Source organism: Thamnophis elegans, chromosome 1 (genome assembly GCF_009769535.1).
Source record: "Thamnophis elegans isolate rThaEle1 chromosome 1, rThaEle1.pri, whole genome shotgun sequence".
In the NCBI taxonomy this organism is placed as follows: Eukaryota; Metazoa; Chordata; class Lepidosauria; order Squamata; family Colubridae; genus Thamnophis; species Thamnophis elegans.
Genome location: NC_045541.1, coordinates 129,976,461 through 130,048,549, shown reverse-complemented (window position 1 = coordinate 130,048,549; position 72,089 = coordinate 129,976,461). Strand labels below are relative to the sequence as shown.

The 72,089-nt window shown below is 38.1% G+C and overlaps 2 protein-coding genes across 2 annotated transcripts; one reads left to right on the top strand and one right to left on the bottom strand.

The window, feature by feature from the left end:
- Window positions 1-42,918: 42,918 nt before the first annotated feature.
- Window positions 42,919-45,573, top strand: CLEC14A (C-type lectin domain containing 14A). The gene has a single exon (XM_032238876.1). The coding sequence runs from the start codon at window positions 43,009-43,011 to the stop codon at window positions 44,296-44,298; it is 1,290 nt and encodes a 429-aa protein (XP_032094767.1). The 5' UTR covers window positions 42,919-43,008; the 3' UTR covers window positions 44,299-45,573.
- A 12,093-nt stretch (window positions 45,574-57,666) lies between these two features.
- SSTR1 (somatostatin receptor 1) lies at window positions 57,667-61,585 on the bottom strand. Its single transcript, XM_032223053.1, has one exon. It carries the CDS (start codon window positions 61,369-61,371, stop codon window positions 60,244-60,246), a length of 1,128 nt encoding a protein of 375 aa, XP_032078944.1. The 5' UTR covers window positions 61,372-61,585; the 3' UTR covers window positions 57,667-60,243.
- Between the last annotated feature and the right edge of the window lie 10,504 nt (window positions 61,586-72,089).

Genomic DNA, 72,089 nt, shown 5'->3' with positions numbered 1-72,089 from the left:
ACAGGCATATGCAACCGTGGTAATATTCTTTGAGGAATTTACTTGCCTCAGAGTTCTGTTTACTATGGGTGCATTACTTGGAACCCTGACAATCCTTATGATTTATTGGTTGACTCCAGGACATTTTTTTTTTTTTTTGTGGCTGGGAGCTACACTTTTAGCAGTTGAAGGGCTATGACATTGATATGGTAACATCATTGAAGATGTGGGCCAGATAGTTTGGTCCAGGAGTGTGATAGGCATAACTTTAATTTCACCCTCACTGCTACCATTCTGGCTTTTTAAACTCCTCCCTGGTGGACACTCTTGGTTTTCTCCAGTTTATTTTCCTGGTTAGGTATTGTTGAAAAAGAAAATAAAAGCATTATAAGATGAAAGCATGGCTGATTAGAAAAGACAACAGTTCCTTCTAGTAGCCATATCAAAATTGTAAAACATCTTGTTTCACAAAACAGTGATGAATGATCTACATTTTGGCTACAATTTATCAGGTGATTTTTTAAAAATTATGTATTGTATTTGGCTCAATATAAGGGATTTGTTTTGCCTGTAGATTTTGCTGCTGTTGAATAAATGTATTTATTGCATTTTTAAATGTTGTTAGCTAGAGTGGAAGACGCGAGAAAGAAGGCCATTCTTAGTGGCTCTAATCCAAATAACAGAATAATAAAACTGGATGGGAACTTGGAGGTCTTCTAGCCCAACCCCCTGCTCAGGCAGGAGATCCTATGCCCATGATGGCGAACCTATGGCATGCGTGCTCGAAGTGGCATGGAGAGCCATGTCGCTTGGCATGTGTGGTGTCGCCGGTTCATCTTCCGGGTTTCTGGCACGTATGCATGTGCGATGATCAGCTGGCCTTCATGTGTGTGGCAGTGCTGGAAACTGGAAGAGCTGGTCTTCTGTTTTCCGATGTGAGCATATGCACTGGCCAGCTCCTCTTCCGAGTTGCTGCCCCAACGAGCGTGCACACTCCCTTTTCGGCACTCGATGCTGAAAAGATTCACCATCACTGTCCTATAGCATTCCAGACCAGTGACTGTCCAGTCTCTTCTTGAAAGTCTCCAGTGATGGAGTGCCCACAGCTTCTGAAAGCAAGCCATTCCACTGGTTAATTGTTCTCAATGTTAGGAAATTTATCCTTAGTTCTAGGACGTTTCTCTCCTTAATTAGTTTTCATCCATTGTTTCTTGTCTTGCCTTCTGATGCTTTAGAAAATAGCTCATCTCCCTCTTCTTTGTGGCAGCCCCTCAGTGTGATCATGACATCCCAGTCCTTCTTTTTTTAAATGTCACCCATAGTCCTACTTATGACATGGAAGCACATAAATATGTGCTTCCATGGTGATAGAATGGGAGGGAGCAAAAATATCTCTTTTTTGTAGGCATGTTTAGGATCCAGATATCCTATATCTTTGTAGCAGATTTTAAGAGCAGTTAGAAGATAAGGGGATGGAAGACATGGAAATTTGCTAGTATAGCACTCAATTTCACTAATGAAGATTATTCAATTCTAGACACGCTCATTATTGTTGATTTGCTATTGGAACTTGCTTCCAAATAAATTTGTGTGGCACAGCATAAACTAAACATACATAAATGTTACATATTTTCTTTATTTAGTTATGCTACTAATGCATAAAACCTAACAAAAAAAGAAGTTTAAAACATCAGCTTTCAAATAGTTTATTCAACTTTAAAGATTAATTCCAGGGAGTGCAAGATATGCAGTCTTTAATACATTGCTCTGCAGGAATAAGTGAAGTCATTTTCCCCCTCACATTAGTTTCTATGGCTTTTCTTTTCCCTTCGGGAAAGAACACAAAAGATCATTCTTCTGCCATTTCCTTTGCCTAAACCTTATGTTTCAAAAACTCAATGGGGAGGAGAACAAAAACTTACGAATTATGAAACTTGCTAGGAAATAGCCAAAAGAAAGCACAATTCAGAACAATGATACATTATCTCAGCTGAAAGGTTTGTCTCCAAAACTGACATCCTATCACAAGTGTCACATTTTGGGGAATATAGGATCTGGCAGATTATTTTAAGATCTGAATCATATTCCACTCAGACCAAACCTCTGTTTGAAGGAAGGAAAGAAAGTGGACTGTGGTTTTTTTTTTTAAAAAAAAAACCCCATAAACCATTGAAGTTCCTTGAGAAAGGTGGAACTAAATAAATGGCGGAAGTGAAGATTTGACAATAGAAAAGTATAGAGTTATATAAGTTCAAAAGTTACTTTTTGCATATGTTGATATTCTCTGTGGATGATTTTTTGTGATTGACAAACACATCTGGTTTATGTTCTTCACCACTGAGGATTGAAACTACTGGTTATATTTGCACCTATTGAGAGTTAACATATCACTCTCACTAATAAGAAGTAATTACATTTTACAACTATCCCAAAATATTATACATAATGTGGACCTTCTCCATGCACTTTCTTGAATACATGAAACCTCCGTTTTGAGATGTAGTTGGATCCTTTGGTTCCATCTCCCTTGTTCATAGCCATACAGGGCCAAAACTTGAATCAGGGATTTCCATATAGCGGAATCCCCAATTGCTCAGGGAGTTTTATTTGTGGCCAAGTTATCAAGTGTATAACTCTACCAAAGACCTCTGAAGAAAGGGCAAAGAGAAGGAGACTGGCCCAAATAATCCCGACTCTCCAGTTTGAACCTTCAAGAATGCATGAAAAGGGCTCCATTGTAATGGTATTTGTGCCTATACTATGGTTTTTCTACTCTGGCAAATTCTGTTTGATTGATAGTAGCATCTTGCAACTAATCTCATGAGTTTGGGGGTGTGGGACTGCTAGATACTACTGACTTCATTTTCCCCCTCCCAACTTGAATGGCATTTTTACAGATTAATCTGAACATTCTGTAGTATGGTAAAAGATGAGTTCGGTCTATTTCATATGCAATGCTTTAGCTATGTGCTTGTTTATTACTATCTGCAAAAATAGTAGTTTCAAGGTATCTGTAAAACAAAAGAACTAAGTACTGAACACTTGAGATAAAAATATAATATAAACATCTAATACAATACAGAGTTAAAACAAAGTTGATATAAGTACATAGTTGATTAAAATGCAGAATGTTACATAAACTTGAAACAGTACAAGAAAACAAGATTAGAAGCACCAGCATATCGTAAGGATTTCTGATCTCAACAATAAATTGAAGGAAGATTTTAAGCTTGAGAAAAAAGTCAACTGGATGAATGAAGGAAAATACTGTTGATGTCACACATATTTCTAGACAGCAGTATTCTACATTGAAAGGGGACTTTCTGTGGCCACCACACAAATGAATGATGGTAGAAAAGTCAGGGCTTAATCAGATACTTATGTTCCAAGCTGTAGAGAGCATTATAGGTCAAAACTAGTTTTTTTTTAAAACTGGACTCAAAAATTAAATGTGAGCAGCACTAGTGAAACGGAATTGATCAAATGTGCACATATTTCTGAGTCCCAGTTAAAATTCCCACTCCATATTTTCTACCAGCTGTAGCTTTTGGACAATTATCAAAGGCAGCCTGGTATACAACACATTTGCAGTAATCCAGATGGTGGATTACTAACTTGTAAATTACAGTAATGAAGTTGTCTGTCTTTAGCAATGTCCCTGTTGATAAAAGATGTGAGTCATAGTAGTCACCTGTGTTTCTTATGAAAGGGAGCGCTCCAAAGCATACCCAGAAGAGGTTTAAAGTTCCTCATCCAGATCAAGAAATGTTCTGCCAACTGTTTTTCTCTCTCACCTAAATCAAGATTCAGTTTATTAGCCCTCATCAAGTCCATTTATACTGTCAAACCGGTAAGGAAAAGTGAATGTAACAAGCTTGCACAATGAAGAGCACAAATGGTTTATTTGCCACAAGTATGGCCTTGGCAATCATTGCAACAAATTAATGATGATCAGACTAAACAAGCAAGTTTCTTTTTGCACACTAAGCGTAACAAGCAGAGACATTTTGCCTATGGAGAAATGTAGTTAAATATATTGATTTATTCGATTTTCAGCCCAGATTTGCTCTGAATTGCTTATTACTTACATTGGCTACAATGTTGATCTCTTTCACCAAGTCTGAAAATTGGTGCAAATATAATGGTTGAATGTGGGCTGGGACTTCCTAACATTTTGGCTCATCTACTATCATAGTTTTTGGCAATAATATATATGCCCTGAATACTGAAATGCACTGGAAAATGGAAGTATTATCAAAATGTTATTTTTATATTTTTTGATCCTCAGCGATCAAACATTAGGATTATTGAAATAAGGGAGTAACACTGAAGAAACATGAATAGCTAATGCTTTGTGGAAACTGCAGAAAAGCTATATTACTTAGCAAAATTAAAACATTTTGGTGTTTTGTGGGGAGATTTTTGAATTGTTATAATTATAAATTGGAGGATTTTGCTGCTACGAATATAAATGTAGTTTGCAAACACTGCAAGATACTTGTAAGAATTTTTTTTCCACAGGGATCTAAAATGCAAATAATATTAAATCAACATTCCAAAAAGTTTTAAATATTTTCACTCCCTATCAAGCAAATTCAGAAATGCATTTTAAACAATGGGGGGGGGAGGTTAAGTAATGGAATTGTACATTAATTCTTTCATGATAAATATAAAATCTGAAAATTTATTTTGAAATATTTACATATTGAGATTCTCTTTCTCAAGTTATATAGCAATTGTGCTAGGCTGGTTTGTTCATCTGAGTACTTTGCTACCATACCAAGCATAAAATATTTGCCTTGACTAAAATAATTTATTTATTAAAATGATTTGAAACATCACCAGCATTACTAGGAATACCCCAGTTCCATCTTAAGCTTATCCTCAAGATACAGTTTAAAATGCTTATCCTAAGTTGGGATATTATAAAACACTTGATCCTTCTTTTGTAGGTTGCCACAGCCCCTTCACAAGTGATGGCACTCCCTCTCCTTTTTATAGAGCATGTGATTGGAGTAATCACTTGATTTTCTTTGGCAAATTCCTGTTCCACTACCATTATGTTAGGAAATGTATGTCATTGGTTATTTACTGATTGATCAGGACAACACTCTAACTGATATACACAATGACAGACCTGAGCTGTCTGTAATGAACCAGAAAATGATCTTGGAGTCAATTAAAGAGCTCAACTAGGAAGTCAACTCAATATGCCGCAGTGGTGAAGAGACAAATTTCATGCTTTGGATCAGGGCTGTCAAACTCCCAGCCCACGGGCTGGATGTGTCACGTGCTGGCCATGCCCACGCCTGGTTTAGCAGAGCAAAAAAAAGTCCCAATATGTCATGTAATGCTGCTGTGACAACCTGAGTTTGACACCCCTGCTTTGGGTCATTAGGAAACAGTCTGAAAATATAATTGCCAACATGATAAACCCCTTACACCAATTTATAGTATGTCCAAATCTATAATATTGTATATATTGTAGTTGCCATTTTTGAAAAAGGATGTATTGCTGGAAAGAGGGCAACCAAAATAATCAGCAGGATTGAATCAGTGGGATTGAATACCTTTCTTACAAGAACAGGCTGAAAGAGTTAGGGGTCTTTAGTTTGATTTTTTTAAAAAGCAAGTGAAGCAGCACATGATTGAAACGTATAAAATTGTTCATGGCATGGAGGAAATAGACAGGGAGAAGTATTTTCCCACTCATAAAATATTGGGACCAGGGATCAGCCAGTGAAACTGGGAAATGATTTTAAACAAAGAAAAATATATTTAATCAATGCATAATTAAACAGGGGATTTATTACTACAAGATGTGGAGATGACTGCTAACCAGGGGCGTGCAGTCAGGGGAGGCAGGGGAGGCAGAGCCTCACCACTGTCATCATGAAAAGAAAAAAAATTAAAAGGAAAAAGGCTGAGGTAGTTGCTGCCAGAGTCACAGTGGATGACTCTGCTTAGTGCTTAACTTTTTAAAAAAGCCTCTTAAAAAAGTGCCCTCTGCAGGAGGATGCGAGAGAACCACGTGCCTCATTTAGTCTATCTTTATGATCACTTAAGCAGAGTTAAGCAAGGGTTAAAAGCCGAAAAATTCCTTATGTAGATGAGGTACGTGGTTCTCTCGCCTCCTCCTGTAGAGGGCACTTTTTTAAGAGGCTTTTTTAAAACAGTTAAGCAGAGTCATCCATTGGAGGCTCTGGCAGCAGCTAACCCAGCCTGACCTCAGCAGCTCTTGCCTTTTACTTTTTACATTTTTTACATTTTCATCATGGCAGACAAGAGCAGAGTTGAAATCCTCTGTGTTTGTGAAACAGCTGGAAAAGGTATGTGGGTCAGAGGGAGGGGGAGGAGTTCAAAATTAATGTAATTTGTAAGTAATTTTTTATTGTAAGTAATTTGTGTGTGTGTGTGCGTGTGTGTTTGTTTCTTCACTTCACTCAAACAAACTCTCCCTCAATTTGAGAGAGAGTTTGAGAAGAGAGGGACAGCAGAGGCAGGTCTTTTACCCACCTCTGCTGGCGGGCTGGCGCTTTCTTTCTTTTGCCTGCTGTGCCCCCCTTCCCTTTCTCCTCTTCCCCCACCAGGAACCCCGTCCTGCTCCCGTCCCCCTTTCCTCCTCCTCCTCTCCCCTTTCTTCGCCAGCTGCAACTGAGCGAGGGGGCACCGCGGGGCCAAGCCCCTCGCACCCACGTCCAGCCCGCTGGAGCTTGCTGCGCTGGGGGAGGAATGAGACCCTGTTGTCTCGCAGAGCCCGCCTCCGCTTGAGTGGGGAGGACGAGGAGGAGGAGGAGGAGGAGGAAGTGGAGGAGGAAGAGAAGAGCGGTGAGGCCTTGTGCCATCCGTCCGGCCAGGCAGGGAGAAGGGCGGGTGGGGGTGGGCAGGCTGGCTGGCTGGGGAGGGAGGATCATGGCCACTCAGGTGGCCCCCATCACCACCACCAGCAGCTTGGGTGTCCCAGCTCCGTCCAAGCTGAAGAAAGTGGAGGATTGTTTGTCGGAGGAGGCGGGGGTGAGACGGCGGAGCGTGGCGGAGCATGGTGGAGAGAAGTAGCATCCCTGACACAGCGGAAGGGACGCTGCTTCTTGCTTCTGCCGCACTTCACCGCCTCGTCCCCCGCCTCCTCCAACAAACAATCCTCCACTTTCTTCAGCTTGGACGGAGCCAGGACACCCAAGCTGCTGGTGATGGTGATGGGGGCCACCTGAGTGGCCATGATCCCCCTTCCCCATCCAGCCAACACACTCACTCCCTGCCCGGCCCACTCTCCGCATCTCACGTCTATGGCAGACACAGTGCCGGGTGTCCAAATGCCCTGCCGCTGTGTCTGACATAGGGCGGCTTTTGCCCGCTTGCTTCACCAACCGTAAACCTCACCGCACGTCACTGCTGCTAACTTGCATGTTCTTTAAAATGGGATTGGATCAATTAATAGAGGACAGATCTATCAAGAAATGTTAGACTTGAACAGTCAATCATATGTCACAGTTGTAAGTAGTATGCTTCTAAATTCTGGGTATAGTAGAGGATGATTGATTGGAGACAGCTGCTTGAGAGGCTCCCACTATAAAAACACAATGCCAGACTAATATGGGTCTAAGGCAGTGGTGGGTTTCACATTTTTTAGAACCTCTTCTGTAGGTGTGGCCTGCTTTGTGGGAGTGGCTTGCCGGCCATGTGACCGGGTGGGAGTGGCTTGCCATCCATGTGATCGCGTAGGAGTGGTTTGGCAGTCATGTGACTGGGTAGGCATGGCCAACTTGTAAAATGTGGTGAAACTCACTTAACAATGCTGTTGCTTAGCAACTAAAATGTTGGCTCAGAAACTCTGGCATTTGAAGCACGCAAGTCTTAAAGCTGTCAAGTTACAAGACCCTTGCATCCCTAACCATTTAGAAAAAAAAATCCAGAGGTGTTCAAACTTGACAGCTTTAAGACTTGTGGACTTCAACTCCCAGCATTCCTCCTCCAGTCATGTTGACTCAGGAACTCTGGTATTGAAGTGTGCAAGTCTTAAAGCTGTCAAGTTACAAGACCCTTGCACCCCAAACCCTTTAGAAAAAAAACCCAGGGATGTTCAAACTTGACAGTTTAAAGATTTTGAGGATGTAGATAGGACTCTTAGAGGCGGGCGGGGCGATTGGTGAGCCAGCCAATCAGTGACGGCAGACAGGGCAAGCGTGGTGCGGACGGGTGGGGGAGGGAAGGAGCTGGAACCGGTTCTAAACGGCATGGTAGATTTGTGAAACCTCTTCTATAGAAGAGGTTAGAACTGACAGGAACCCACCTCTGGTCTAAGGCTAATCCACCAGGGCTTAATTTTAAATTCTTTTCACCTGCATTGGATGTTTCTGGTTTTCGCTTGCCTATTTTGGAACCTGACAGCAGATCTTTTTTCTTGCCCTTTGGATATGTTTTGCTATGTCTTTCTGAGAAAATACTATTTGCTTCTGATTGAAATGGGCTTCGATTAAAATGCAGTATACAATACTGCAATAAACAAAATAAACAAAATCTTAGTTTCCAGGACCCTGTAATTGTCCTGGTAATAAAATTATTTTTACCTAGATTCATCTTTGTCAGTCTTCCTTTTTCTTAAACTCAAAATAGGAAGCCCCATTCTGGGTTAATGCAGAGTGGAAGCAAAGATGGGTTGGGGTAAGGAATATGTTTTTTCAATGTCTTCTCCAGTGTTGAAGAGCAACTTGCCCATCAGGTTCCAATAGACTTCCCTCCAATTGACTCATGCTAATATGTGGAAACAGGTTTATTAATGTAGCTAGGGTTTAATTTGCAGGATCAAAGTGATTTCCTTGAACACAGTTTTACCTGCCATGTCTGTCTCTCTCTTAATTGTTACAATTAGGAGCTGCTTCAGTTTTAATTTTGCAGTATGCTGTTGGATAAATGGTAAATAAAATGATGCTGTAGAGAGAATTGCATATAATATTTGCGATAATTACCTCTGTGTAATATAGGAAAGCAGCATTGCTGTAACAAACCAGCGTTTATCTTTAACACACTTTGTGTGGACCAAGAGTTTCATAAAGTTTGAATGGCATGTTGGATACCACACTCCAATAATGGAAGCTTTGAGCAAAACTGAAATTTAATTTTACATATAATCAAATGAAAAAACAGAATGTTAAATTAAATCCAATACAGTTATAATATGATTTTTATGCATTTGATTTTCCCTTCCCTTATATTAAAATTTTTAAATTGGTAGACTCTGGGGGAGCTTTCAGGAACTGAATGTAACTCCAAGTTAGACAACCCATTTGTTTTAAGGTGTGTGTGTGTGTGTGTGTGTGTGTGTGTGTGTGTATGTATGTAACATAGAATTTCTATTAGCGGTGCCATATGAGGGAAAGTGGTTAATTTCTCCCACCATTCACATTTTGTATTTTAACCTTAACTGACACCAATTTTACATCCTGTGACACTAAATATCTAAGCTTTAGAACAGTAGGTTAAAGAAAATACTGCAGTATGAAGATAGTACAGATATATTTCAGTACAAGAAAGAAGAAAGAGCCTTCAAACTATGATCCTTGAAACAATTAGCCAGAAACCACAGGTTTGGCCAGTACACTGGGTTGTTCTATTCTTTTCACTTCTTTCCATTGATCACTTGGGGCCAAGTTGTTTATAATGGAGCCTTCCTTCCAGATAATCCTCTCAAAGTACTAGAAGTCCCGCTTCCCAGATCTCAAAGAAAAACACTAAGCTGACTCTGTAATCTTTCAGGTTTCATTAGTCACCGGGATGAACCAATCTCATAGAGGACTTGTCTCCCTATGGAGAAGATGAAAAGCGATAGGAAAATGACCAGTCCATAATGAGGGATTGGCGGTAATGTTAGCCATTGTGTAACATTGTCATTCTTGATTCTCACCATCATTCTCCACCCAAAAAGATTGGAATTTTTTACCCTCTCCTCCAAGCTCCACCACCAGCCATCTAGGCCTGGTTATTCATGCAACCACCCTCACTCTTAACTCTTTCACATGCTGTATCACATTCTCTGATTCCTGCTATACCCAACATTCAGATGGAAGGGTAGAATGGAAAAACTACACTGTCATGGATGAATTGACCCTCTACATAGAGGTAACACCCTTCCCATCTCCAGCCCATCCCCAAGAAACACAATCTAGCACAAATAGTCAATCATGTCAGGGCTATTCAAGTTTTAAGCAATCCAAATTATGGTGGTAAGTCAAGGGCTCCCTATAAACCTTTTTGCAGTCCACAGTTGTCTTGTATTTCTTTAATCAGAGTTGCCCCATGCTTAGATTCCCAATTCCTTTCTTTCCCTCATAAAAAGTATTGTGAGACTCATGCATTCAGATATTTGTAATGTTATTAAACCTTAGAAGCTATATGTAGTTATGGAATTCAAATAATTTAACAACCAGTTCTCTGCCCTAATGACCAATGGGTAGGTGTGGCTTGGTGGTCATGTGATTGGGTAGGCGTGGCCAACTCAATAACATTCAGGTCAATGGGCACTTCGCCTTAGCTGTTACAATGTAATAAGGATTAACAGGAGAGGCAGTTTCTGTAAGCAGGGCAATAAAGATTAGGCTAGAAACAACACCAGAATGTTTCCTTCCTGCCTTCCTTACAGGATTAGCCCTGTAAAGTGGAAAAAAACAAAAGGAGATTTCTTCCAACAACCGGTTCTCTGAACTGCTTAGAAAGTTAATAATCGATTCTCCCGAATAGGTGCAAACTGGCTGAATCCCATCACTGACTATACAGAAATAAATATAACAACACATCTTTAACCAAGGAATAATATGACAGAAAAACAAGATAATTACAAAATTCACCCAATAAAATTATTCACAGCTTAACAGCAAAACAGAAAACATGTATTATTGATGAAGACTAACCAACCACCACATCCATAGCTCCTTGAAATGGTGTTCATCTACCTCCACAACCTTGAACTGGGAGGTACTGGGAGCTAGTGAAAAGGCCTGCACTGTAATGGGACATTAGAAGAGTGTGGAAGGTTTCAAAGAGCCCAAACGGCACCATTTGGACACAGATGAAGAGAAGAATAGCGAACACATGCCAGGAAATGCTTGTATTCATGTGTGTGTGAAACAACCAAGGTATACACCGGTAAAGTTACAGTCTTTACTGTAAGTCAAAATATTATGATGCCATGAAGGCCTACAACTGTTTTGCTGCCATTATTCTTTTTAATTTTAAAACCTCAGTGAATTGTAAAGATGAAATGATAGCAGGTGATTATTTTTACATAAGTTGTAACCATGATTATGTGTTGCTGTAGGGTGGGGGAGGGGAAATAAATTCTAAATAACTCATATAGAAGAGATATTCCAGGATCCAAGTCTTTGTTGGTGAGAAACACAATAGGAATCAGGAGGCTAAGGGAAGCAAGGGTTTCTGCCAATGGGAAAACAGATCCCCTGAAAGGCAGCATTTTGAATTTAGTTATGGTTTCCAGAGCAGAGTTAGAAATCATATTTTTTTTTATTATGTGCTTTGATTGTATACCACCCAGCATCACATTTTGTGAAAATATCTAAATCAAGTGAGCTCCCAAAAATATATTCTAATTGTTGCTGTATAATGATTGATAAATTGTATATATCCATATATGATTAGTTAAAAAGTATAATATAATTGTATCATTTTAATTGATCTATAGCATATTAGACAGTGATGGGTTTCAAAAATTTTAGAACCTATTCTGTAGGTGGTGGCCTGTTTTGTGGGAGTGGCTCAGTGGTCATGTGAGTGGGTAGGCATGGCTTGGTGGGCATGTGACCGGGTGAGCATGGCCAACTTGGAAAATGTGGTGAAACTCACTTAACAATGCTCTTGCTTAGCAACCAAAATTTTGGGCTCAATTGTGGTCATAAGTTCTCTTTCTTTTTCTTTCTTTCTTTCTCTCTCTCACACACTCTTTCTTTCTTTCTTTCCTTCCTTCCTTTTGTCTCTCTCCCCCTCTTTCTTTTTTCTTTCTTTATTTCTTCTCTCTCTCCCACTTCCTTTTTATTTCTTTTTTCTTTCTCTTTCTATCTTTGTCTCTTTCTTTTTTCTCTCATTCTCCCTCCATTCCTTCCTTCCTTCCTTCCTTCCTTCCTTCCTTCCTTCCTTCCTTCCTTCCTTGTGTTTATCTCTTCCTTGCCTGTGTGTATCTCCCTTCCTTCCTTCCTTCCTTCCTTCCTTCCTTCCTTCCTTCCTTCCTAAATTACGCTAAATTTCACGAACCGGTTCTGGCATACCGTTGCGAACCGGGAGAAACCCACCCCTGATATCAGAGTAAGAATAATTGGAATAAATTGGGGTGGTCAAACTGCTGAAAAACAGGAGTGAAAATCACTGCCATTTTGTTACATAAGCCCAAAAGAAGGCAAAGGGCACCTGCAGTCAGACCACTGGTTTAACATGTTTTCTGTCTGTGGAGGTGACACAGGCACATGGAAGCCGATGGGAGTTTTGAAGAATTCAGTGGCATGGACATTCAGAAAGAAAGTACTAAGTAAAATAATGCACTATATAGAATTGTATATGTGAGTTTATGGTTTTGGTTCAGACCAAATCTTTGTTTTAAATTCAATACAAGAATTCACATATGCCATCATTTGTTAACAAAGTTTTGTTGAATGTCACATCTGTCACTTGTTAGAGATTTATGATTTGTAATCTAATTTTCAACAATATATTTCAGTGTAGAGGATGCAGAAATTATGTCCAAGCTTTTAACAGTTTAAATGTTCAGAGCCAGACAGTATTTGCAGACACTGATCCAGATAGTGGCTTATGAAATAGACACCATGGAGGCACTTAAAACATACAATAAAAACTAATTAAAGTTTCATGAAGGTAATAAAAAGTCTAGATATGGAAGATTACAGATGGTACGTGTTGCTCTCTACAAGTACAGAGTTATAATATGAATATGCTAGCATAATAAATAAATATTTATAAATCAAAATATTTACTTTTGTGATGATATTGTAACTCAGAACTCAACATGAGTTTCTATTGCTATAATTCAGGTGGGAACATGGCCAACTTTCAAATTAAAAAGTTAAATGTATGCAAATCTCATTTGTTTCAAAAAGCTGGGATAGCGTAATAGCCACTATGAGAATAATCATAGTACCTGTTATATAGATATGGAATGTTATAGCAGGTACAAAAACATGATAATAAAGACATTGGGACAAATAATAGAGATTTCATTGTAGTAAATAACTATTGTAATTAACATTTTATAGAAATATGTAGTCAAGTCATACAGTTGAAAGGTGTTGTTTGGGCCATAGAGTCCAAAAATTTCTCCAAATCCAAATTTAAGGATTCCAGACTGATGGCCTCTATTTGAATACACTCAGTGAAGGATTGGTTCCACTTCAAACTTCTCTGGCAAAAAAACATCTCTAACTTTAAAGGAGAAAATGCCATTCTATAACTTAAATTTATTATTCCTTGTCCAGAACTTAGGACGATAGTCCTTGGATAACAACACTCATTTAGCAACCATTCAAAATTCTGATGGCACTGAATGAATGGTACCTTTGACCAGTCCTCAAAGTTCTGGCACAGCCATCACAGGATTGTAATCTGGATGCTTGGCAAATACTTGAATGTACAATTGCAGCACCACGCAGTCACATGATCACCATTTGCAACTTTCCCTGCCAGCTTCCCCAAAAATTTAAAGGGGAAGTTGACAGGAAAGAGTGGAAATCATTTCAGTGACTCCCAATTTTGGGAGCTGAAGTCCACACAGCTTAAGGTTAGTTTCTCATAATACGTCTTTAAGACATATTATTTTTTTTACCATATGCTTACAGGAAAAATATAAAGAACATAAACAAGAACCTTTGAAACAACAATTTATGAAACTTTTGAGTACACATGTAATCTAACCTATACTAAAATTAGGAACTGTAACAATTATGAACACAAAACAGAAACATAATTTATTTGCTTAATACCTTGGATCAGTTTACTGTTAATGATTTATTAAATAATATGAATTTACTTCAAAGAGGAACTGTGATTGTTCCAAACTGAGATGTCAGTCTACTACTTATTTAAAATACTTGTAGTTTCATTATTTAGTCTACAAGCATTAACAGCATCTACCACTTGTGATCCATTGTCAGGACTGGTATCTGTTTTGATCTGTAATACTGATCTATAAATAATAAGTCACACGATGATTTCATCTCATTGGGGAACATATACTGAACCAAGTAAAATGTTATAAATAATCATACTTGAGAATATGACAATACCATTAAACTACTAAAAATTAGAGGGTAATATAAATTTACAGGCCAACAATTTTCACATTGTTGACCGAAAGGGCAAAAGACTCTGATGGAACTTGATGTTTGCCAAATATATGTCTAGAATTTAGTTTAGCCCTCCCATTATGTTTAATTGTATCTAACTTAGTTTATTATACAATTGTATCACAGCGGCCAGTTGTTTCGCCGGATTTGGCATTGGTTACTAGTCGGGCCCCACCCAGGGGCCTAGGACGTCGTAACGTATTTTCATAATATGCGTGCAGATCCAAGCAGTGCGGCTTTTTGCATTTGACTGATGGTGATTTTGTCAATTTTTAACTGTTTTAAATGTGATTCCAGTGCTTTTGGAATAGCACCCAGTGTGCTGATTACCACTGGAATTACCACTGCTGGTTTGTGCCATTGTCGTTGAATTTCGATTTTTAAGTCCTGGTATTTTGCGATTTTTTCATGTTCCTTCTCGGCGACCCTGTTATCACCTGGTATTGCGATGTCTATGATTGTGACCTTATTTTTCTCAACCAGTGTGATGTCTGGTGTATTATGCGCCAGTATTTTGTCCGTTTGTATACGGAAATCCCACAAGATCTTGACCATCTGATTTTCGGTGTCTTGACCATCTGATTTTCGGTGTCTTGACCGTTTATTATTATTATTATTATTATTGTTGTTGTACAATTGTATCACAGCGGCCAGTTGTTTCGCCGGATTTGGCATTGGTTACTAGTCGGGCCCCACCCAGGGGCCTAGGACGTCGTAACGTATTTTCGTAATATGCGTGCAGATCCAAGCAGTGCGGCTTTTTGCATTTGACTGATGGTGATTTTGTCAATTTTTAACTGTTTTAAATGTAATTCCAGTGCTTTTGGAATAGCACCCAGTGTGCCAATTACCACTGGAATTACCACTGCTGGTTTGTGCCATAGTCGTTGAATTTCGATTTTTAAGTCCTGGTATCTTGCGATTTTTTCATGTTCCTTCTCGGCGACCCTGCTATCACCTGGTATTGCGATGTCTATGATTGTGACCTTATTTTTCTCAACCAGTGTGATGTCTGGTGTATTATGCGCCAGTATTTTGTCGGTTTGTATACGGAAATCCCACAAGATCTTGACCATCTGATTTTCGGTGACTTTTTCAGGCTGATGTTCCCACCAGTTTGTTGCTGTTTTAATATTATAATTTTTGCACAAATTCCAATGGATCATTTGTGCTACTGAATTGTGCCGCAATTTATAATCAGTCTGCGCGATTTTTTTACAGCAGCTGAGTATGTGATCAACAGTTTCGTCAGCTTCTTTGCAAAGTCTGCATTTGGCATCATCAGAGGATTTTTCGATTTTGGCCTTAATGGCATTTGTGCGGATAGCTTGTTCTTGCGCAGCCAGGATTAGTGACTCTGTTTCTTTCTTTAATGTACCTGTTTTTAACCATAACCAAGTTTGTTCCCTGTCCACTTTATCTTTTATTTTTTCCAGAAATTGACCATGCAGTGCTTTGTTCTGCCAACTCTCCATTCTTGATTTTATCACATCTTTTCTATATTCTTGTTTTGTCTGTTGGGCCTTCAGTAGATTTTTGTTCTTTACTTCGATTAATAGATGTTCTTGACTTTCTTTTAAATAATCAGCCAGTGCATGTTTTTCTTCTTCAACTGTTTGCTTCACTTGTAATAATCCTCTGCCACCTGATTTTCGGGGCAGATATAGTCTATCAGTATCACCACGTGGATGTAAACTGTAGTGCATTGTCATTAGTTTCCTGGTTTTTTCGGTCCAAAAGGTCCAAATCAGCTTGTGTCCAGTTAACTATGCCAGCTGTGTATCTTATAACTGGTATTGCCCAGGTATTTATGGCCTTGATTGTATTTCCACCATTCAATTTAGATTTCAAAATTTTCCTAACTCTGTTGGTGTACTCTCGTCTGACAATAGTTTTTACTTCTCCATGCTTGATGTTATCCAACTGCAGAATGCCTAAGTATTTGTAGGCTTCATTTTCTTTGCATTTAATTAGTTGGCCATTGGGCATTTCAATTCCCTCACATGCAGTGATTTTGCCCCTTTTTATGGATACAGTGGCGCATTTTTCCATGCCAAACTGCATTGAAATATCGGTGCTGAATACTCGGACTGTATTTGTCAATGATTGGATTTCTGACATCCGCCGCGGCCCTTGTTAACCCGCGCGACGACCGATGCGGTATGGAATTCTTATTCGTTTTTTCCACCATATTGTATGGGTTGGCGGGGGGTTTTTTACGGGACCAGATGCCAACCTGATCCCAACCTTCCTCCTTTCTCATCCGGGCTTGGGACCGGCAATGGCGGAGTTGTTATTATTATTATTATTATTATTATTATTATTATTATTATTATCCTTTATGTATAATCCAAAGGGATTGTTGATCTTCCTTACATGGGTAGCATTCAATATTCATATCCAATTATACTCATCATAACGCTACACATTGTATACATTAGTAACATCAGTTATTTATTTAAGCTATATCTATTATCAATAAATTTCACTAAGTTTAACTAGTTTTAAATTATATTCTTCCATTTATCAACCTGTATCTTTCCAATAACAAAACAGTCTCATATCTTCTGCCATTTGTGGTGCCAATCCTCTAATCATCTTCTTGTTCAGCTTTGTATAGACTTCTCTTAGCAACTCTTTGCTTGTAAGATCTCTCATATAATCTTGATGCCCTTTTTTTGTTTCCTTATTCAGCTTATCTTTGATTGTCAGCAGTGTTATCAATGCTTTTGCTAATAGAATTTCTTTCTTTAAGTCCATAGATTCTTTAGTTTTTTCTTCTTCTGTATCTTGCCATCTGGAATAGATTTCCTCTCAATTTAATTCCTCTTTCAGTATTCCATTCTTTCCATTTTCAGGAACAAACCAATTACCATAAATATCAGTAGGTTTAATCTCTTTATATTCATTTTCCATTTCAATTTTTTGAGTTTCAATCACCCTGTTTTGCATTTGATAAACATCCTCAATTTTTCATCATATTTTATTGTTATGTGCTCTAAGTATTCCAGTTTTTTCTCTATTCTTTCATATATAATTGATTTCTGTATTTCTGAAAGTATCTTTTGCAAATTAGAGACTTCTATTTTCTTTTGAAGTTGTGCCATTCTAACAAACACAGCTGCTCTAGCTTGGAAGGTTAATAAAATTAAAGCATAGATTCACAAAGAACGTTGTTTCCACTTTTTTCTGATTGGAAATATACTTCAAAGGGACATCTGTGTGCTTCCCTTTTTATCACTCTCTGTAGCCAAGCAGTAAAACCTTATGTTGCCAAGTCAAAACAATCCATGAAGGAAAAAAAAAGTGTTCTGTTTTCAATACACAAAGCTCTGATCAACAAAACCTTCCAGCTTCCAAGCAGCGTTTGTTAAAAAGTTTCCTTTTGTATCTTTTTTGTATTTCAAGTTAGAAAAAAGAGTCCAATATTTAAATAAATTAGAAAAATACCCACAGCAATGAAAGAAGAAAACTTTAGTCTATAGGTTACAGAGAACTATAAAGAAAAAGTAGAAGAAGAAAACTTAATCCATCCATTTCAAAAGGCTTGCATGAATTCCATCCATGAAGATAGCATTTACAAAGTAAGATAACCACTGTCCAAAACCATTCCAAATTTAATTCCGCCGCTTGATTCTTCTAATCTTCAATTTAAATTAATTTTTAAGTTTTTATAAGCAGTCTATTTTTAAAACAGTAAAAGTTCCTCACCAGCTGGAAACACTTTCTCTTTCCATATCCTTCCGTTTTGGAGCTGCCTCGACTTTGTCAGCCATAGCTGCATTTTTGTCTCCAGCTTAAAGAACTTCTCTGACTTCTTTCAGGGATTTTGTGATATCCCTGAGATCAGCAAGACGTAATCTTCCTGTTCACCATCTCTTCGGGACGGTTTAGGTCCGGCAAAAGTATTGGCTGTGGTCTCAGAACATCAAGACTGCACGACCACATTGGCTCCTCCTCTCTGATTGTCATCATTTTCATCACCAGAAAGTAGAGGGACTAACAGTTTCTCACTTCAGCTAGGTGAAGCTTAGTGAATCAAATCCTGGGAAGGCCTTCATAGATGGAAAAGGTAAAAATGCTTTCCGTTAAGAAGAAGCTTTTAATTCAATGGAACTTTTAGTTAGGTGAAGCAGGAAACAAACCATTTTCACTATTTATCCTTCCATTTGCACATCCCCTTTGATGGGGGGGGTGTAAAGGCTCTCTGCAATATTGGCAAAAGTAGTGCTTGTAATGAAAAGGGCTAAGGGTAGACCCTGCCACTTTTCTGGCAAAATAACATTCTGTATCCATTCTTTACCTGCTATTCAAAGCTGCCTTAAGCATTATGCATCATTTTCTGTTTAAAAAAAAATCCAAGAATTCCTCCTCATTGATAAAGATATAATTTATGTGAAATTCCTTATGCAATAACAGCAGAGAGTAGCATTACTACAGAAAACAATAATTCTGCTCATAGTTCTGAATCTGATGTGGTTTGACTTTTTTTAACAGTTAATTTCTTAAATAACTGTAGCACAAAGGATCCTGATCTAGATAAGGATGATAATGTGGAAGAAAGATTAAGTCTGCTTGCCACTTCATCTCAAAATGTGAAAATTGCATTGAAAGTAGATACCATTTTGAAGAGAAGCTTCCAGTAAGGAATAGTAAATTAACACTCAAGTTATGGTCAAAACCGCCATTGGATGCTGGGTCTGGACTGCAAAAAATTCTCTCAAAAAAGAAGAGGTCTTGACAGCATTCATATACTCTGGACAGTTGTATTTCATGTGATAGATAGCAGTCATGGGATTCTACCAAGTGCAGAGTCATTAATATAGTCTTTTTATGAACTCAAGGTTCAACCAAACCTCAGCTTTGGAATTTGCATTTATTTTTACTGCTTGTTAAATATTGAAAACTTTCAAAACCTCACATCTGGTCATATTTGCTGGGTGAGTTTTCCTTCACTCTTTTAAGTAAGAGAATTACGAGTTCAAAGTTTTGTAAGAGTTTTTTTAAAAAATATACAGCAACAAAATGATTGCAGAATAATGTGGATTTTAAAAAGTTTTAAACAGATTAAGGATTCAAATGGATTTGAATGAATTTGAAGTTAATTAAAAGAATCCTTTCCCATGGGAAATGCCTATTATGTTTATATCTAGAAACAACTGATAAAATGACTTTGAAGTTTGGATAATAGAGGGCACTAAAGGGAAATAAACGTATCAATGGCTACCTTAAGGGAAATCTGCAATGAATGGGTGAAAGATGTATGTAAAAGATTACTGTGTTTCCCCAACAGGGTCTTATTTTCTTTTGACCCCCAAAATAAGTGCTTGGCCTTATTTCAGGGAGGTCTTATTATTTTTGAGGTGTAGGAAGCAGTGAGCATGGTCACCTCATGGCTGCTACTCTTTTGCAATATTTTCAGGGAGGGCTTATTTTAGCGCTTGTGCTCAAAAGCCCGACTGGACTTATTATCCGGGGAGGTCTTATTTTGGGGGGAAACAAGTATCTCCTACTATAAAATTTGAAGTTGCTATTGAAGAGGAACAAGAAGCTGAAATTAATTTGAAGATGGTTTTAAAATGGTAGCCTATAAGAAAGAGTTGAAAATAATAGATTTACAAATGAAATGGACAATGATTTAATAATTACAAAAGGCATAGAAATGTTAAATGAAAATAGCATGGTGGATCATTTTTCTACATTGCATTTTCAACTGTCCCCAAAAAAGCAAAAGAAACTCCTGGAACATTTTTTAAATCAAGAGTATAACTTTACTGAAGATTCCATGTGGGTACAGAAGTAGAAAACCCAGTTCTAATTATTTTGCACACAAACAGCTTAGGAAAACTACCCCACCCACCCCCGGTCTATTGTCCACCAATCATTTGCACTTGCTTTATTTTGGGAATGGTTTGTCTGCCTCCCAGCCAGTGACTTTGGGATGTTGGGTCTTCCTCAGGCTTCCAGTCGGCACACTTGCATTCCAAATTTCCCTCCCAAGCCTCCAATGCATTCCCTACTCCCTCACGTTGCTGTTGTCTGGTTGAAAATGGGGCTGCATTGTGAGTCAACCATGATAGGACTAGTTGAAGACCTTAAAGGTACTGTGAGAAGAGACAGTGAGAAGATGAACAGTGACATGGATATCTTTTTTTTTACTAGAATTACAAAAGGGGCTTGATAAAGCTGCAATGATTCTAGGAGAAAAGACAAAGAACAAGAAAGGAAAATTAGGACTTTGAGGAAGCTAAAGTTTTTGGGAGAAACACTCCCCCCCCCAAAAAAATTATTTATTTGAACAAGTTTATTTAACACAAATTGTTTTCTACATTTGATATTGTTTAAAGGATTTTTGGTAATTAGGACTATATAACAATGTTTTACTGTTTGCTTATTTGAAGAGAGGAAAAAGGAGGATATGACTAAATAAAAGGGAAATATAAAGATAAAAGGAAAGATTCCAAGGTCCCTTCCAACTTTGTTATTCTGTTATTCTCATTCAAATTTAGTAGATTTAGTTGGTAATAGCCATGTTGTTATTTCTTTTTTTCTTTTTTTTTTTAAATTATAGATTTATGTTTTATTTGCCTCAGTCTGGCAGTTAAAGTTAGGTCTCCTTCAAGCTGAACTTAATATCTAGTGACTTCATGGACAGGTCCATGCATTTCCCCCTCAACTTCCCAGTCTAAGCTCAAGGTCTTCCTGAGAGAATCTCTCTCTTTTTTTTTTTTGCATAATATTTTTATTTCCATTTCATTCTATACAATCACATGTTTACTGTGCATAACCGGGGCATATAACATTGAGTAATAAACACAGCCCTCACTTATATAGAAAATGCCCCCTACAATACAAACCCAATATACCACCTTGACCCACCATACACCCTCTTTCAACCCCCTCCAACTTTCATTCTTCCTTCTCACATACCCCTCTACACCTACTTCCCCTCCCCCTCTATCTAACCCTAACCCTATCACTCCCTCTCTTAATCCATTCCCTCCCTTCCTTCTCCTTCTTCTCTCTCTCACCCTCTCCACCCTCCTTCTTCTTTCACTCAGCTCCTCCCTTCGGTATACTTCTATTACCCTCCAATATATTCGGTTTGTTCTGTTTTAACACGAACATTAAAAAGCCACAGTATACAAGTGCAATCATGTACTTTAGAATTTAACACATATTATATTTCCCCCCTCCCCCCCTCCCCCTAGATCCTCACCTCCCTTCCCTCCCCCCGACTTCCCAGAGCCCATACATGGTATAACTTTTGGACAATCACAGTCTAAAATATCTCTACATTGAACTCAGCTTCGCCATGTTGTTATTTCTAATAGCCTTTAATGGACTTCTGCTGATTAACATGGACATATGAGGTTTTAAAGATAGCTTCATAGAGAGAGCTGGGTGAAGAGGTGGTTGGTTTTATTTTAGGAAATACTGATAAGTTGTTAATGTTGATTATGCATGCTGGGGATGAAGAAGGAGGCATCATATATCTTCTTTTTTCTTTCTTTTTACTGAACTTTTTTTATTTCTAAAGATTTTTCTGTTTTTCAAGAGAGAAAATTTGATACATTAGATTTTATTAGTTTTGTTTGTGTAATATAATCTTCAATAAAATTATTAAAAAAGAAAGTATATATCATTATAAATATTTAGCCATGCTTTGCAATAAAAACCAAAGTAGGGAAAATTATTCTGGTACAATTGCCTGCTATCTGCATGAAAATAAATTTCTTTTTATGCAACTATATTAAAAAAAATATCTTTGTGGTTTTCTCCTGTTAAATAATACAGTATCCTAATGCATGAATTCAAAATAAGAATATGGCCTGAGACAGTTTCTATTCTATTGGTTTAATTGGGTCAATAACTGCAAACACCCACACCACTAATCATGCAGATATGATTCTTCCATATTTCATGCTCTGCATCTTTGAATTCCCAATAATGCAGAGTGGGAGGATTACATTATGCCACCAGCCCATAATCATGCAGCAACCAAATTTTTTCTTTGACATTTTTAAACTACAAGCAGACTTTGAAGGATACGATTTTGCCATAACAAGGGCTGCTTAATCGTTCCTACACCAGCCATTTTCTCCTTAGATTTTTTTTTACTTATTAGCTTCTCCATATTTATGAAAGTGAGATGCAACTGTTTTTGGTTTAAGAAATCAGAGGAAGGACACATACATGTCATATCTAGCTTAGTATTTCTATCATGCTGAATGATTCCCATTGTTGTTTTTGCTTCTGGCTGATACTTACTCTAGCAATGCATTGTTGATATTTTATTATAATATTTAAGCTAATTCTAGGCATTTATTAAGGATAGCCCTTCCCATGCACACAGAATGTGCAGAATGGATATGTATTAGGGCAGGGAGATTAAATCCGGCTGCAAAAATACAAACGTTCACTCATTGGCAGCAGCAAGATAAGAGTTTTCTTGGCTGCCATCTAAGTGTTTTGCTGGATCTGTGCAGTCTACACCTAGTTGTTCTAGGACAGACAATCTCTAAACGATTCCTTCTCTTCTTTGTAGTAGCCATAGCCAGATGTCCCTTCCCTACAATTAATTCCAGTGTAAGATGCTGAGCTTTTTCGATCAGAAAGTCGGCAGTTTGGCAGTTCGAATCCATAGCACCTCATAACGGAGTGCGCTCCTGTTACTTGTCCCACCTTCTGCCAACCTAGTAGTAAAAATGCAAGTAGAAAAATAGGAACCACCTTTGGTGGGGAGGTAACAGCATTCCATGTGCCTTTGACATTTAATCATGCCGGCCACATGATGATAGAGACATCTTCGGACAGCGCTGGTTCTTCGGCTTTGAAACAGAGATGAGCACCACTCCCTAAAATCAGGAATGACTAGCACGTATGTGCAACGGGAACCTTTACCTTAAGTTGAAGAAAAAACAACTTACTCATGTTTGACCTTTCTATCTATTTTTTCTTCTCTCTTTTATTTATAAAGTGTCTCTCTCTCTCTCCCTCCCTCCCTCCAAGTTAGAAAGATCATGCTAATGCGAGTATGAAATGTTCCTTTTTTAGATAACAACTTTGTCCAAAGGTTAAAAAAAAGAGGCTTAGGTCAAAGATATGTACTAGACCTCTGTTGGCTTAGGTAGAACATCTTCTGTAAAATGAATGTTTTTATCTGCACTAGATTCTTCACAAACAAGTACATAATTATTTTGCTGAAATAGGAGCATTAGGTTAGCCTGCTTGCTAAATTGTCTTTGCTGAAAAGACTTGTGCACCTAAATCAGTGGGGTGATTTGCAGTTAAATGGCTACAAATCACCCCACTGACAAAGAGAAGTGAACATGGGAAATGGTGGTGGTACTGTGTTTCCCCCCAAAATAAGACAGGATCTTATTTTCTTTTGACCCCCAAAATAAGCACTTGGCCTTATTTTCAGAGAGGTCTTATTATTTTTGAGGTGCAGGATGCGGCAAGCATGGTCATCTCATGGCTGCTGTTGTGTTTCAATACTTTCAGGGAGGGCTTATTTTTGGAGGAGGGCTTAATTTAGCGCAAAAGCCTGATTGGGCTTTATATTCAGGGAGGTCTTATTTTCAGGGAAACAGGGGAGCAAAGGTGAATTAAAAGCAAAAGGAAGTGAAATTATGAAAAAGATGGAGAATGTCTCACAAGAGACAATGTTTGTGTGGAAAGCAGTTAAATGGCTGCAAATCTATCAGGCTAGAAGCTAAGAGAGTTTGATTTAGGTTATGTACAGTAAACCCATGAGATTGCTGAAAGAAATTACTTTCCAAAAAGCTGAGGAAAGGCAGTTCAAATGCTGAGTGTTGCACATTGTTGTGATCAGAGCACTAAATGTTGGTCAATATGGGGGAAGGGGACAAATTCCATAAATAAATAGGTACTTTACCAATGTGCAAGAATGATCTCGGGGACACTCTGCCCACTTTATCACTGAAGGAGGAATGCGGTCCTCTTTAAAGTGCAGCCTGATTTCACTTGCTCATGTTACAAAGGGATCTTTCTGCAGTAACCTTGCTCTTTATTTATACAGACATTTGAATGAATAAGATTTTAGCCCAAAAAGAGCCTCCAATTTTAAAACAAGTTGCAGATAAAATGAAACCATTCAGACCGTAAGGAACAAAGAAGAAGAGCTAAACCATATTTATATCATTTCAAAGGCAAAGGGAATGGCTGGCTGACCAGCTGGCCAACTTCGAATAGCCCATGGAAAAAAATTAACTATTGTGGGACTTGTAGAGATTCTCAGTCATCTAGGTCATGACAAACATGACCTGGATGACTGAGAATCTCTACAGATTTTTAGCTATACAATTTGGGACAAACACTCTGAATGGTGTGGGAGTAGGAATGGATTTCCAGAGGAAAAAAATTGCAGACTGTAGGAACCAGGAGCACTACTCAGGTGACCCTGAGGACAGAGATAAACCTCCAAGTGCTTCAACGACCCTCTAAAAGGATGCAGATTACCAGCTGTCTGCAAGGAATATAAATCCTTCCACTCCCCACTATCCTGTGAGAACTGAAGAAGTTTCTTGGATGAGAAGTGAAATGTCTTCAAAGAAAAAACAAGAAAGTCCAGTTGCCTCCTGAAAAAAATGCCTTTGGGACAATATTGTAGGACTTTAATCTTCCTGAGAAGAGAAATGTAAAATTAGGGCTCAGCCTCAGATAAGATCCCATCACATAATCCTACCAACCTAATCTTGGAAGCCGATATTGACCTACAGGCAGATTTATAAGAAGAGGCAATCTTTAAAATATTTTGATCTACAAATATTTACATCTTGCTCAGAAAATATTGTAATTTTTAATCATCCCTGGAAAGGAAATTCATTCAGTGCATATTTTTCAGAGTTTGTAGTAAGCAAAAATCCTTAAAGGGTGATTTTTAAGACTAGAAGCAGTTCTATGTTATGGTGCAGACAAACCAGCTTATTTGTCTTGAAATAAACAGCAGGATTTCGCAGGAAGAATCTTATCAGGTGACCTTACTACATCCTCACTGGAAGCACCAATTCCAACAAACAATTCACTGATGAGGTACCTCCAGGTGTCTGGCAATAACAGATGCCTTCAGTAAATGGGCCAACACTGTGTATAGTAAAGCTTACTCTTCTGCTACCTAATTTATATCTTAGGACAGGAGAGCAGTTTTGAAGGCTAACATTGCTCACCCTAGTCTGGGCAGCTAATGATTAATGAACTTGAGAGACAAGGCTAGCCTTTCTTCCTGCCAGTAGTGAAGCTAGCCCAGCTTAAAGGAGCTAACCAGTTTATAGATATAAAAGTCATTAAATGTTGATAGATATTTAAAGAAAGGAATCACAATTACTTGAAGCAAAAATGTTCCAAAAATGTTTCAATTGTCCCAAAGGTGCTTTTTCAGGAGGCAACTGGACTTTCTTGCTTTTTTTCTTTTTGAAGACATTTCGCTTCTCATCCAAGAAGCGTCTTCAGCTCTGACAGGATAGTGGAGAATAGAAGGATTTATATTCCTTGCAGACAGCTGGAGATTTGCATGAAATGTCTTCAAAAAGAAAAACAAGAAAGTCCAGTTGCCTCCTGAAAAATTCTTTGGGAAAACCATGACCTGGATGACTGAGAATCTCTACAGACTTCCATTTCAGATGATTACTTGGCATTAGCTGACCTCCAGAAAACTACTTGGTGCCAGTTGACTCACAGAAATAATATTAATTGTAATAATTGTAAAGTTTGTCAATTTGTCTAATTATACTTCTAATCAGAAAATCTTGGTCAGCCAAACTACCGATTTCTTTCCTGCCATAGGGTTACAGTTCTTTGAGTAGAAGTGACATCTGCAGGATCTAACACTTTCATCAAAACAAGTAAAGGGCTGCTGTTGTGGGGAAAATAGGAAGCTGGATCATTAGCTATGTATGCTGATTTGAATAATAGTGCAATGTCCAAAAATAAAGGTGGGATAAACATTAAGTAAAAAAATATAGGAACATTCTGCCATTCTGCCTCAAGTTTTGTTCTTCCATATGTGTGTAACATGATGCACATACAATGGGGCAAAGCTTGTACCGTAATAGTGTAATGCAGCTTTTGTTATTTGTTCCCCCATAACCTCCCCCGGGACACTCTTGGGTGGAATCCAATGTAGATATTAGGTTGTACAATGAGACATGGCTTCCCTTGTCACTGAACATCTTTCTGTCCCAAAGGGTGGGAAATACTCTGACACAGATTGCAGGAGATCACAGAAGGAGGTAAAAGAGGAAGAACCAATATCAGACAATGGAGAAGATGTTGAACTAGGTTTGGGTAAATCCATGTTCGGGTATATACACTGCTATGGAAATGCATTGGGTAAATTTGGGCCAGTCACAATTTCCTGGTTGAGCCTATCTCATACAGGAACTAATGCTGTAGATAAAATAAAGATCTCAGTATGTGCTGTCCTGAACTCCTGGAGAAAAGGTAGAATATAAATCCAACTACTAATAAAAATAGAATAAAAATATTTGCTTTCCATTTCTGTTTTGTGAGTCAAAATTGCTTCCGTGCCGATATAGATTTTGATTCCAAACAAAAACTGGCAGTTCTGCATCTGTTGTAACATCTAATTTGTATTGATGTTGTGTGCATCATGAAGATATTGCATTCACATGTGCATTTTTTTTTCATATACAGGAAATGATTACGGTGACTACAATACTTTTGGATAGTTGCTTTGCTAGGCTGAGCTCAGCAAAGGTAATGATAATTAATGGAAGTAATTTTCTAAAGTGAAGATGTTTAACACCATTAGAATGCAGACACATAAGGGCTTTCTTGTTTTAAATTACACCATAATAGGATAATGTGTTGTTTGTTCCAGATGCAGGTCACTACCCAATGGAAATGAGCAATAAAAAATGTGTGTTTATGTAATCATGGTTAATGCATTGTCCCTATGGGTAATAACATTATTGTTACCATTAACACTGTCATGAAATTCATTTATAGGTAAAAGCATATATTTAGGAAACATTAAACACAGCCAGGATAATTGTAGAGAAACATGTGATAAGACAGCATTCAAGAAAGTTGAATGTCAACTTTGGAGAGAAAAATGACAAAGTAAATCCTTTTCATCGGGAACCACTTTTAGCTCCACAAGGAACTATTTCATCTGATTACCACACAAACTATTTAAATGTAAGTTATTTGTTTATTCTGACACCAGAGCTCTCTCAGAGGAGATAGACTACTGTTATAGCATATTTGTTCAAATTAAACTATTTTATTTCTCCAGGTAAGTAAATATTGTTTTGAACATTGATTTTAAAAATCAATATTTTAAGCTTTTTTATTTATAATCAAATGGTAGTTCTAATTTACTGATTATTTTTATACCTTGTCCAGCTAATGCTGCTTTGGTATGTTTCTGAAATGTAAAACTAAAATTATATAAGTAAATGTGATTTGTGAAAATTCCAGGTTTAGCATTACTTCCCTTATTACAGCTTCAGTGTCACTTTTTTGTATATATCGAATTAGAACATTTCACAAATTACATTTAAATTTACAATAATATGAATATACAATGATCCCCAATCTGGTCTTCTGCAAATGGGTGGTCTTCAACTCCCATAAATCTTTGGCCAACAGGGGAGGTATTTGGATTGCATCATGTTGGTGCAAGCTTCATTCAGAGTTTCCAAGTAATAATTGGCTGCCTGGTCATGTCTTTAAAGAGGTTTTCTATTCCTATATTTCTTATCTTTCTGATGTTCAAGTGAAATCTAATGAGTGGCACTAATGCAATTTGGTTCCTCATGGAATTGCAAACATATATATATGTTTACTACTTCAGGTTTGGTGTTTCCAGGAGTAGAAACCTACTCCTGGAAACACCAAACCTGAAGTAGTCTGAAGCAGCCTGAAGATGACGAATGAGACTTCGTCGAAACGTCGCCAAGACATTTAACTGGCAGTTAAAACTTAATCCCCTACTGGCAGTTAAAATCTAATCCCCTACCAGCAGTTATAAGGAACAAACAGCCAGCCAAGATCCCACACTACTCCTGGAAACACCAAACCTGAAGTAGTCAGCAGCAGCCTGAAGATGACGAATGTGACTTCGTCGAAACGTCGCCAAGACATCTCCAATTCTACGCGGGAGAAAACCCGAACAACTAGAGACATATATATATATATATATATATATATATATATATATATATATATATATATATATTCATTTTCATAACAAATAACCACATGTATACTATTACATAACCAACATCATATTATATTGTTAAATGTTTACATCAATTTGTCTTAGCATCAACTCTCAAAAACAATTATTGGCTCTTCTGCTCTCCATACACCATATTTGTACTCTATCCATCACTTTCTTCTCCCTGGAATTGCAAACTTAAAAAGTTTTTATAGCATAGATGCATTTCATTCTAGAGCAAAATTTCAGGAAGTAAGCCCATTTCAACACAAATCCAGTCCCACTTGATCCCAGAAATGTACTGTACGGTCAGGAGTTTTCCTCCATAATTGATGGTACACCAATTTTGAGAAAATATTTTCTGAAAAATAGGAGTGGGGGAGGGAGGGACAAAAGCTGTGAAATTGCCATCTATTTTTGGGGGGAAAAGAAAAGGGTGTTGTTTGCTCTAGATTTCTGTTAAAAAGGAAAGGCACACATCTGTCCTGGATCATATCCAGATGGCCATATGGACACCCAAGACATCAAATTCATTCATCAAATTTGGCAGTGCCACTGAGAACACACATGACAGGATCATTGCCTGCATGTAAAAGTGCCTAAAAGTGGTTATAGTGACATTTCCCTAGAACTGGGTAAGAGTCATGGGTTTATTCCTTGGAGAGAGAAATATGACAACATGGAATTAGTAAAAATATATGGAAAAACAAAACAGGAGAACAAAGAAAATATAGAACAAAAAGAACATGGGATTCATGCAAAAAGAACATGGGATTCATGCAAGCTGGGATGGGAAGTTACACCTATCCTCCGCGAGCTGCACTGGTTACCGATCGGTCTCCGGATACGCTTCAAGGTGCTAGTCGTCACATAAAGCCCTTCATGGTATTGGACCTGGGTACTTGAGAGACCGCCTGCTGCCAATTACCTCCCAAAGACCCATTAGATCACACAGGGTTGGCCTCCTCCGGGTTCCGTCTACCAGCCAATGCCATCTGGCTACTACCCAGGGGAGGGCCTTCTCTGTGGCAGCTCTGGCCCTTTGGAACGAACTCCCTGCAGAGATTCGGACCCTCACCTCTCTCCAGGCCGTTAAAACCTGGCTGTGTTGGCAGGCCTGGGGTTGATGAGTTCCCTTCCCCTCTTGACCTGTGTAGCTGTGTGGCTGTTGGCTATTTTAAATGCTTGTAGTGTACTTTTGTGTTCCCTTTCCCCCTTGAGTTGTTCGCTGCCCTGAGTCCCCCTGGGAATAGGGCGGCATATAAATAAAACAAATCTCAATCTCAATCTCAAATGTTGTTGTTGTGACAACACTATTTCATGTTATCTTTGTGTTTATGTTGCAGAGACTACACACATTGGCTAGCAAAAAAGGATAATTATCCAACTGCCAAAGATGAGGAATCCTTTAGGATGTTCAAAGTAAATAATGGAACTTTGCTGCAATTGTACCCAGTCTTAGTCAGCCATTACCCACTTTTCTACCTCAGTTGATTCACTAATTATATGAAGGAACCTGTCCTGCCATTCTGTCCTGATTTGTCTATCTTCTATTCTCTTTTGGAGAATTGGTTAGTTGTTTAGTATGTTTCTTAACTGCCTTGTTAAAAATGTGCATTGGTAGGGATCTTGAAACTTTATCTTGCAAAGTTTAAGGAAATGTGGAACAAAGGATTCAGATTTAAGTAAATGCAAATGCTCTCCATTTTTTTTCAATCTTTTTGCACAATCTTGTAAGTAGGCTTCCCCACCCATATAAAAGGAAGGGGCACCTTGCAACATGACCTCGGTATCCAATTAACTGAAGGGAATGAAGAAGCCCTTGCATTCACTGATGCTCGTCTATCACCTGAACACTTATGATAAAGAGAAAAATCTCTTCAATGTCATATGATCCATTAAGACTAAAATGGATAAATGTATGTAGCCAACTGGATGAAAAACGAACAAAAATATAATATTTTTAATTTCATACACCTATTGACAATACGAGCTGTTGCCCAGTGATGACCAGCCAGTATGTGCTTATACAAGAATAAGAACTATAATAGCATAGCTTTCTGATAACATTTTAATCTATGTTAGTTAAAAACATGTTTAAACTTTCATAAGCAGAAAATGTACCACTGTTCTTTGTATTATTAATTTACTCTTTCTAAGTTTAAAACCATCAAGCTGTCCTGTTCTAGCAATTACCAGTGCAGGAAGTCAGACTTAGATAAGAGGCATTTATATGGATTATACAATTCACTGAAGTGCCAGGGTTGCAGGCGCTCAGGAAAAATAAACATGCTTATTTCAATAGGTGAGATCATGTGCAAACACATCTAAGATTTAGGAATCTGAGCAGAGTGTAATCTCCTACCAGCCCAGAAGTTAATCATAGAAGGAACACAGTGCATTCAGAAAGCCTGAGCCAAAACTGGAAAGCTGTTTCCCAACAGAAGTCTGATTCTCAGGCCCTACTTCAACAGTTCTGATTCAGGAATGCCTTTCTGAGGAATCTCACCCAACGTTTCTGTTCTGCTCCTTTGATATATCTTAAGATATGAGGTCTCTAGACCTTTCTCCTGCTCAAGTGACTCAGCCTGCTCAAGTGGCCCATTATATGAGGATTTGGCTTATCCTCTATACATCCTGCTTCTTCTGAACCCCATCTGCAGATATGTGAGCATTACAAGGATCTTAGGTTGCAAGGTCAGAATCTAACCCTGCTCCTCCACTTTCAAATGTGACTCCATACATGCCCATAACACAAGCTGTTCCCCTCTCTTCTATTGTTTCACAAATTTCAGTGCCAAATAGCTTGAGCCAATGGAGTTCAATTATTAAGTCTGTTCACATATTTGAAAATGGGGCTTAAAAGGGTATAGGCATGTTTACATAATTATTCCAAGTGGAACATTCATATTTTAAATAATGAAATAAAAACTCAGTTAACAAATGTAAATATTTTAATCCTTAATAAGTCAGCTACTCATTAGTAAGGGGGGGTTGCAGTTATTTTGCAGTATGCATATTTGATAAGGTTATGGATTAATATTAATTCAGGTATGATGCAAGCTCTGTATTTCACAGATATGCTGGGAAGAATGTGTTTATTAAAATGAATTTTAAAAGACCAAGCTGCTGAAATAAGCTCAGTCTAGTTTCTGTTTTGGACCTGTGATGGACAGTGTCTTAGACACCTTGGCAGGTGACTAATACCAGGTATTGTGTGAAGATATGAATTCAAATGGACCTCTTTTGGTTTTCAGGACCACAAACCATGGAATTCTGGCTGAGGATAAGAGGCATTACTAATATGAAATTAGGTCATATCTGGATAGGAGAGTCTAATATTTATTGCTAGAAGTATGTTCCACAGTGTTCTGATTTGGTATCTTGTGTGCTTAACATCTTTATAAAAATGCTAGAAAATGTGGTTTGGGCATCTAAAATACAGTACTACCACTTCTAGGTTTGGGAGATAACCTACTGAGTCACTGTGTTGAAAAAAAATCACAAGGTGAGGTTATTAAAATCTGATCGTCTATAAATGCAGCACAATATTGCACAAATGTTGCATGCAAACATTTCCACTTGAACTGGCATGCTAGCCTCTCTCTGTACACAAAGGCATCTTATTATGTACAGTCATGCTGTACCCATGGCAATTGGCTCTTTATTGATGTCATCAGTACAATTTAAAAGGAAAACATACAATTTGTCCTCCTGTGTTGAATTCTACCTAAGAATGGATCTCCTGAATAGGACTACAGTACCATATCAGTGACTTCCAACTAAATCTCTTTGCATTAACTTTCAAAGTAACATTTGAAAGACTGAACCAGCATGGGATGGATATTTCCTTTAGCTGGAGATGCTTTTGTTGCTAATAAAACCAGTCTGAGAATAGTTATCAAATTAGATTAGAGTGTTTGGTTGTTTTTATCTTTTTTCTTATGAAATCAGATTTTATAAGACTTTAGCTAGTGAGCCACCTGTGACTCTTATTAAAAAATGCAAATCATACTCTCATCACCCATGAACTGCTCACATAGATAATTCCAATTTATTTCTTCTGCTGCCTTTAAATAACATTTGGAAACTGTAGATAATTCAGAAAGCTCTACCAGGCTGTGACTTTTTATTGAGAGCATATAATTTCATTGTTGTGAAACTCGTTCTGGCTTTTAGAATCTTTTTTCTATGGTTTTCAAGATTTTGCTCGCCAGTTAAGGAAATGATACTAGACTTGCAGTGCAAAGATCCAGATCTTTGGCAGTCTGGATCTGATAACTCTGGTTTTAATGTGGAGGTTCTGTTCTGTATGACTTCATGTAAAGTGCATTTCACAGACTGAATAAATTCTATTATTGAAGAAATTTGTTTAGCTTCTTTTGTTCTTCTATTTATACACATTTTTATTATTTTTTTAATTTTTAATTTTCAAAAAAACACAACACATAAACTCTTCCTTCTTTACATACTGTAGAAAGTGTATCAATTGGTTACAAAAGGCTTTCGTGCATCTCTTCCACAGTCATCAAGCATAATTCATATTAACTCAAGTATTTTAACTCAGATATTTATACATACTTGAGTTAAAATATTTATACACAATTTTATACTGTTTAATTAAAAAACATTTTACTGCAATTCAATTTCATAAGATGTTTTAGCAGTTACTTAAAATATATAATGGCATATAAATATTTAAGTAATTTAAATATACTTTTGAGGTTTTATCAAGTATTTCAGTGGACAAATGAATGGCAATATTTGAATGAAATGTTAAAAACATTGTCCATTATGTTTTTATTATGATTCTATTATTATTGAAATAAAATAAAATGGAATCTTTTATTAAAATTGATATTTAATCTTTACTTTGTTGAATTAAATATTAGAATTCTCCTTCTGTTAATAGATATACTTAGTACATGACATGGTTAGGTCTTGGAGGCAATTGATTAATTTGTGAGTACAGCAGCTAAATCCATTGACAGTCATTAAGTAGAAATAAAACAAGTATCTATTTATTCTACTACTAATGAAAAACAACCTTGGTATTATAAAAGCAAATGCAAGTAATATTGGAGTAAACAGAAAGAATACTCTTTAAAAATGGTACCATAAAATATATGTATTAAAATAGTGTTGTGCAAAGTACTTTTTTCCATCATAGTGTTTCATATAATGTGAAAATGTTGGCATGTTTCTTTTGGATCTCAAATTCAAAGTGCAGTCATTTTGTATCCTCTGTTTTGGGAGCATTCACATACTAACAAACTTTCTGAATATAAAGCTATTATTAGTGTTTTCAATTAATGTTTTACTAATGTTTATTAAAGAATATACTGCATTGTATATCCCAGCTTATATTTCTTATTAGTTTGATTTGATAGTACAATCATTTAGGAAAGATGCTCCATAGAAATTCACCGTGGATCAATTTTTTGATCCTTCATTCTTGAATTTTTTTGGTTACAAAAGTAGCTATTTTTATCTAGATTCCAGTACAGTCCTTGATTTACAACAGTTCATTTAGTGACTGTTCAAAATTATAAGAGCACTGAAAAAAATGATTTATGACTATTTTTCACAGTTGTGACCTTTCCCGCATCCCCGTGATTCAGATTCAGAAATTCAGATGTTTGGCAACTGGTTCATATTTATGACTGTTTCTGTGTCCCAAGATCATGTGATCACCTTTTGCAACCTTCTGATAAGCAAGCAGTCAATGTGGAAGCCAGGTTCACTTAACTTATCAACTGCAGTGATTCACTGAAGCAAGAAATGTCATAAATTGGGGCAAAATTCACATAAAAGTCTCACTTAACAACATAAATTTTGGACTCATTTGTGGTTGTAAATCGAGGACTACCTGTACATTGCTTTCAGTAAATCACAATTCTATGTCAACATATTGGAAATGGGTCACAATCAGCTTACATAAAGAAAGTTACAAAGCTGGAATGAATTTGGTAAATCATCTAATCCAATACCCTGCTCAGCATAGAATCCAGAATATAATACATCAAAAAATATCTCTGCAGTTTGTTTCAAAATCTCCAACAAGTGTCCATTACATAATTGCACTTACCCTCAACAGTATTTATAACGAGAGCCGAGGTGGCGCAGTGGTTAGGGTGCAGTACTACAGGCCACTTCAGCTGACTGTTATCTGCAGTTCAGCGGTTCTAATCTCACTGGCTCAAGGTTGACTCAGCCTTCCATCCTTCCGAGGTGGGTGAAATGAGGACCCAGACTGTGGGGGCGATATGCTGACTCTGTAAACCGCTTAGAGAGGGCTGAAAGCCCTATGAAGCAGTATATAAGTCTAACTGCTATTGCTATTGCTATAAAATGATTCCTGCTTGCATAATCTTATCATATGTATACAAAACTCTTATTTTAAACATTGCCACTTGGGGGGTCCTCAGAGGTGTGTCTTCTTTTTACATCTGGCCCTATGGAACAATCTTCTTCTTGAGTTACAACAGCCTCCCCCCACCCATTTATTTTCACTTCCCTGACAGCATTTAAGTCCTGGCTGTTCTCCAGATAGAGTGAGGTCATAGCATGGATCGCATCAAGGAAGTGTGACTGATTTTTCTGTTTATGCTTTTATTGTTTCTTTTGTTTTTAATAATGTACACATTGTTTTACTCTGGGGTGGTAAGCTGATCAGAGTTTTGTTTTAAGATAGGTAGCTATACAACTGTTTTAAATAAGGGGGGCATTTTTAGAAGATGTTTGCCATAATTCAAAATGCATTACAGGTCTTCCATTTTAGTAGCTTTGTCTGTATGTTAGGCTGCTAGCCTGTGGCTATGGCCTATACTCTAATCTGTATCTACAATTTTTCAATCCTACTATGGAAATGAATAAGATTCAGACAATAATTAGCCTTTCTTTTTCTTTTTCTGAAATTCTTCATACTGTATGTCCAAACACTTTTGCAAAACAATAGGTTGAGGAATATTGTCCTAAAATCTGGTCACTTTTTAAAATCTGCTTGTTTTGTAGCTACACAGTCTCCTATGGTGCCAAGATGCCCACTTATTATTTGCGTAGGACATGCCCACACAATATTCCCCTCCCCCCCCAAACCTGTGGCCACAGACAACAGATGTTTTAATATGGAAGTGGTATTTTCCATGTGAGGTTGGCCCAAGATATTCCAAGGAGACAGCCTAGAAAAGGGGCATGAAAGAGAAAGTGGGCGGTCAGCAATGGATTCAGCTCTACCTGATCTAGCAGTCTGCTAGATTGCCCCTTTCTGTCTGGTTGCTGGGCTCTGTGTCTGTCTTCAATGCTGTTCAGGCTGCGAAGTCTTGAAACTCAACCTTTCTTTTCTTTTCTTTTTTTTGTTACAAATAGGTTGGCTAAACAACCTAGATAGGATTGCTACATTGAGCATCAATATGCAACCTAAAGCAGCTGAAAAGGCCAGTCCTGCTTTTGAATGCCAAGTCTATTTGTGCCATGCTGTGGAATGATTGATCTAAGAAGCTTTCCATATAAATTCAAGGTGTGGGTGGACAGAAGGCCTTCCTTTAGATTTACCATTGCTCCGACAGTGACTGTGGGAAAACTGAACCTCGGCTTCTGTAACCATTTTATTTATTGTTTTTTGAAGGATAGCTCAACATATCCACCCACACATATTTTGCAAACCCTTTTCTCAAACTCCAACTCTTCAATAGAATTTAGCCAACAACTACATCTCTGTTGAATAAATCCACATTAGATGGCAGTCAAGAGATTTAAAAAACTGTGTATCAGTGGTGGGTTTCAAATTCCATTCCAACCGGTATGGTTGGAACGGGGCTGGCGGCGTCCTCATGGATACGCACATATGTGTGCAGCGTGGGCATGCATCTTAGTGCCTCCACGATGCTCCAGCTGCTCCACAGAGCATCGTGCAGGCATTGTATGCACCATGCACATGCACGGCAGCGCAAAAGCTTTAAAACACAGGTAAGGAGCAAGGGCAGGTGGGTGGACAGGCCCTCCAGTGCATTGTACTGGAATGGTATCCAGTGCTCCAGGCTGGCTCCGGTACGCCCGTACCGGGACGTACACCTGCAACAAACCACTGCTGTGTACTGTCAATTGGTGGTTGAAAGACTGACTAGTCAACAATAGATATTCATGTGGGAAAATTATATGAAAAAATTAAAATGAATTCCATAAGCTATACTTCTCATATCAAAACCTAAACAACACTTACGTATCAGCAACAATAGCTCAGGTGGCCTTCATATTACAGTCAAGAGATGCAATCTATTTGTTGCTACTTAATGGTCATTAGTTCAATAGATTGACTGGGCAACAAAGATTTTGTTTCATGAACACTTTTGGGTGTATCTTATAGATTTCTGGCTGCTAATCATGGAAGTAATCTGTAATCACACACCATTTTATAGAAATCTTCTGCTTTTACACAATGCCAATGTACACCCTTCAGTACTTGTTGACTTTGCTGCACACATGAAAGAAACATACGAACACTTGGAACTGTTGAAGCACATGCAGTACACCATGTACAATAGGAATACCTGTGGAGATATAAAAGTAGTTGCTCTGATGCTTGGGCTACAATTCAGATATACCAAGTACAGTTATTGTATATATGAATGAAACAGAGTCACATAATGTTAAAAAGAAATGGCCACTCTCAAAGAATTTGGATCTAGGACAAAAAATGTGGTTTATAAACCACTTGCTGATCCGACAAGATATATTTGCTTCCATTTCACATAAAACTCAAACTGATGAAAAATTTTGTGGAAATGATGAACAAGGAAGATGAAAGTTTCTTGAGACAAATGTTTCCAAAAATAACTGATCCCAAGTTTAAGAAAGGTATTTTTGTTGGTCCACAGATCAGATATGTCATCAATGACAAGCAGTTTGAAGATACTAATATAGCTAAAACATAAATATTTTGGACACTTATCATGAAGGCAACATTAATTGAAAATGAACTTCATGTTGAGAAAAATCAAGAGCTAACAAAATTCAAGGCCGTTAAATGCTGTCACTGATGTCATACAAGAACTCAAAAAGTATATATTGACAGAGAGTCCTGGTGAAATGATATCCAATGAATCAGAGAAAGATGGAAGTGACTGGAGAAGAAGAAAAAGTGATTATTTGGATTTTGACAGCCCAAATAAAGTTGCTTTAAATTTGGTCTCTATACCAGGGATGATTGTACAAACAAAAGTATATGGTATCATCAAGAGAGTAAAAAAATTGAAATGGAAATGGGCTGGTCACATAACAAGAACTGATGGCAGGTGGACCAAGGGAGTTATAGAATGGATCCCACTTGATAAAAAGCATCCACGAAAGAACTAAAACAAGATGGATTGACAACATCAGCAAGTATTGTGGGTCCAACTGGCAAAAAGATCAGGCCTTCATCCTGCAGTGGATAGACAATTGCTAAAATTGATGACGATGATGATCAGGAATAACATGCAATAGCTGCATGACTGCCAATCATTTTAAGATGACAAGTCAGGAACCATTGCAACAGAGGATAAAGGCAGAGGCTGGGCTTAGACTTTAATAAGGAGCAACTGATAGGATAGAGTTATTTTTTCCAAATGAATACTCACTTAGATTTTATCTGTTGTGTTGGGGAATCTTTTTAAATATACCAAATTTTAACTAACAAATGATGGCTCGCTTCATTAGATGCTTGAAGTAGCTCAATTGAAGTAGGATTTAAATTGGAACGGGGCAGAGAAATTTTAGCAGGATCTTCTGAAGAATAGGTTTTACTTCACAATAATCTCCTGGCCTTGAATGAAAAAATTACCCTTCCTTGTATTTTAATTTTACATTTGCTGTTTGTTAGCAGGCACCTGCTGTCTCCTCCTTTAAGATGTTGAGTTGAAGGGTCACTCTAGGCATAATGCCAGGAATTGAAGTCACCTCTTATAGCTAGGATCGAGACTTCCTGTTATTGTAATAATTTCCTCAGGAAATCTGGCCACTACAAATGTTCTGGAACTCTCCAGAGATTTTAATTTATTATTGCTTGGGCAGCCAAGATAAAATTATAATATTTCATTCTACATCATTTGTCAATTCAATAACTCGTGTCGTTGATATTGCATAATTTATATAGATTTTAAGAAAAGCTAGCTTTCTCCTTGAATGCTGTTGTCACAGTGATGCAGTATTTGCTCATTTTACAAAATGCTCCTTGGTCATATCAACTGGTACTTTAATTAGGTTGTAGGGTAGGACACAATTTCTCTGTATGCTATTATGTCTTTTTAAATGATTTGTTGTACGAGCAACTGAAAAAGCATGTATCCTTGAAAAATAATAAAAAGAATCTCTGTGAATTACCAAAGTATTGCTGGTGCTACTATTTTTCTTTCTTTTTGATTGAATTTTGTGAAAACTCCTATATGTGTATGGTATATCAGGAAGACTTCAATTTCCCCAAAACAAATAAAACTCCAAAACAAATAACATAAAAATAAAATTAATATTGGCAGGAGAGTGTTGTCACTTTACCAGTAGTGTTTCACAGACACTACAAAAATACATGCATGATACAGAAACAATTGCATTCTAATTATCAGTCACAGCTGAAGGGAGAACTATATTTCCCTAGTGGGAAGGTATTATAGAGAGCTGAGAAAAGGTAACATGTCTGGAAGAAAAATGTGATCTTGGCTATGAACATCAGAACTTCCCAACTGCTTAAATCCTTGTATTTTAAAAAAATATTGGTACACTTTCTCAAAAAGAATTGGATGTTCAGTTCATAAAACAAGTATCTAAGGGAACATTGGGGGTGTGTATAAAATTGTAAACAGTATGGATAAGTGGCTCTCCCTCTTATTTTACAATACAATGACTGTATTCACAAATAGCAGCAAAGCATGGGTTTGATTGATTTTTGCTTAGTGAACAGCATGAACCAACTGCTACAACTTGTAAAGCATGGTGTACAGTTCAGAGTGTTACATAATACAGCCAATTGAAGCTGATTCATTAAGTCATGGATAAATAAACTATCATTTAATTTAGTGTGTGAGCAAGGTCTACAAGTGCATTTTTTTTTTACAAAACACAAATACAGAATGCTTCTTAGTTAAGATTAAAAATGAACTGACAAATTTAAGTAGCATAGATTTATTTGCTACAAAAATTAAATGGAATTGCTTTTTATGTACCGTATTTTTCAGAGTATAAGATGCACCTTTTTTCCTCTAAAAAGAGGCTGAAAATCTGGGTGCGTCTTATACACCTAATACAGCATTTTTTTGTTTCCTGAAGCCCCACCCCTTCACCAAAATGGCTGTGCATAGCCTTATGGAGGCTTTCAGACAGCTCCTGGGGGGTGGGGAGGGCAGAAATGAGCAAAAACGGCCCATTTTTCGCCCCCCCCAGCCCCTAGCAGCACTCTATAAGCCTCCATAATGCTATGCATGCAATTTTTTTGACAAAAAAGGCCCGTTTTCATGAAAAACGGGCTGTTTTTTTGCTAATTCCCCCCCCCACTCCCCAGGAGCACTCTGAAAGCCCCCCCAAGGCTATTGCTTTTAAAAGAAATGGGCCCGTTTTCGTGAAAAACGGGCCGTTTTGAGGAGGTTTGCAGAGTGCAAAAACTCCCCCCCCCTTTCGGAAAGCTGTTTAGTTAGAATGGTTGATGAGAATTACATTGATCAAGTGCTGTGCCAGCAGAAACAAAGTTTTAGGTGCTACAGGTTGTCAGCTATTTTCTTCTCCAGCACATGGATAAATATACCTGGAAACACCTACCTACCTACCTACCTACCTACCTACTGTATATATATATATCTCTCTCCCTTTATCTACCTACCTACCTAGTCTCTCTCCCTACCTACATACTGTATTTCTCTTTCCCCCTCTATCTACCTATATACCTGGATGCGTCTTACTCCAAAAAATACGGTAAATCAAGGCCAAACAGAACCTATGAATGCACAAAAGAAGAACATTTTTAAAATAAAAATGCTGTACTATATTGAGCTGGATTTGTTTCAGCAAGGATATCTGGGAAATCTACTTCACAGATTTGATGGCACATTACCAAGAAGAAAAGTATTTTCATAATATATGAGGCATCAGCTCTAGCACTCAAAGGCTACTCTAGATTGGTCCTAATTTGTATGGGATCCGAAACTTTCCACATTATGTGTAGAAGTTCAAGATTTCAATCACTTAATAAAACGCGGATTCCACTAGGAGCAGCACAACTGTAACTATTTCCACTAATTTCAAGGAAGTCAGGCTGATGAATTACAGTGACATTAATTCACTTTGTGTTAATACTGGGGCTTAAAATTAAAGACCTGCTTCCATTTTGGGCTTAAGCACATCATTACAAAATGGATAAATCTGGCATGTTATATCAAGCAGCATGGCTGTGGGAATTAACAGGATACAGAGCTGTAAAAGAAAAATAGATTTCCCAGTAATATTTTTTTAAAACTTTCAGGACAAATACCAAACTGGGGCAAGGGGGGGAAGGATAGGATTATAAATAATACTTAATACTCATTAATTCTTAATTAGTAAAATATTCATTAATCTGTAGAACATTAAGTACATTATACATTAGATACATTAAAAAAAACTAAGAGTTTTATCCAGTAGCCATTTTTTAAAAAGCTGAACTATCAAGACCTAGTTACTGGAAGAATGCCTATAATATTTATTGCAGCAAAAATAAACTTAAGCATTGCATAAATGTATTTATTTCCATGCTCATTTTTAGGCAAATTTCAAAAAGCTGGTTTATAGCATAAAAACAATACAAGTATTTGTATGGGGAATTATGGATTTTGAAGTCTACACATCTAGCTGAGGTTAATCAATACTGCTATAGAATATGGCAGCTATGAGAGAATAACACGTTGAAGTTGTAGTCACATATTGGTTGTCCTTATTTAGTAATAAGGGACCAGCAACTAAGTCATTAAGCCAAGAAGCTTAATCACAACTGCGGTTATGATTTTACTTCAGCTTTCCTTTGCTTTACAGCCCTGTGAAGGTTGTAAATGTGAAGATTAGTTGCAAAGTTATTTTTTCATCACTGTCATAACTGCAAACAGCCATTAAACAAGGCAGCTGTTAAATGAGGACTACTTATAGTCAGTGGCTCATATAAGATCTTCACAGTTTCTAAGTATCTGTTAAAAAAAAACCCTGAAAAATCACATCAGTTTTGAAGTGTATCACACTCATTGGTTAACTGTAGTGTTTTTGAATGGTGCTAATTTTATGTTATTTCCCCAGTTGTGACTTATAGTATCTTCAAGAGAAAATTGACACTGACAAAATTACAGCAATGAAAATGCTACAAGCCTCTAATGGGAGAATGACCTTAATCAGTGATTTTGGGCGTTATATATTATCCAGCTCCTTCCCTCAAGACACAGAAATATGTTTTTCCTTTCTCAGAATGATGCTGTGAATTAATCAAAACCAGCCAATGGCTTCACATGTAATTAGTCCTAATCCAGACTGCTGATTCCAAAATTATAAATTAATGGTTTGATTCTGCTCCTAAAGTTTAACAAAACTGAATAAACGTAACTTACATATACCTAGCCAAAACACAACTGGAAGAGTTACTGTCTTATGGGATGTGGGAGATCATCTAGTCTAGTCTGGCACAGGCAAAGTACAAGTAGTTCTTGATTTATGACCACAACTGAGCCCAAAATTTCTGTTGCTAAGTGAAACATTTGTTAAGTGAGTCTGCCCCCTTCTTGCCACAGTTAAGTGAATCACTATAGTTGTTAAATTAGTCAAACTGTTATTAAGTGAATCTGACTTTATTGACTTTGCTTGTCAGAAGATCGCAAAAGGAGAATCACATGACCTTGGAACACTGCAACTGTCATAAATATGAGCCAACTGCCAAGCATTTGATTTTTTATCATATCACCACGGGGATGCTACTATGGTTGTACGTGTGAAAACTGGTCATATAAGTCACTTTTTTCAGTGCTGTTGTAATTTTGAACGGCAACTAAAACAACTGTTGTAAATTGATGGCTACCTGTATTTAAAGCTAAAGAAATTTGTTTAGACACCTGATTATCTTTATTAATATGGACGGGCAAAATAAGTCAACTGTATTAAAATTCTAATTTAGCCAAAGAATACCGGTTTTTCTTTTCAATCTCTCTTTAATACAACCATTTTTTTCAACCCCTGCCAAGAGAAGAGAAAGAAAAAGACTCTCTGGGCTGATTTTATCAGATTTTCCCTGCACTGGAAAAGAAGCCCTTCAGTAAACCAAGGATGTGAAGGTTAGGCCTAACTCCTGACACATTTCCTTCCTGCAATTAGAAGGGAAGGCTCTGGGAGTCCAGATACGGTTGTGAAGTGTAGGGAAAAGGAGTTCCCTCCACACTGCTTTCCTTCAATCCAGGTTTCCGCTCCCATTTTGTGGAGCCGAGAGTCAAGATGCGAGGGCTCGTCTTCGCCTGGCTCACCCTCTTGTCGCCTTTCTCGGGGCTCTGGGGCTCTGCCGAGTTCCCCGAGAGCGGCCGCGCTTGGTGCCACGCAGCCGGGGCCTGCTACAGCGTCCACCTAGGCCGCATGAACTTTTACCAGGCTCAGAACGCTTGCGCCCAGCACGGGGGAGATCTGAGCACGGCCAGCGGCCGCACCGAAGTCGAGATCATCCTCGCTCTGCTGAAGGGACTCGCCAACGAAACGGGCGGCTCATTGTTTTGGCTGGGCCTGATTAAGAAAGCCCACCAGTGCACCCTTCAAGACCTGCCGCTCAGGGGCTTCTCCTGGGTCTCCCCGGGGCTTGACGAGCCGAGGGCCAACGGGACCGCCGCGCCGCCCAAGTGGTTCAGGGAACCGAACAAGTCCTGCACGATGCAGAGATGCGCCGGGCTGCAAGTCACCTTGGGCCAAGCGCACCTCAACCTGTGGGGCCTGAAGGACCACAGCTGCACCAAGGCAAGCCCGGGTTATATCTGCAAATACAGGTACGCGGGCACGTGCCCCGCCCTCCACCCGGCTTCTGGCGCCCGCGGGATGGTCTACTACAGGCTGCCTTTTCAGCTTCCAAGCGCGGCCGTGGAATTCAGCCCTCCGGGCACCAATCTTACGATAAGGTGCCCCGGGCGAGAGGCGCATTTCACTTGCCGCCTGTCGCCCAACGGCTCCCATTGGGAAGGCACCGAGCAGCAGGGCCTGTGCTCCTGTCCCAGCGGCTACTGGAGCCCGAACAGCGGTGGCTGTGCGGAATTCACGGACTGCTTTAGCGCCCAAGGCGCGTTCCGTTGTTTATGCGCTTGGAGATCCCGCTTGGCGGCCGACGAAGAGAGTTGCATCGCGGCAGCCAGAGATGGCGCGGCGACGGCGAAGCCCAACGTATCTACCCCGAGGGCTGCGGGAACTTTCCCTGCCAACGGTACAAGCCGTTCTGGTCAAAATATATCGTTTCTGGAACCGTTTCCCATTCCAATCACCAACAGTACTACCAAGTCTTCGGCTTCTTTAAACCCCTTCAACTATATCTTCATCCCGATCGCGGTGGTGGTGGTGATACTTCTGATTATGGTCATGGCCTCGCTCCAGGTCTTCCAAAAGTGCTTCAAGAACTGCTCTTCTAAGGGTTCCCAGCCTACAAAAGATGGTGCTGTGGTTGTAGAAGGCGACCCAGAAGCTTCTGCCACCCGCACCAACTCTGAACCTTCCCTGGGACCCAGCAAAGCGAAGTCCACAGCTTCTCAGTAAGATTTTAAGCCAGCCGAATTGGGACAACCATAAGGAGGCTGGAAAGACACATTAGAACATTTGGAGAAGCAATCCAGTGGGGGACAAAGAGGAGATATTCTTTTGAATATAATAAATAGTAGCAAATGTTTTACGGGTTACATATATAGAAATGGAAGCTATGTTTTTTTTGTTTTTGTTTAAAGGCAGTTGTGTTTTGTTTGACACCATTTGATGAATTAAACGCCCTTGGCAACATTGATCAGAAATCTCTCCTCCCCACCATCTAGATTATTCCCTAAAATAGAAGAGTTAAAAGGATGAGAGATGGCAGTGCATATTTCTTGCAGTGATCCAGTTAGATAATTGAAAAATGGACTGCTGCAAGTAACTGCTGTGTGAAGGCCACCACTTACTTGATTGTATAATCTCTCTCTCCTCCCCCTTCCTTATTAATGCAGCTGAGACCAAGCTGTGTGAACAGTGTTGTGTTGCCTGGAGAAAAGTTCAAGCAGCCAGTGCTAATTATATCTACTCTTGCTGTATTTTGCAAGAATGCACAGGCTCTGCTGTCACTGCCATATTGTCTATAGGAAGAGGAGAACAAGCTAGTAGAACTGATTATAGTTGTAGGAAGTCACTCTTGTAGGTGGCTTTCTTGGATGGTGCAGTAATTAGGGTTTTGGAATATAGGTAGATGTTTGCCACCAAGGAGGAAAGAGTGGAGTGAAACTATAGCTCCTGTACACTATCACTTTTATCACTTAACTTTCTTATTTTTAAACCCTCAAATATACTTCTCATTTTAAGGTGTTAATGGTAAGACTTAATCAGAAACCAATAGAGTATTGGAAGTGCATTATATCTCATTCGAATTTGCTGGGTGCCTATCTAGCACAGTATTGATATAGTTGTTTTGGGGGGAATGTGTCCCACTGAATCAAAGAGAACATATTCCAAATAGACATATAGGATGGCTCTCTTAAGTTCATCTTATTTTGAGTGCCATGGCTATTCTACTATACAAGCATGCCAGTTCAATTTGTCTGGCTGAAAAAAGGGCTCTGAAAAATGCAGTTCTGTGGCTTCATCGATTCCTTTAAAGGAATAAATGTTGACCAGTGCTTAATTTTTATGATGTAAAGTTTTGTGTTCCAACTTGTTTAAATGGAAATCCCCTAAATATAGATGTCAATTTTCAAACATTTCTTTAGCATATGCTAGTTCAATGTTATGAAAACTGTTCCACTTCACTGGGTTCATATATGTACCTATTTAATAAACGGCTTAACTGATTGTTTTAATTTCTTCCATGTTGCTTTTCTAATAAATTGAACTTGATAATTCAGCTGTTTTCTAGATGTCTTGCTCCTTAGATGTGTCAGATAATAACCAGGAAGAGATCCTTGGTGTCTAACTTATTCCCATGGAGACTCATTTCTTGGGTTATATTTTGGATTCTGGAGAAAAACACTTCATTTTTCCAGTTCTTAGTAAATATTTTATCTGTGAATTTCCTGGTGTGATGCTGCATTATTTGATTTTCATTGTATGAATATCATATAGTCTTGCATTTTATATGACTAACTTTTTTACTGATGAATTTAATGTGTGAAAATACAGGAGATTCAAGCTAAAAGTAGGATATACATTCATACATTTATTATTATAAATGGAACATCAACAGATGATTGCATGGAGATGTGGTGCCTTACTCCTTCACTGTAAAGTGTCATGGAGAGGTCAGTTTGAAAATAAACCCAGTAAGGTTAGGATAAGAGAGACACTATTTAAAGGAAATGTTGAGCATCTTTTACTGGTTTTATTTCAAATGGAGAAGTAGAAAGGTCAAACTCTCTTCTGCTTTTATTAAGAACACCTAAAATTGAGCATTTCAACCAGATAACATTTTAAAGTCTGTGCATCAGTATTCAAAAACTTCATATACAGATCTTTATTTGGAAGCAGCAAATTTTATTCAGAAAAGACTGGTAACCCAGTAATCCAAATTACCATTAATTGAATATCAGATTATCATAGGACAGGTCTTTATAAATGTGAAAGTGGATATCAAATATATTTTGGGCAGAAATATAACTAAGCTATGAATGCTTTTATTTGGAATATGCTGGAACACGTGTTGTGAGAGTTAAATGTTCTTTGCTAATGATTAAAAAGGCAGGCAGTTTGTTGCTTTACTAAAATCCATGTAGGAATAGTTTAGCAGGTGCAGAGAAATTAGAGCCTATGGGAATACTAGATCTTATTTGTCTCATCCAGGTTTTTTTTCATTCTGTCTGCTTTTTCTTTTGGAGTTTCAGATATATATTTGTATCTTTAAACATGGACCTAGAGTATTGTAGTTGATTTAGTAACTAAAACATTAGCATTGCAGTCCAATTGATTTATGATTCAGCTACATGGGCATTACTGAGAAAAGATACAAATGTTTAGCATATAAAATGTTCATATATTTATCTTTAATGTAAATTCCTGAAGGGTACTGAAGATATGTACTGATTAAGCTTCTAATATCAGAAGGGCAGGGAAAAAACAAACGTTGAAGTTTTTCTACTGGGAAAATAAGTGTTTTGGTTTTCTACATTAAATAAAATGCTAAGTGCCAATGAACCTATTCAGTTTAGTGACCAAGACTGAACTATACTTGCCATTTTGACCCAGGAACAGTTTTCAATGTTCTTAAGCAATATCTTGCTTACTGGAGGAAGCTTAAAATACAGATGCATTTTGCTTGTGGAATCACTGTGTCACTTATCAGTGTGGTGTGTGAAAATTCTGTCTTGCCTGACAACTAGAAAATGTTATTGTTTCACTATACAAAGGGAAAGAGAGTACTTATGAAAATAAAGACTACTATATAGAGAAATTAGTAAATGTGTTTTTGACAAATGTCTTAGCATGAGAAAGTTTAGTGCATATTTGTTGATTTAGAAAAAGTATACGATAAAATGAATACAACAGAATTCAGAAATAATTTTCATGAATAAGAACTTAAAGCTATTGATAGATGCTAAATGTGGCATGATGATGGAAGTAAAACATGCATAATAATAAAGGCATCTTAATAATTCAACATTGAACAGAGAGTAAGACAAGGATGTCATGGTGGTTATATTTAGAGATAAATGAATAAGGAATGCTTGTCATGATATTAGAGGTCTGTTGGCTGAGCATGTGAATAATTGTGTACCTTTGTGTGCAAACAATGTTGAATGCTTGGCTGAAAACCTGAATGCTTTTGCAATAAATTTTAGATGTATTGTCTGATATGTCAGGGACTATGGATCTGAAAATTAAGATAACAAAGCCCAAGATAAGGCTTTGACAAGGAAGATGGAGAGAATGATGGCAGATAAGGCATAAATGTGAAGTAAATGAATTGGTACATCTCTGAACAGTTTGTACAACAATGGGGAGAAGACATGCAAATTCTAACAGATAATATGTTTGGTACAACGAAAAATATTTAATGAAGGAATGGATAATGGCTGTGAATAAGAATGTGCTTCCCTGCATTTTAGTATATCAATGTATTTCAACCATGGCAATGATATTTCAACTCCTAGACTACCCCAGTTGGCCTACAGGAATTCTTAGAGCTATTAAGTTTGAAAAACACTGTTACATTGTATGAAAATTGGATCTGAGTATGTTGTGACAAGCATAAAAGAAAGATGGTGGTTAAAGAACCGTGGGGATAATGGATGAATGTGAAAAAGAATGTATGAAAGAAGTATATGAAGATGGCTTTTTATGTAGAGGGAAAGGATGATGATCAAACTGCAAAGCAAATGCATGAAGAGTGAGTAGTGGGCTAAAAGGGAAAATATAGGTACTGTGTTTTTCGGAGTATAAGATGCACCAGAGAATAAGACACACCAAGATTTTGAAGTGGCAAATTAAAAAAAAAGTTTTTGCACTCTGCAGACATCCCAGAAACAGCCCGTTTTTCGTGAAAACGGGGCTCCGTTTTTTGTCCAAAAAAGGGCATGCATAGCCTTTAGGAGGCTTACAGAGTCTCCTGGGGGCTGGGGGGTAAACGAGTAAAAGGCCCATTTTTTGTAAAAATGGGCCCATTTTTGTCCAAAAAAGGACATGCATAACCTTTAGGAGGCTTATAGAGTGCTCTTGTGGGGCTGGGGGGTGGGGGCAAAAACGAGCAATAAACAGTCCATTTTGCACTCATTTCTGTCCTCCCCAGTCTCCAGGAGCACTCTGGAAACCTCCTAAAAGCTATGCCCGGCCATTTTGATGAAGGCGGTGGGGTTTCAAGAGGCCAAAAATGCTGTATTCAGTGTGTAAGACGCACCCAGATTTTCATCCTCTCTTGAAGGAAAAATATCTTATACTCCGAAAAATACGGTAATCACAGATGATGTTGAAGTTGAAGATGAGGTTCAACAAAAAGTGAGAAGTTTAGAAAACAAAAGGCTATCTATAAAGTTAATACATGTACTGTATATGGAAGTAAGAATGGTTTGGGAGATATAATACATGGTATTAGTATAAACCAGGTTTGGCTGTATTTTCTTTTCTTAATATGGCTTCATTTCTTAACCTTTATTTTAGTTTATTATTTTATTTCTTCTTCCTTTTCTGTGCTTTTTATAACGTTTCTTACATTGAGAGGTAATAGAGTATTGGATGTATATATGAACATACAATTTTATGCAACCTACTTTACTCCTATGCAAATTTGTGCCTTAAGCCTATCTAATCCAATATATATTTACCTTGATTGAACTGTATCTACTCACACACCTAATATAATTTAGAACTAAGCATTATAAAAACCAAGAGTCGTTACTGATATAGCTATCATTTTTTATTCATAATATTCAGACCCATGTGGCGCTTCTTTACAGCTGGAAGAGCAAGTGAAAATCCTGTGCACTCATATTAGGATAGGGATGTATCAAATATTAGAGATCATGGAATGGGAGGAAATACCTGGATATAGAGCTATCATTTTGTGCTTAATTTTATATAAAAGTGCCTAGATCTGGATCATGAAACCCTAATCTAAACTAAAATGATTTTTCAGCAAAATCAGTAGAATTATTTCCAGTCCATATAATGGCTAGAAAGTGAGAAAAAATATGTTCAAACATTTTTTTAAAAAGAGTTGGTATTGAATAAGCAAAGGCTGCTTATTGCACAGATAAATTTATGAACTGTTTATATATTTATATTCACTAGAAATTATTTGGATTGTCAGCCAACAATGTGTATTATCAACATATAAAATGCACACATGCCTTCTCTTAAGCAACATACTCCTTACATCATTTAAATGTATTCCTTATACGTTTGTCCATATACTTATTAAACAAGCAATAACTGGAGCCATAGAGACTGCTCCACTGTCCATCATGGCTTTGAACAATCAAGGTTTTCATATAGCACTTTTTAGTAACATAGCAAAAGTGTAGATTATGTTAAGTCTACTGCTAAGTCTACTGCTATTACAGCGTTGTATCTATGCAACATGCATCATTCCTTGCTTATGTAAGAACAATGCTAGTAGGTTTTGGATATCTTAGCCAGTATGCCACAAACTTAATCAAATCCCTGTAGGATTTTTTTTAACATAGAAACTGTCTTTGGCTCTAAGAAACTGCATGCAGCATCCCTCCAATGTGGGATTTCTACCTCCTTTCCCAAAAAAGAAAAATATTCAGCCACTTCACTACTAGCATTAGAAGAACTGCAATGTACAGTTACACAAGTAGCAGCAGCATCCATGGAGGTAGGTGTGTGTGTGTGTGTGTGTGTGTGTGTGTGTGTGTGTGTGTGAGAGAGAGAGAGAGAGAGAGAGCTTCCATCACAATTCTGCTCCAGAGGTCTTTCAAGTTTTGCTCCCTCCCTGACAACTGCTGCTGACAGACAGTATAAAAATAACTTTATATAACAGTAAACTAATGAACTCAGTATGCTGAATCTACCTCAGGACACTGCAACCTTCATAAATATGAGTCAATTGCCAAGCTCCTGAATTTTGATCACGTGACCATGGGGATGCAACAATGGTCATAAGAGTGAAAATGGTCATGTCATTTTTTTCAGTGCCATTGAACAGTCATTAAATGAACTGTTGTAAGTTGAGAACTACCTGTAGTAAGGAGCAGAGGTAATTTTCTGCCAGTTCGCCCTGGTTCAGGCAAACCGGTAGCAGGGGTGGGAGGCTCCGCCCACCTGCTCAGACGTCATCATGGGTGTTCTGTGCATATGCAAAAGCGCCACGCATAAGTGAAGTGAGTGTGCTCACATGTGCTACCCCAGTTCCGAACTGGTAGCGAAAGTAAGAGGCTTTCATGCCTGATAAGGAGTTGTCCTTGAAGACATTTGGAAACTGCAGCTAGTCGAGAATGCAGTAGCACTTGTACTTTTGGAGGCCCCACTGGTCATCTGAGTAACTCCACTGCTGTGTGATCTGCATTGATTTCCAGTTTCTGGGTGCAAGGCACTGGTTATCATCTTTAAAATCCTACATGTTGCTTGTAGGATTGCCTTTCCCTGGGGGTATCTGCCCATCCTGGTAGGTTAGCTACCAGAATGAATGCACTTTGGGTCCCCCCCCCCTGCTTAAATTTGTCACCTGAGGGATCTTAGAGCCAGGCCTTCTTAATGGCCACCCCAGTCCTTCTGAACAGCCTCTCACTAGAGATCAGGGGGATTCCTCCCTGTTTCAGCTTCTGGAGGGCTGTGAAGAGCTGGTTCTTCCCCCAGGCATTGAGCTAGAAGGTTTAGGTTAGGTTAGGTTTATTAAACTTGTACGCCGCCCTATTCCCAAAGGGACTCAGGGCGGCTGACAAACCAATAGGGAAAGTGGGCAATACAAAAAAGACAGAACAAGACAACAACAAGTACAAAGACAAATTAAAAACATCTCAACAGCCGCAACAGTTCGAGTGGGGCTGGGAACTCTCAGCCCCAGGCCTGCCGGAACAGCCAGGTCTTGACGGCTGTGCGGAAAGCCTGAAGGGTGGTGAGGGTCCGAATCTCCACGGGGAGATCGTTCCAAAGGACCGGAAAAGATGATAGATAGAAGATAAATTAGATAGAAGATAAATTAGATGATAGATAATAGATAATAGATAATAGATAATAGATAATAGATAGATAGATAGATAGATAGATAGATAGATAGATAGATAGATAGATAGATAGATAGATAGATAGATAGATAGATAGATAGATAGATACCGATGGATGGATGGATGGATGGATGGATGGATGGATGGATGGATGGATGGAGGAAGGAAGGTAGGTAGGTAGGTAGGTAGGTAGGTAGGTAGGTAGGTAGGTGATAGACAGATGATAGACAGACAGACTGACTGACTGACTGACTGACTGACTGACTGACTGACTGGATATAGAAAGTCCACACAACTTTGTCAAAATGCTAGGTTTTTAATATGTAAACAAATCAGACCAGGATAAATCACTTCAGAATTTCTTCCATCTTTAATATAGCATAATAGCTGTACAATTTAATTCATCTGAATGTCTCTGCTGCAACTAAACTTCCATTCATTCTGTTTTCCTCTTCAGCTCCTTCATCAACTCTCATACTCTGCTCTAAAAAGTTGGAAAATCCTTTGGAACAGATTTGAATACACAGCACAAATGCAGTAGAAACAGTGTGTATGGATTCTTAATTTTTTTCTGGAAAAAATAAATTACAATACCCAACAAATGAGCATAGCTTTGATGAAACTAATCTTTATCTATTCAGTCATCTCTTTCAGATGTATATTAAAATCTAGAAGTAAAGAATTCTATGAGCTCCAGACTTGTTCTTAGAAGATTTTTACATTTTGATATACAAGTCTATATTTAGAATTATATTATGTGCAAAACTATTTATATATTAAATTAAGGGACAATTATTTTAAAATGATGTAGTAATATGAAATTGCACAGGAGAGATATGTAAAATTGTTTTTAAAAGATAGGGGGTTGCTCAATTTTATTCTGTTATAATTATTTTTTGATGAAATAATAGAAATAATAGTAAGTTAAATTTTTGAAGGAATTCAGCTTTCATAGGAATCATTAATTTTTAAATAATTAATATAGCAGAGATACCCTCAAACTATTGCTAATTTATATAAGATGATTAAATATGCAGAATGTTGGAGAATATGCATAGCTGATGATAAAAATGCTTTGAATATGTTACCAGTTATATAAGTGTAAAGAAAGGAAGAAGATATATGAAGTTGTTTATTAGTTAATTTCCTTTATTAAATATTGGCATAACAAATCAAAGATTGTACTAAGTATTTTATTTATAATAAATAAATATGACATTTATTTATTAAAAAAATGCTTACAATCTCAAGAAACATGATGTACCTTAGCTTAAAAATGCTAGCTACCTGTATATCTTTTTAAAATATTTGTATTATTACAAATATTTTAAAAAGATATACAGGTAGTTCTCAGCTTATAACCACAATTGAACCCAAAATTTCTGTAGCTAAATGAGAAATTTGTTAAGTGAGTTTTGCCCCATTTTACCATTTCTCTTGCCACATTTGTTAAGTGAATTACTGCAGTTGTTAAATTAGTAACATGAATTTGGCTTCCCCATTGACTTTGCTTGTCAGAAGGTTGCAAAAGGTGATTATATGAGCCCAGGACATTGCAACTGTTATAAGTATGAGTCAGTTGTCAAGCATCCAAATATAAATCACATGATCATGGGGATGCTACAACTGTCATAAGTTTGAAAAATGGTCATAAACCACTTTTTTCAATTCTGTTGTAACTTTGAATAATCACTAAGTGAACTGTTGTAAGTCGAGGACTACCTGTATTTAAATATTGTTGTAAATCCACAATAAAACTATGCAAAAACATGTGGGGTTATGCAATCTGAAAATGGTGCAACTACCCTATGACTATGTTGTCTGCCCACTTGTGCATATATTAAAAGATGAGCCAAATAACAACCAGCTAAGCTCCTGCTCCAACGAGTGTATTTTTGCAGCATTTTCTCTGGAGTTTCTAGGCAGAGTGGCTTTACACTTGGGGGGCTCCTGATTCATCTCAGTTCTTGTAATCTCTATCAGTGTGCCATGTTGCAAAATGTAATAGGCCTTTTTACTATCTGTATCATTTTACAGAGGTGGTTGAGCAACTAGCTTTTCTTTTCTAGCCCCAGTCATTGGTTTGGTCTTCTTGACTTGCAATAAGAAATGGAAGAGGGCACTAGTTGGAATGTTGATTCTGACATTTTCCCAATAACTACCTTATCTGCCAAAACTCTGAGAATCAGCAAAGAAAAATTGCACGGAGACTCTAGCAGATAGTGAGAAGAACAATTGTCAGTCATAATGGAAGTAGCCAAGATGAAAAAGTGAAAGCTTTAAATCATTATCAGTCTAGTCTATCAAATGATTTACATGTTCTATTACATAATACCACCTACCATGTACATGTTTTGCAAGAAGATTTAAATAATTCTCTGCAATGGGTTGGGACATAAAATATCACACAGATATAAAAAACTGATTAAGTGACATGTTTCTCCAAAGTGCTTAATATTTTGCATCTTCAGCAATATTTGGAGCTAGGTTCTGAATAATACTTTGGTTCTTACAGCAATTCCCCATTAGATACTATGTAAAATAAACTTATCAAGGTGTCAAGAAGAATGTGTTTGACCATACTATTGATTTGAGGTGGGCTGCAGAGTTATTCCCAAATCTGCAAGCTACTTTACTATATTAGTTATCCAGTGATGGGTTTCAAAAATATTTGGAACCTCTTCTGTAGGTGTGGCTTGCTTTCCGGGTCCACTGGTGGAACCTCTTCTAACCGGTTTGGTAGATTTGACAAACCGGTTCAACCGAATAGGTGCGAACTGGTAGGAACCCACCTCTATAGTTATCTATAAACATTGCCAAGTTTATGCTGCTCAATCTCCCATTGAGTTTTAATTGGTTCCATGATTAAAACAGAGACACTTTTTATTTCCCTAAAGCACATTGCAATTCATAAATATATATCTTTGGAAAGATAAACTAGACAGCCCAGAAATGTACAAAATGATTTGACATGAATAGTATATTAGCTGTCACGATGAATATTTTATATATGAAATGGATGTGGTAAAATCTCATGAAGCTTGACTCTATTAGAAATGAATGTTGAAATTGGGTCATGTTATTCTTCTCTAGAGGATACAAATCAATGAGTACTTGGTATTTCAGTTTTTCTGCTATAGGAACAATTTATTCTAAATGTGTCATTATAACAAATGCCTTCAAAAATATGTAACTTTTTCTTCTGATAAAATACATATAAGGAATTCATTTATGGATGAACTTTTTGCGCTGACATTATGCAAGAATTATAACAATGTAATACTTCACATTGAGTTACATACTTCTATGTCATTAGCAGAAAATTAAAGACACCATTAGGACTCTGGTCCAGGGACTGAGGGAACAGGGGAATATTGAGTACCACAAACAGCCTATCCAGCTGCAATTTTCTTTATGTGGCCCTTATTCCCTGCTGGACTAATTGTTGATCCAGAATTCTTCCTCATGGATGATTTCCTTTGCTCTCTGTCACTGCCTGCTTCAAGACCGTAGATAGCTCAAGGCCTTGATTAACTCAGGATCTGGATATGCTGACTCAACCTGCAACTGAGGAGCCCTCCCTTCAGTTAACTTTAATTGATTTTATTAGCAACCTATGAATGGATCATTAGCATTGATAAACTATGGATGATTTTAGTGAAATATACCTGTAGCTACCAGTAATTGATGTATATAATTATATATGTACATATATTCATTAATACATACCTTGGACTTTTCCTCCTTAATTTTCTTTTTTCTTTTCCCCAAGTTTTTCTTACCTTTATTATTTTGACCATTGCTTATTTTTCTTTTCCTTTGTATTTACATTCAGTAAAAAGCCGTTAAAACTCATACAGATTTTTGTTTGAAAAAAATAACAAGAATAATAATAGGATATATGGGTTAGGGTTCTTCATCCTGGACATCTGCTTGAGGGAACCAAAATTAGCTAGATGGCAAGCATGACATTATGATGGATAACACATGTGCATGCATGCAAAATCTACACATTGATGCTTCTCACAATGATTGTTGTGGTAGAACTAGTTTATTTTATATACTGTGAGTATTGTTCTCTCCTATAATTAATAATGCTTTGTTTTTAACTGTCTGAGACATCTGGAAAAATGCTGCAACATTGTTCAATAGATGAATTTCTATCCCAAATCCCAAATAATCTAACTTTGATGTTTTGGCAGATAGTGCCAATGTAGCACTTAGTGGTATTGTGCTATTGTAGTACAGCTGTTAAGCAATAGCCAGGCAATCATTTTGTCAACACAGCACATTTTATTTAAGATTTGTAACTAATGTAACCATTAACATTTCTCGTTAAAACCTACTTGCTTTTATTATGTCAACAATTATTGTACTGAACGAAGTGAGTCAGCATTAAGCTTTTTATGAAAACATGTACATGATAACAAAAAACTGACTATTTCATTGTTAATGGCCTATTTTTAATCTGTGTAAAATATAAGGGAATGTAGTCTTCACACTTTGTGTGAGCAATACTGCATCCATTAAATGTTGAATGCACAATATGTTCACATTAGAACAATGGTTCAGGCTTTGGAGCTGTTCACTCAATGGACTTTACAAGGGGCAGATGAAACTACAAGATACTGTTTTACTCTTAGCTAAATGGACTTTCAAAATATTGTTTTCTATAAAATATATAAAATAAAATATAATGAAACTATGACTATGTTACTGTGCTAAGAACATGTCATGCTGCCTATTCCCAAGAAAAATATATTTTGTGAAATTTGGCACATATTTCAATTGCTTTTATGTTTTCCTTCTGTACAATTTCTCAAAAGGAGTCCACAATCCTAATAAGTGTTTCCAATTTTACTGCCACAATACTGACTCGTATTGTTTTATCTTTAGAGATGCTAGTTTTTCATTGTAGAGATAGGAATTCAATAATGGCTTTCACCTGCCCATACCTGATGAGTCATGATCTGCCATCTTTTAATTCAATATTGGCAATTCATTTTTTTTCCCTTTCTTGCACATTTTGGATAAAATGTTGGTTTTAACCCACAATGTAGTTCAAAACACCCACTTGTCAACATGTCTTTGCATGATGACAAAAGAACAAGAACAAGCAAATCTTTTGTTTTTTTTATCTCAACAAATGTCTAGGCTATGTGCAATTATATGCTTTTTCAATGTCCTTTAAAGATCAGAATCAGTCAAGCAATTGCAGAAGAACAATAAAAAATGGATTACAAGTAAGTGTTAAAGACATCTATTTATTAAGCTAACACTGAATTACAGCATTGCTGGAGGAAGGTCACAACGTAAGAGTACTGGATAGATGCTCTCTTAAGAAAATAAGTGATCTGAAGTTGAAATGCTGTTCTAATATTGTAAAACAATATTATAAACTGGTGCAGTAGTGTTTCTGCCCTAAACAATTTGATGCTTTCCATTTCAGTGGCAAGTTAGAATTTACATGGAAAGGGAGCCTGAAATAAGGCAAGCTGCAATTAGTAAATGAATTAAAATACATATCAAGTTAATACTCCAGAGTACAGGCTAAAAGCGTGATTCAAAATCTTGCATTTTGGTAACTCTTATAATAAATAGTAAGGATCAATATTTTGGCATTTATGAGATTGCAATCCTGTACATCTTTTATGGGAAATCAGTCCTGTTACCACAGTGAGTTCCTTCTGAATAGACATAAATAAGATTGAATTTTTCCTTTAGTTCCACAGATTATGAATAATTATTTTCAGAGATTTTTCCCCCAGCTTTTTAAGTTTACTTTTTCAGATAGCTTTGTCAAACAATGTAACAATGTAACAAAGGTTACAGTGTTCAGCCTATTTGAAGAGATATTTGCATTTAGGCTTATTTTGTCTTCTGTTTTAGTTCTTAATTTCCCCTTTTTTCTGATTAAAGTGGAGGCACAATTGAGGTAAAGAATCAAATTTCACTGAGAGAAATGCAATGCTTGAACTATTGTTGAAGTTGAAGAAGTTGTCATAACCTCTGCAAATTATCATAAAAAATTGAGAAGAATTTATCATGGAAATTGGATTGTAAAAAAGATAAATAAAGTTGAGCATAAAATTATGTTATCTCAATTCATCTCATGATTGTAGTTTGAATGTATTGACTCCAGAATGATCTGTACTTTATGAATACATATTTTCAAGCCAATATGTATCTATTTTTATCTCAATTTTTATCTCAGTTCCTTTTAATGGTTCTTCTGTTAATTGAATGGAAAAGATTTGAATATTACGACCTCCATTTCACATCTGTTTTTTATTTGGACATTTTTTTAAAAAAAAAATGAAACTACATGATAAATCTAAAGCAAAGGATATTAAGAGTTGTATATTAGCCTTCATTATTTTTTTTATAAAAACACTTTTCCAAAACATATACAATAACAGTTTAGGACAGGAGACAAAATACAAGAACAAAAGGACTTCCTTCCCAAACTACAGACAATCTCTGACCAAAGAAAATGCTTTAAACAGATATAAGCATCATGAATTTGTATATTCCCAAAATCTATTTTAAGGACTGTCTTATAGAGAATTGTCTCCACAACACAGAAGCTACATAGAATTAGAAATATAAAAAGAAAAATTATTTATTTTACATTTGAAAACTGGCTCCCAAGAAATGTAACACACAGCAAAGTAATTTAAACAAGTATATTACCTTATTATAAATTAAATGAAGAATACATTTCATTGGGTAGAAGTGGGGAAAAGAGGATCATCTGGATTTCCCCAACTCCACTCCAGCACCTTGTTTTTATTTATTTCTTTTGTTGGATCTGTTCCTGGCTGTTTTATAGAGAAAGTGTTTAGTCAGATGAGGCCATTTGTACTAAACTAATCATTTAGTCATTTCATTGTTCTTGAACTCTTTTTGTTTTAAGTCTCCATCAATTATGGGAAATATGCATCCTAATTCTAAAGGGACTGAATGTGACTTGAATCAAATTGAATCTTTATTAGTCAAATAATAAATAAAAACCCTAACAAAGATTGTGATTCAAAGCAAACAAGGTCTAGAACGCCACTGTCAGCGCTATATTTTATGATTACAATGGGAAGTCCTAGAGGTCTCCCATAGGATTTATGCTTTCTAGAAGAGAACAAAGGTTGCAGACCTCCTAGTTGTTGAATTTGCCGTCCAATCAAAAGAACATAACATAAATCAATGCTTTGCATCTCCTATGACTTTTCCTTGGTTGATTTTGAAACTGAAGAGATAAGTGCCGGTCTAAATGATGTTGAGCCAAATGTAGCAAGACACATTGCTGATAATCATCTGAAGTGGATTGATTCAACAGTGTAAAAGATGTGTAAATAAGTAAATAAATAAAAAATCTTGAATTTGGCTACATTGTTGTTAGTTTTTCATTTTGAACTGCTTTTGAACAGTTAGAAGGGTACTTTTGACTGAACTTTTCAAGCCGTTTAATAATTATTCCTCTAAAGACAGATAAGATTTTTTTCTGAGGTAACCATTGGTGAGTACTTTGAGAACTGCAGCTGAAGTAATTTTGATGTCTCACAGAAGGCTTTTAAAAAAACCCACCCCTCCTCAGCCTCCCATTCACAAATTGCTCTTTTCTCCTTATTTCTCTCCTTTTGTGGTTTGTGACAAATATCAGCCCAGGACTGTAACTTTGCTGTCCCCTTGATTCAAAAAACCCTAAACCAAACACTGCTGGGAGTTCAGGACTCAGATCTTGACAATCATCTGGGAAAGAGTGGCTGGCTGGGGGCTTTCTTCCTTATCAACAGCCAGCTGCTGCTTTGAGATAACAAAACCCCGCTTGCTTTCTACTGGACTGGTTTCCTTTCCCTTTCCAGATGGATCGCCATTCCCCCCAGGCTTGCTCAAAGCCAGTGATTGGTCCCCCCAGCAGGGACCCCAGAGGGAAAAGATAAGATGATTCGTTTCTATTAAGCTGATGGAATAGTTAGCTTTCTCCTGGGGCTGCCAAGCGATCTAATATTTTGTACTGCCTCGGGATCATTTGCTTCCTGCTGGGGAAGTTCTTGGAAAGGGTGAGAAGGATTTATGCCAACCTTCTGGCCAATCTGGAATTATTTTCTCCCCCCCCCCCACCGCAAAAAAAAGAGATGAACTGTGGAATGATTTAGCAACAAAGCTCGTTGTAAAGCTAAGCTTGTATGTTTTCAATACTGCTGGTTGGCTCAGGCGAACCACTGATTACACTCTGTGAACTTCTCGAGAGTGAGTCCCAGTCCCAACTTCTGAAACAACACACTATCCTCCCGCTACCACCAGGAATACCCACAGCTTTACAGGGGTATGTTTTGAGCCCATCCCCTGTATTTCTTTATGCTGCTTGCAAAACATAAAAGCAACCTAGGTCCGGATTTGGTTTGGGTTTTTTTTTTCCCCGGAAGCCAGGGGCAAAAACCCTCCAGCAGCGCTCAGCAACCTTTCACGCGGGACTTGCATATCGCGGCCGATCCAGTGGTCATCAGCCTGATGCCACGCCCAGACGCCCATGGCCAATGAAGAAGAGCAGACTCGCGGGCCCCAAACCTCAAAGAAAGCGCTAGGCTAAGACTCAAGGCTCCGGAGCCTAGGCAAGCGGAGAGAGCTGGAGAACCGTCCAGGCTGCCCAAGATCTCATTGTTTAACAGGGAAGGTAGAAGGAGCGTCCAGCCAAGTGGGCCCGTTTAGAAACTGAAAATGGCCAGCGGGGGAGCAGTCTGTCCCTGGGGCCGCTCTCCTTGCCTTCCTTCCCGGCTTTCTCTTGACCCGAACTCCCCACGCCCCCTTCCACACCGCTCGGCCCGGACCCGGGCGAGTCAGAAAGCTGCCCTCAGAGGGTTGTAATCCTGGAGGTGCAAGTCCCGTTGCGGTACACGCTGCCCGACTCTCCGAAGTTGTCGGCGGGAAAGTCCTCCACGCTGTAGGCCCTGCTCTTGAGGGCGGTGGCGTAGTAGTCGACCGGCTCCTCGGCGGCGTTGTCCATCCAGCTAAGGCACAGGAGCCTCTGAAAGGAGCGCTTGAAGTTGTCCGAGAGGAAGCCGTAGAGGATGGGGTTGGCGCAACTGTTGGCGTAGCCCAGGATGACGGAAAGCTGGCTGATGGTGGCGTCGTCGGGCTCGACGAAGAGGTTGACCAACTGCACGACGTAGAAGGGCATCCAGCAGATGACGAAGACGGTGACCACCATGAGGACCATGAGCGTGATCTTCCGCTCGGAGCGCTTGCGCTGTTGCCAGCCGGCCTTGAGCGCCACCACGCGCATCTTGGCGATGATGAGGATGTAGCAGAGGCTGATGGCCACCACGGGGAAGAGGAAGCCCATGAGGAAAGTGTAGACCACGAAGACCACCAGCCACTTCTGCTTAGGTTCGGGCATCATCATGTTGCAGGCCACCGTGCCGTCCGTGTTAGCCTCGGTCCGGGAGAAGATGAGGATAGGCAGGATGATGACGAGGGCCAGCCCCCAGACGGCCAGGTTAACCATCTTGGCCACCGTGGGCCGGCGGTAGCGGGACGCCTTGATGGGGTGCACCACCGCGATGTAGCGGTCCACGCTGAGTACTGTCAGGCAGTAGATGCTGGTGAACATGTTGACGGCGTCCACGCTGAGCACCAGGCGGCAGAGCAGCGACCCGAAGGGCCAGTGGTGGAGCAGCGTGGAGGTAACCAGGAAAGGCACGCTCAGCATCAGCAGCTCGTCCGCAATGGCCAGGTTGAGGATGTAGATGTTGGTGGCCGTCTTCATCTTCGCGTAGCGCAGGATCACGTAGATGACCATGGAGTTGCCGCACAGACCCACCAGGCACACCACGGAGTAGATGAAGGAGATGAGGATGGCGCTGCCGCTGCCCGGCGACTCGCCGGCCCCCCCGGCCCCTCCGCCGCCCCCGCCGCCGCTCACCGTGCCGTTGGGGCCAGCGGGGCCGGAGGAGTTCCTGCCAGCCGCTGCCGAGTCCATGCCTCCAGCAGCGCCCGCCACCCGCCTGGCGCAGGGGCCATCCTCCGCCCCGTCGGCCCGAGCTCAGGATGGCGGGAGAGGCGCGAGTGCCCGGACAGCCCGGCGGCAGCTCAGCATCCTTTCTCCTCCGGGCGCAGCCCGAGGATGAGCGCCGCCGTCCCTTGCTCCGGTCACAGCTCGGGCGCGGGAGAGCGGGAAAAAGGGACGGAGCTGCGCGCCGCCTCCAGCCCAACTGGCATTAGTTGCAGCTCGTCGGCTCGCAGGGATGATTAATAGGAGGCGAGCGGCGCGTCAGCACCTACGAAGAGCGAGGGGGAGAAAAGAGGTGGGAGGAGGAGGAGAAGGACAAGGCGGGGAGGGCACCTCCCTCCCTCTCCCCCGCTTGCTTCCCGCCAATCTGCTCCTGCAAGAGAAGACTTCTCTTGCTCACACAGACGCCGCCGCCGCCGCCGCCGCTTTGGAGAGCCAACAAGTGCTCTACAACAACTCCCTACGGCTGGAGGGCCGGTTCGTCTTGCTTCTGGCGAGCGAGCCCAAGGCCGAGTGGGAGTCCGGAGGAGGGCGTCTTTTTCCCCCCTTCGGGGGAAAAAGTGGGATTCGGAACTTTTTGTTTGTTTGTTTATTCAAAACACTTATATAGCCACCCATCATATATTTGTATTCGTATTCATTAGTTTGTCAAACATGTACAAGGTAGCAGATGTTAATATAAACATGGACATGAAGGAAAGGAATGAATACACATAAATGAGGACAGTAGGACAGGGACTATAGGCACACTGGTGCGCTTATGCACCATATACATATATTCTGTATACTCATACATATATTCCGGGTGGCTCCCAATCAACTATTAAAACAACACCAATAAGAAAAAACAATATGTACAGATGCACTCCCCTTACAGAGACCTCGTAGGAATGGGGTGAGGTCCACAGTAGACAATCCAAGGTTAAAGTTTTGGGGGTTTGGCTCAGCAGGATGAAACATTTGGGCAACTGTCAAAAGAAGCCTGCTTGCAGCCAATTTTATTAAAAGTCCTAAGCTTTTGTGAACTGCAACTGTGAGAATAAGCTACATTTTCTGCCCTCTGTCACCACAATTCATTCTCTCTCTCTCTCTCTCTCTCTCTCTCTCTCTCTCTCTCTCTCTCTCTCCCTCCCTCCCTCCCTCCCTCCCTCCCTCCCTCCCTCTCCCCCCTCCCTCCCTCCCTTTCTGTCCCTCCCCCTTCCTTCCCCCCCGGGGAGCCCAATCTTACCCAGAATGTCACGCTTCCCCCAAAACTGCAGGTGATCTCTGTTCTTTGCTTAGACTATCACATGTTGGTGGTGATTTGGAGTGAGTCAACTGTGTTAAGCATTGCTGAGCATGTTGTTGTTGACATTTCTGTTCAACTGACTGCCCTTTCTTTCCTTCTGGGTGTTGAGAGCAAATGAGTAAACAAGAAAAGGCAACAGAAAATAAAATCTATCTGTCCTTTACCTTTGCTTTGGACACAACTGCCTTTGCTCAGCACATAATTACTGGTTATTTCAATAATCTGTTTTCTGGGTTCACACAATAGACTGAGCAATAAATTAACAAAATGGACTGGGTTTACAGCACATCCTACGATGTACATACACAAACAAACTCAAACCAAGGTTAAATTTAACTAGACATCAAATATGGGTAGCTGTTCAGAGTTTCTTATAAGATGGGTGGATATATACATGTTTTAAATAAATACATATTGTGCAAACAATAATATTGATTCTTGTGTGACTATGGTTAGCTCATATCAATCAAATGAAGAAATTGTAATGAAATCCTTAAAAGATAAAAGATGACAAGCACTATACATCAAATGAAACAGAGTGGGGGGTCTCACTCCCCCTTGCTAAAGTCTTGGGTGAACAGCTAGATCTTTGCCACTTTTTTTGAACTACAATAGAGTAGATCTTGGGGAGGGGGCACCTCATTCAAGAAGGGATGCGCTGCTACAGAATGTAGATGCTAAGTTTATAATTCCTGGATAACCATCTTGTGAACACAGCTTTCTCTTTCCCAAGAGCCGTGATGGTGCAGTGGTTAGAGTGCAGTACTGCAGGCTACTTCTGCTTGATTGCTGATTGCCAGCAGTTTGGCAGTTCAAGTCCCACTGGCTCAAAGTTGACTCAAGCTTTCATCCTTCTGAGGTCAGTAAAATGAGGACCCAGATTGTTGGGGGCAATATACTGACTCTGTAAACAGCTTAGAGATGGCTGTAAAAGCACGGTGAAGTGGTATATGCTATTGGTAATGCTATATATGTTGGTCATTGCAGCTCTAAGAATTAAGACCTGGAAAGAAGCAGGGGAGAAATTTGTGAGATACAGATGCCTTTAATTGCTGTCTCAGAAAGATGCTTCCATACTGCCCAGCAGTAACACAGTACAAAAAGGAATCATATTATCTCCCTGGGAATTCCAGGGAGCTTGAAATTTTAACTATCCCTTCCACACAACCCCAATATAGGAGAATGTTACAGGTCTCCATCAGAGATAATTGACACATAACTGGACACTTTTTCCCAAACAGAAAATAAAAAAGGAGATCCTTAACAAAGCGAAGGTTGTTTGTTTGCTTGGATGAAGCTGTATCAGAAAATGAGTATTTTCCAGCTATGAGGCAGTTGACTGTTTCAGGGTATCAAATCTCAATTTTTGTTCTAGGATAAAGAAGAACCCCCAGATATCGCACTTGATTAAGAAAATAATTGTGCATTACAAAGAGAGCCAGGGTTTTATTTTTTATTTTTTTTGCTAAGGATGTGTGCTAGATCCTGCTAGGTCTGGAAGGAAAAATGGACTCCTTTGAACTGTTTGCTGTGACTCTGCCTGAGATGAAATGGACTTTCCTCCTTCTTGTATAATACTTAAACTGCTTCTTCACAAAACCAGCAAATTGCCCGAAAAACACTGCTACATTGCTATAGATTTTCATAGGTAACAAATGCTAGTGTGCAAAAGGAAAAGGGATGAGAATTTTCACTCACATAGTTCATCAAAAGCTCTAGAATCACAGTGTTTGGGAGGGGTTGAATTTATAATCTATAATAATCTATAATCTATACTGCATAATCTTATCTTTTGTTTCTTTACAGTGGACCACTGCATCTAAACAATCAAACTTATAGTGATGATTTCATATTTGCTTTAGCTTGTTCTCCCTCACGTCATACTCATAGTGAGAGCATCTAACCTGAAAGGTGAATGGACTCAAGTTATAGTGGTAATGAGTGAATCATTGCAAGGCTTCAAAGCCCAGGTTAGAGAATCTGTCTCTGTTGTTGCTAAGAGTCAAGAATGACTTGATGGCACCTAATCAGTCTGTCCATATAGATTTCAAGATCATTTTAGGTTGAAATTGAAATTTTCTAGGATTTCCAGTGAGAATAGAAAAGAATTGAGATAACTTTCTTGCTCTCATTTGCCTCTAGATAGCAACTGCTGCAAACAAGCTTTGAATAGCAGAAGGGGAAGTATGGTATTAAGAGAGACAGCAAAAGGAGATAAAGGAAATGGAATCGTGGAATGTGAAGGGTATTATAGAATTTATCTTGGAAATTGTATAGTTGAACCTCTAGATGGGTGCAGGAATCTTCTGCTACAGTATCCAACTTCTTTAAATACTTCTGATGAAAATTTACTCTTCTAGAGGCAGAGGAAACTTTTTTTTTTGCATGATGTCCAACCAAAATACAATTCATCATAGTTTAGACCTACTGTCCCTTTTGTTTATGCAGACTCAGATTGTATTTGCCCTAAAAAAATTGCATTATACTACTAGTAGGTCATGTTCAGCTTGTGATCCAGCAAGGCACTAAGATACTTTTCGTATTTCTCACTATGGTCACCCATATCCTAGGCTCATGTGTTTTATTGTTCCCACCTAGATGTAGGATAATTGATTTATCCATATTGAGATTCATCTTGCTGATTACTGCTTGTTGTTCTACCTTGCCAAGGACCTCCTGAATCCTAATACTGTCCCTTAGATGCTTGCTAACCTTCATATCTTTGTGTCATTTGTAAATCTGATAATAATTGATAACCCCATATTTTCATTTATTTGTTTAGATTTAGAGGCTACAAATCCAAATATTCTAGGAAACATACAGAGTTAAACCAACATAAAATATAGGGGCAAATACAAAAATTGAAGAAATATATTGAACAGCACATAGTCTAGAATGAAGCCTTATGGTTTTATAATTTTTATAGTAGAGTCACTATCATACAGCATATTGCTGTCATACAGTAATATGGCACAGTTGACCAACCAGCTTGTATCCTATTGATAGCCTAGCCAACTTTTTGTTATCTTTGTTGTAGAATCCTATGGGAGGTTTGAGAAAAATTCTTGACTGAGATCAAAGTACAGAACAACCATCATATTCTTGGGTCAATCATAATCATCACTCTATCAAAAAGGAAATTGGGTCAGCACCACAATGATCTGCCTGTAATTTTATTTTTTACTTTTTAATTTTTGTTATTTTTTTTCCTCCTTTTTGAAGGCAAGAATAACATATTCTTACCAATGCTCCTCATTTTGTGTTTCTATCCTACACTAAGAGTTAGGAAATAATGTAAAGTAACTTAGAAAACCATAACAGTTATAGACCTTTGAAAATGGCATAGGTGGAACATGGCTGTCTTTTTGTAGACACAATAATCCTTTCCACCACCCTATAAAGGGAAGGCTATAAATATGCCACCGAAAAGTGATTCCCCTCCATAAGTTAAAAAGCTTCAGAAGAAAACCCATTTTGATACAATTTGACATGCATTATATTTACATGAATTTCTCTTCTCCCTTCCATCAGCTTTCTTTTACATTGACATGCATCACCTTAAAGAAGGTATGGTACAATTTACCAACTATAAACATTCGATTTATTAGAACAGAACAGAATAACAGAGTTGGAAGGGACCTTTGAGGTCTTCTAGTCCAATGCCTTGCTCAGGCAGGAAACCCTATACCATTTCAGAAAAATGGTTGTCCAATTTCTTCTTTAAAACTTCCAATATTGGAGCATCTACAACTTCTGGAGGCCAGTCATTCCACATTAAATGTTGTAACTGTCAGGAAATTTCTTCTTCATTCTAAGTTGCTTCTCTCTTGATTAGTTTCCATCCATTGCTTCTTGTCCTGCCTCAGGTGCTTTGGAGAATAGCTTGACTCCCTTTTCTTTGTGGCAGCCCCTGAGATACTGGAACACTGCTATCACATCACCTCTAGTCCTTCTTTTCATTAAACTAGGCATACCCAATTCCGGCAACTAATAATAATACATATTATGGTATTATGAAAAGAAAGAACTTTCTAGAACTGTAATTTATATTAAATAACTGATTGCACTATAAATCTTTTACAGTATTTGAAATTGCTGTACATCTATCCATTATCTTTATACCTACCCACCTCTAGATGCATTATCAATGCTTTTCTTTTCCTGGATTATTTTTTTTAAAATTATGCTTCTACTATGACTACTTACAGTCTATGAATCACACATTGAACCTGATATGGTACAAAAGGATTGTGTAAGCCGAATTTATACTTTTGAAATATGAAAACGTCTGGTCAAGTATATTCTTCAATCTCTTTTAATGTGCATTTCAGTTTTCCTGACGCATACACTTGAGGGAAAGCAAAAATAAGAATAGGGCTATTAATATTCCTGCTGTATCTCCCAAACTTTAGTTAGTAATTTAATATTATTTAATTAATTAGATCTACTCTGCTCAAGTTAATCATAATTAACATTAACTTTCAATCAGGTCAAAAGGATATAATTTAATAAGTGCTATGGGTAAGTGATAGGTTTTAAACAAATTATTACTAAATTAAAAATTATAAATGAACTGACCTTGATGATATTCAGAACCCATGATGCATCCTACTGAAGCATGAGACAATGTTCCTGTTTCCTCTTTTGTCAAAGCCTGTTTGTATAACATTACACATAGGGAAGGCAATTACGGTAATCACACTGTAAAATCAGAGACAGGATGCTAGAAAATGCTATCAAAACTCCGGATGGCCTAGACCATTCTACCTTCAGTTTTGCTGGACTTTATATATATATATATACACATACATACATACATACATACATACATACATACATACATAGATAGTGGAGTCTTGAGTTTATACCAATAGACCTGCTATTATCGCTTCTTATATACCAGAAATATTTCCCTATATTAACAGATCATTAGTTTAAAACATGTATTTCCACCAAGATAGAAGCCAGCAAAGTCCTCTCCACTCTAGTGCCTAATCATTTCCTAAAGGAATCCTCCTCCTCCTCCTCCTGCTCCAGGACACAAGTTCTGGATACATAACTTCCAAACCTCTAAAAACACACAACAAAGGGCAAGCCTGAAGAAAAGCTATCTTCTATCTTTGCAGAAAGTCCAGTAGAAACTTGATTTCTGAGAAATTAAAAGTAAGAATGGAGAATACTATAAAGGAACAGCTGTCTGAATAAATGACATTTGTTTTACTGCCTTCTAGTTTGTCGTCTGAATACTTTGTTTTCTGGATCTTCCAGTTTTATATTGTTATGGTAATTATTTCTGAAGGGGTATTTCTAAATGTGCAGATTATGACAGTGAGAAGATTGTCACTCAGGAATGTTCCCTTACAACAGAAATGGATATTTGTCATCAATTTTTTTTTGCACCCAAACACCATTGCAATGCTAGATCTTACATTAAATTGCTACTATAAAACATATAAAAAGAAAATTTCTTTTTTTTTTCAAAATACAAGTATATTGGAATGCAGATGAAGATCCTGTCACATGTAGATGAAATGAGGATTAGATTGCAAGAAAATAGAGATGCTAAAAGAGTTGGAATTTAGTGGCACCGACAACTGTTGATTCCATGATCACACCTTGTAAAAGGAGAGTTCCCTAAGAGCCTGATGCAAGGAGGAAGTCTTAGTATCTTCTAAATTTGTCTGAGTTCCAATGTCACAACAGGGGAGAAGGTTGCCCTCTAGTTTCATTCTTCTGTGGACTAAGAAAACCTTGTAGCAGGGAAAAACTGTATAAATCAGTGTCAACAATACTATCATAAATATATTTACTTAAAAGAAAGTCTCTTAAGTTAAGCATACATCAAAGAGGAACCATAATTATACTATTCATTAGAAGAATTTTTTGTACAGCAACTAGAAATGCATATTTTATATACCCACAAATCCTAACAGTTCCACCAAATTAACAATCAATCCAACATACAATGTATCTTCATAAATAGCAGAACAATATGCATCCCATATAGTATACTAGCCATACATAATGAACTGCTTCAATATTTCTTGGGTCACATCTATCAATTTTAAAGAATAAAAGGAACATTTTATTTATAAAGTGTGCCTCCCTCTCTCTCTCTCTCTCTCTCTCTCACTCTCACTCTCACTCTCTCACTCTCTCACTCTCCCCTCTCCCCTTTCCCTGTCTCTCCCTCCCTGTCTCTCCATGCGCATGTGCATGCATGTTTGTGTACATGATGTGAGACAGCAAGGGGCAGAAATGGAAAGCATATGCTACAAGATGTAAAGAGATGTAAAGATTGAATGAAATGATGAACATCTAGAGGCAATGGAGAAAACATGAGGTAATAAAAGTTCATTGATTTAACAGACTGACCAATTAAAGATATATTTTTTTAAAAGACAGCAGTGGAAAACCTAACAGCCCAGCAAACCCAGCAACCGAGGATGAAATGGTTGCACAGAATAGTGACCAGCCAGTGGGGAAGAAGGGGTGGGTCAGGGATTGCAACCGATCAGAGCTATGGCTGCTGCCAGATCAGCACAAAGTCCTGCAGTTTCTGGGAAACATATGACAGACTGAGATGACTTTGCAAATCAGAACCAAGAATTGTGGTGAAGACCAAAGAGTGGTGAGTAGATCAGCTATTTGAACCTCTATGGATGAGTAACTGTCCACTGATGTTCCAGATAGTTGCTTCTTGTGAGGAGACCATAACCCAGCATTTTCTGGCAGGTTTTGAGTACCAGGAGGCAAGCGACTAGCCATCCATCTTGCCACAATTGGTGCCTTTAAAGTATTGCATACTTCCTTTTCTAATCACATTGGAAATCAGTTCTTGACTACATTTCAGCTATTAGAAACCTTTGGATCGATTGATCAATCTGGAAAAAAAGTGTGAGTCTGCCTTTGATTCTTTAATTTTCTAAAGAAAAATTTTCACTATAAGTATAAGAGTATTTTAAAATTGAAATAAACAACAAAAAAAACTAATAAATCCTTTGATTTTAGAAAGTTATAAATGGATTAAATGTCCAGATTAATTTGAACTAAGATTCTGTAATTTACAAAGAATCCTTTCAGTGGGAAAGTTGACTTGTATTGAATTTTTCTATGATGTAAAAGAGATAAACAATTTTAAAAACTGGACACTAGAGGGAACTTTTAATCAAAGATAAAGGGTACATAAACCCGATTAACAGATGCAGGATGATTCAAAATATTCTAACATTGGAAATATTGAAGGACAATTTTGAAAAAAGGAACCAGAACTTAATATCAATAGCGTCAATAGCAATGTTTGCTTTTGTGGGTAGATAATGTCCAAAAATATTTTGAAAGAAATGGCAGAAGAAGAACCAGTTTTATCTGACAAGACAGAGACTGATTTGATATCAAAAGTGGATCTATAAATGACAAGCTTAAAATATGAAATGGAAAAAGAAGTTTCATTTCACACAAAAGAAATACGTTATCAGCCTTCCCAGGCAAACCAGACTGGAAACATTGCTAATTCTATGTTATTGTAAATCTTCATTAACATAATGCAAGTCTGAATGTACAAATTTCCTTTTGCCCATTTTAACTGCCTGATCAATTAGGGCAAATCCCTCCTAAGTTCCTTCCTCTGATCATTGAGTATTTTCCTCTCTCACTTAACCCATCATTTCCTTGGCAGCATTTTTCCCCCTCATCTCATTTTCACATACCATCACATCATCTAAGGTTTTAAAAATAAAAAAAGGAATTACCAATAACAAACCAAGAGTGTGACCTGGATAATTCTTTCACATTCAATTTTCAAAAAAGGTTTGTTAAAGCTTGGATGAATCTTATGAGAGGAGGTATAGAAGAAATGAAAATACTTAAGTTCTATGACATTACGAAAGGAACATAAAGTTGATTTGTCCCAAAGGTGCTTTTTTCAAAAGCCAACTGGATTTTTAAGTCACTTGCCTTTTAAAAAAAGCACCTGTGGGACAACCATGACCTGGATGATTGAGAATCTACATAGAAAAATTTGACTTATGTGATCAAACTTAAAATAAAGACGTTATTTCTGGTAACTCTTAGTAAACTTTGTTGATACCAGGATTTAAATGACAATGTTTTATGGGTTTGTTTTGTAAATTAAAGGTGGTCCATGAAATGAAGAGATCATTAGTTGTTAAGAGGAAATGAAAAGTTACTAAAATATTTTTGTGACAAAGGTTGGAAATCACTTTATACATTTATTTTCTTTTTCTTTACTATATTCTTCCTTCCTTCTTTCCTTCTTCTCTCTTTCTGTCTGTCTTTCTGTCTTTTTCTTTCTTTCTTAGTTTTTACTAAGTAATTATATTTTTATTAACATATTTAAAAGACAAGAACATCGGCTTTAAAAGGGTTAAAAGGCTCAAGTTGGAAAACATAAATTTTGAAATGAAGCTGGAAAACATGGATGCAAAGTGCATTTGCAATGGACTGGGCTGGTACTTAGGACGACAACATCTGTTCTTGTGTAGTTCTCTACTGGTGATGACTCAAGTAAAAAATGTGGCTCATCCCTAAGAGGCAACTGGGGCAGAATAAGATTCACAATGAACAATATTGAAGTGAGGGTCATGATGAGGTCAGAATAAGAAGCAATGGATGGAAACTAATCAAGGAGAGAAGCAACTTAGAACTAAGAAGAAATTTCCTGACAGCACAACTAACCAATGGAACAACTTGCCTCCAGAAGTTGTGAATTCTCCAACACTGGAAGTTTTTAAGACAAGATTGGACAACCATTTGTCTGAAATAGCATAAGGTTTCCTGCCTGAGTAGAGGGTTGGACTAGAAGACCTCCAAGGTCCTTTCCAACTCTGTTTTTCTATTCTATTCTGTTCTGTTCAAATAAATTGAATGTTGATAGTTGGTAAATTATACAATACCTTCTTTAAGGCAATGTCTGTTAACCTAAAAGAAAGCTGTTGAAAGGGAGAGAAGAAATCCATGTCAATATAAGGCATGCCGAATTGTGTCAAAATGGGTTTTCTTCTTAAGCATATTATGGAGGAGAGCCACTTTTCTATGGCATATTTATAGGCTGTTATTCTGTTCCGTTCCATTCTGTTCCATCCCGTCTCGACCCATCCCATCCCATTCATCCCACCTCACCCCACCTTACCTTACCCCACCATATCCTATCCTATCCTATCCTATCCTATCCTATCCTATCCTATCCTATCCTATCCTATCCTATCCTATCCTATCCTATCCTATCCTATCCTATTCTTTAACTCTGATTAGACCAGTCACAATGCCCACTATTGCTTACCAGGATCCTAGGAATATATAATGAAAAATGCTATTCCAGACATTATTTACCGAGGGAGATGTCAGTGATGCAGTTAAATATTTTCCCAGGTGACCAGAT

What these genes read in the sequence shown, in the direction of transcription:
- SSTR1 (XM_032223053.1), bottom strand. Translation starts at nt 61,371, where the DNA reads ATGGACTCGGCAGCGGCTGGCAGGAACTCCTCCGGCCCCGCTGGCCCC.
- CLEC14A (XM_032238876.1), top strand. Translation starts at nt 43,009, where the DNA reads ATGCGAGGGCTCGTCTTCGCCTGGCTCACCCTCTTGTCGCCTTTCTCG.